The sequence below is a fragment of the Pelmatolapia mariae genome, linkage group LG3_W (genome assembly GCF_036321145.2).
Source record: "Pelmatolapia mariae isolate MD_Pm_ZW linkage group LG3_W, Pm_UMD_F_2, whole genome shotgun sequence".
Classification (NCBI taxonomy): domain Eukaryota; kingdom Metazoa; phylum Chordata; class Actinopteri; order Cichliformes; family Cichlidae; genus Pelmatolapia; species Pelmatolapia mariae.
Window position 1 is genome coordinate 15,020,254 of NC_086229.1, and position 60,948 is coordinate 15,081,201.

General features: G+C 41.9%; 2 protein-coding genes and 1 long non-coding RNA gene across 5 annotated transcripts; all 3 read left to right on the forward strand.

Annotated features, from left to right (window-relative positions):
- Positions 1-7,744: 7,744 nt before the first annotated feature.
- On the forward strand, positions 7,745-9,025 carry LOC134620807 (zinc finger protein 665-like; the record flags this gene model as incomplete). The annotated part of the gene is made up of 2 exons (XM_063467111.2): positions 7,745-8,746; positions 8,915-9,025. Coding segments are annotated over 2 exons (1,113 nt in total), but the record flags the coding sequence as incomplete, so codon positions are not given.
- A 29,599-nt stretch (positions 9,026-38,624) lies between these two features.
- Positions 38,625-50,386, forward strand: LOC135932453 (uncharacterized). 3 transcript variants are annotated; one of them, XR_010573531.1, is made up of 5 exons: positions 38,625-39,339; positions 39,414-39,985; positions 40,432-40,578; positions 46,649-46,735; positions 50,205-50,386. It is a non-coding gene; the product is annotated as an uncharacterized LOC135932453 (long non-coding RNA). The 3 variants fall into 3 exon arrangements; XR_010573530.1 differs by lacking the exon at positions 50,205-50,386 and having other exon boundaries at positions 46,649-47,063; XR_010573532.1 differs by lacking the exon at positions 50,205-50,386 and having other exon boundaries at positions 39,899-39,985; positions 46,649-47,063.
- A 2,596-nt stretch (positions 50,387-52,982) lies between these two features.
- LOC135932626 (uncharacterized) lies at positions 52,983-54,867 on the forward strand. Its single transcript, XM_065470122.1, has 2 exons — positions 52,983-53,056; positions 54,243-54,867. The coding sequence occupies exons 1-2, from the start codon at positions 52,983-52,985 to the stop codon at positions 54,865-54,867; spliced, it is 699 nt and encodes a 232-aa protein (XP_065326194.1).
- The last annotated feature ends 6,081 nt before the right edge of the window (positions 54,868-60,948 follow it).

Sequence of the window (60,948 nt, forward strand, 5' to 3'; positions counted from 1 at the left end):
ACATTTGAAAGGTATAAGGTGGCACCAAAATGGGGGTGGGAAACTGGAGCACCAAAATAAAGCTGTGGGAGAATTGGGGAGTAATGGGAGTGTCATCTGTATTTTGTTCTTGTAATCATAGTTTTTCTTGCATCTGAACTGCTAATCACAGAGGTCATCCTACATATGGTCGACCCGTTAAAGGGGGACAGAGGGCCTCAGGACCAAGAAGAACGTGGACCTTGCGACCCTGGAGTGTATGTTGTAAGTGATCTCTTTGAGAAAAGACATCAAAGGGGCAATTGTGAGATTATTAGTAAAACATATGTTATTTTATGCCTGTAGTCAAGGTAGTTGAATTATGTTAACAGCTGTAGGACATATATTATGCTTTAGTTTAGATTGTGTGCTGTGTACGTAGTCTAGTTCCCATTATACTTCTGGGTTAAAAGAACATCATCATTTTGTAGTTCATTAGATAAGTGTGCATCACTCTGTACCCTTGATCTGCAGTGAATGTGTTACACTGTTTCTTGACATGTTTTACTGCTGAATCATAAAAAGAAATGTTGTGTGCAGGAGACCTTGTGTCTAGGACAGGAGAGACTGACCACATTCCATACCCCCACCTTTCCAGAGAGCAGAAAGACAGGGAGCCGAGGTCATAAGTTAGGCGCCGTAAGAGAGAAAGAATGTGAATGTTTAGGCTTTTTATGACTGGGTGGGGGCCACTAGAGGCTATAAGAAGCTGAGTAACCCGTCACCATTTTGAGACTTGCTGTGACCCTCTGCAGGCAGGTCTCCCCATCATGATGGTTCTTATGCTCTTAAGTTTTGAATTGTATGAAAATAAAGTATTGTTGATTGAGCATTTATACACAGAGTATTGTCCTTCCTTCAGCCCAAAGATTAAAAGAATTGGGAGATTTTAACAAGTGCCATTTCTGGGAGTATTTTAAGTTGCTATACATCAATACAACCATTATATCCCAAATTTGAATCATATGTATGCATTAAGTCATCAGTAACTACATAAATTGCAATAGTGGTATTTTTACACAACTTTCTAGTTAAAGTAATTTCAGAGGTTCATCCCTGAAAATTGTAAATGTAAAAAAGTTGCATAAAACAGTTTCCAAATTAATTTTGATTGTCTAGTTTTATTTTTGAGATACACCAATTTGTATATACTGCAGCCACCAACTTTGAAATTCTCATTTACATTACTTATTTAAACATTCTCCTCTTGAATGCAAAATTCTTAAAAACATCTTTTATCCTTTAAGAGTAAATAAATCTGAAAGCTGTTCCATCCTAAAAGAGTACAACAATGTGTAGTTTATGATGTTCTAAAGGTTTCAGCATCTTTTTGAATTTGTCACATGTGTGGAAAGGTATGAGTGAGCCTTTGTATCATACTGTGAGTGATGCTCGTCAGCACACAAACCCAGAGTTTCTCTACAGGAACACAGAGAGAGTTATTCCCTGTACTGTAAGGACACATTCAGCATTGTGCAGTAAATCCAGATCATCCCAGTTAAATGATTACATGGATGTGAGTGTGGTCGTCAGAGCAGCACTGATCAGTGTCAGGTTATAATGACCAAGGTGTACACAAACACTAAGTTTGAGTGTGTGCAGTGAGACTTCAGTCAAAGCATTTAACTGAGGTGTGAAAAATAAGCTGAACTCTACAGCTTGTTGTGGTCCCCTGTGGCTTGACAGCCTTCCAGCTGTTCTCCAGCATTTTCATTTACAGTCATAAAATATCTGCACATGTTGCTCCTCTTTCTCTCTCTCTGCAGTCCAAATGCGTCTTCTGAGTGCATCTGAGTCACGTGACGGCACAGTAACAAATCCCAGCAGGGCAGGAAGAAGGGGGCGGAGCAAAGTGCGTCTGCCGCATAAGAAGAGGTGTTCACACAGACAGAGCTGCTTTTTCATCCACAGCGAGTAAATAGTGAACCTCCAGGAGAGAAACAAACTAAAGTATCGATCATATACCACTACCAACGTTTGGATCGATATCTGCATCGATCTGCACACCCTTGTCTCCTGGATCGTAGCTGAGATCAGCGTGAATCACGTGGGTCTCTGCTCCCTGACCTGTTTCCTGTTTGGAAAGAGTTCCAGCTTCATCACGGAGTTTCTCTCGGTTTGTGGGCTCATCTAAAGGTAAGCACCGAGCTAACTTCAACACTAGATTTACTAGCCCAAAATAAATTTAAGTAGCCCGAGTAAAAAAGGGAGCATTTTTTTATGTTTTGTTTCCGTTACAATATTATACTTTAATGTATGATATTGTAACGGAAACAAAACATTAATCAAAAAATTGTTGAACCACAAATTACAATATTGTATAAAAATGACAATCATCAACTCAAACACTTGGTTGTAATTGAACAGAAATTTCTATGAACTGTAAGAACTGTACAACAGGAATCAGTCTGTGTCAGATCCTGAATTTGAAATTTCCACTGAAATCACAGGTTAGAGGCAAGTGGAACCAAGATCTAGGCCATTTGCTTTTTGAAGTTTTCAAAGACTGCTAAATTTTGCCAGTGGTAGTTCACTCTTTGCAACATGGTAGGCTGTTCTAAACAGATTTTTCAGGTTGATTTTTAGTATATTATTTGCAGACTGAGCAATAATCAATTTCTTGTATTTCTCATGGGTTCTAATGGGGGCCTTTCTTAAAATTACTTGTCCCAGTAACAAAGGCACTTGTCGACTGAGAAATCGAGGGAAACCAACAACACACCCGGCAGAACATTATGTTATTTACACGGGTGCACATAAGTGGTCCGCATGTGCGCATTCACTGTCAAAATAAAAGACGCGCACCAGATAAGAAGTTGCAACGCGCGTTTGCGTCCATATAAAAGGCACTGTTTTTGTCCGCTAGAGTGGGATTTTCATGGCACATTCTGCACCACATCTCTGTGCGTTCATCATTTGTTTAAAGCCAGCTCACCTCCTGCAACCACTTTTCCTAGAATACGCGCTTCTTTTGTGGTTCGGACTCCATCTGACATTTCTTTGGAGGTGGAGGAACACCAAAGTAATTGCTTAAAGGAGCTTCTTCGACATCTTTAAGAGTTCTAAACAAATGTCTGTCCTCCTCCAGAAAATCTTATGGAGGCAAACACGCGTTGCAACTTCTTATCTTGTGCGTGTATTTTTTTTTTGACACCGATTGCGCACCTGCGGACCACTTATGTGCAGCCCTGGTTATTTAGCTTGTCATATTCCAGCCACAGAAATTCTTTTGTCCATTAAACCATAAAGCTGCACTTTCTTTTTGCCTTATAGTCTGATTTGTCATAACTTTTCCGTTTTGTGGTAAGCTTTTCTTTGGCTGTCACTTCTTCACCCTGACCGGTCTTATTTGGCTCAGCAGAACTAAAATATATATCCTGCTGCCTTTACACACGCACTCACATAACGCTCAGCGATTCTCTGCGCGATCAACCTCTCACATGTTTAAGCTTCCTGCGGGAGATTTCACTTGTCATGTTTTTATAGTAAACTAACGATTGATAAGACGATGTCAGAGGAAATTATCGTCACTCACCAATCAGTTCTGTCGCTCTCTATACACAGTTCGCGCGATTGCAAAGTGAAAGCAAAAAACAAGCGCAAATTCAAATGCGATTTCAATATGTCACACATAGGGCTGCTCGATTATGGCAAAAATGATAATCACGATTATTTTCACTGAAATTGAGATCTCAATTATTTGATGATATCTATTTAACAATAAAAATGTACTGAATAATGGCTTTAAAGATTGTCAAAAACAGTATAAAATAGTGTGCAAATACCGATAACCAATGTTCCCTCTAAGCTGCGCGCGTGCCCAATTGCGCACTGCTGGCACGGTCTCTGCGCACAGAAAATCTGTGTTGCGCACAAAAAAAATCTAACCTGAATTGAAATTAAAATTAATACTTTAACAATTCTGTTTTGCAGTGTTAGTCAGTAAGTGACTGGCTGCTCCCATATGGGATTAGAACGATGCCACCTTATCCCATAGTCCAGCCAATGATGCGATTCACATTCGTATATACGCAGCCAATCAACGTCGTTGACAGGCTATGACAGCGTCCTGATACATCTCCTGTTGTCAGGCCTGCAGGTATCAGGCTGTTGTTCTCCTTTATCTCATAGTGGACACAAATTATTTTGTGCAGTGGCACAAATAATTTGTGTGGCATCAGATTTGATGCAGAACAGCTGATTGTTCTGTAAATAGTTTGAACTGTTTATTTAAAAAATGCATTTGCTGCATTTAAAAAAAATAGCTGCAAAAAACTTTGTTTGCCAAACTGAGTTACTTTTTTGAAGAAGTAACTATGTAATTAATTGCCTAGCATTGGTCATTATATACTGTATTTTGCAGACAGAAAGTTGTGTTTTCGAAATTGGAGTTCAAGTTATTTTTACTTCCAATAGTGTTAACATACTACACAGGTCAATGACTAGATTTCTTTTTACATTTTCATTGTAAGTGGGCTAAAGCAGTTAATTAAAAGTAGTCTAAGAAATGTAAATGCTGTAATTTGATTATTTTAATAAACCATGTAACTTGGATGGATTCGATGTTGGCGTGACCACAGTGCACACGTCTGATGTCGCTCAGAGTGGTCCAAGGGATCGCTCAGAGAGTTTGTGTGTTCGCTCAGACACATGAAAAATTAGAGGGAACATTGCCGATAACGGTGCAAATGTTTGCAATATAAAAAATAAAATGTAAACATCTATGTTTAGTGAACTTTGCCATGTCGCTCTGTGGTGCAGCTACGACACCAAAGTTTACACACTATGTCTACTTGATCCACGTCTGACTCCGCGAACCCATAATGTTTCCACACCACTGAAGGGTTTTTTACCTCTCTTTTCAACCAACGGCAGTCACTCTCCTCTCCGAATAACTTCTGTTAAAACTGCACATCAACTTCGTAACAGTTGAAACTGAACATAAAAACTAGGGCTGTGCGATATGACCAAAATCTCATATCCCGATATTAAGACATCTATCATCGATATAACGATATAAATTACAAAAATGTAACATTTCCTGTAAATTCTGTGAATCTCGGGCATCTTGACTTGCGTGAAGTGTTTCCAGCTGGGCGTCGCGTACCTATACATTTCTAGACATAAGTTGTAACGGCCGCCGTTTTCTTTGTGAGTATTTATTACACAACGTGCTGTGGGGAAAAGCCTGTTCTTACCTTTGTTTTAAGTCTAAGGTTTATTTTTTAGCACGTGACGGTTCTTATTTTATTCTCATCCGTTAATACTCTGCATCTTTCATGTGACTCATTTTATTTTGAAAAGCCTCAACAGGATCTTGACCTTTATTGTGAAAGGTTTATGTGGAAAATAAACAAGCGGACACGCCGTGGTTTTACCGTCGTTGTTGCTAACAAAAATGCATAAAAAACAAGCGCTTGTTCGTCCGTAGTGTGGTTATATTAAATATAAGAGAAAGAGAGAACTTTAAGAAATTAATATAACCACTACAGTGACCATCAAAATGATGAAAACAATATTGCCATAAACAGTTTATTTTGCGACACCACAAAACAAACGATAGCGTAAAATGAAACGATAGACGTTTTTATATCGTCATCCGATATATATCGTTATATCGAATAGTCCTAATAAAAACAATAAATAAACATAAAAACAATAAATGCCTCACATTTTGTGGTTGCCGCAAAATGTTGTACTGCTTGAAATTCTCCACCTATGCTCGACACTCCGTGTATAGAGCAGGTAGTGCAACAATAGAAAAATAGTTGCGGGACGGCACTGCGTTTGTCTAGGGTGTTGATCATTTTCCTAAATCCCTCGTTTTGCACAGTGTTGATATATCTTTAGTCAGGTGATGAGTAATAGCCTCCGTAATTTCTTTGTGCCTGCGGGAGTTCGACGTGTATCCGGTTGTTCAGTGATGACGTGACGAATCCTACTTCCGGGCCTAAATTAGTCTGCGTTTAATATGGCTTTTGTGTTGTTAACATGTTTAATGTTTTGTATTTTCTACTATTTAATCTCAAAAAGCTCATAAAACAGTCAGTGATCACTGTTGACCTCCCTCGGCTTTTATTACCGCTAATCATTTATTTAAGCTCAGTTTTTAAAACCTTACAATGTAACTACAGCACAGCCCATGCAGCAGTATATGAATGACTAACCTCGTATTGTGGATGGATTATCTCACTTGTTCTCCTGGCTTAAGTTTAGTCCTTTTACAGCATCCTGCCATGCGATTACATTTGTTCCTGACCACCGAGAACACTCACGTTAACTTTTATCAAGCGGAAAAAAAGTTAGCTTGTTTATATTATGCTAACATAGCTGTGTTGCTAGCGGTCACATAGCACATCATTATATACCAGCTAGCCAAACTTCAGTAACCCTACAAACGTCACTGCTGTTTAGTTTTCTGTCTTCATTTATGTTGAAAGTGATAGCAGAGCTGTACGTTTGAATTTGTTTCGAAAACCCCGCAGTCAGGACATGCTATATTGTATTTAGATAGAAGCTAGCGAACCAACTTCCTGCTAACTTCTAACGCCGTTAAATGTCATAAATTCCATTTTCATGGATGCCTGGATGTTAAACTCAATTGTTACACTTGGTAGAGCAGAACACTGATCATTTTATTAAAGATGAAAGACTTTAGACAGTTTTTCAACTCTCAGTAATGCCACAGTGATCGTTTGATATATGGACCTGCAGCGGAGTTTAGGCCCAGACACGGCCAGTGACGTCAGACTGAACAACCGGATAGGGAAGCGCTGTATAAAATTCCCGTTATTGATGTTTGGGTGGTTATAAATCGTGTCTTAAAACCCACTTTTATTCCTTGGCTTTTAACCTCAGTGAGACTTAGTTTCTCTTTTAATTGAAGTAGTTATTTAATAAATGATTTTACTCTTCTTTTATTTGGTTTTTACTTATATCTAATGTAATTTTATTTTACAGTTCTAATTTACAGCACTTTGTGTCAGCTGTGGTTGTGGTTAAATAAAGTTGATGATGATGATGATGATGGTTGACCAGGACGGATTTTCTCCTGTCACTTTCTCATCATCCCTGACGTGTTCTCCGTTGTTTTTTCCGTGCCAATTTGAGCATCACGGCACAGCTTCTGTATCACGTGGTATAAGGCTCCGCCCTTGCATTTTTTGAGCAGGAAGAGTGAGCGCTTGTTTTAATGCAGATTACGTCTCCGATCAAAATGCGGTACAATAGTCATCGTCTTTTTTTTTTTTTCGTCTTTAAAACTAGTGTTAATGGAGGGAGTTTGTTTTTTTCACAACTGCATTTCACACTGTACCGATCCTTTTATTTGCTGTTTTTTCTCCTCGTACACGTCTCTGAAACATCCAGAGTACATTCTGTGCTAATCTCACTGAGCAGGCGTACAGGCACAGCCAAATGTCTCTAATCTTTGCCCTAGAAACAAGTCTAATATTTATCTGTGTCTGTAAGCGAGTTTGCATTGACCCTCAAAAGACTGAATGCCAACTCTCATGAGCACATTTGCAATGTGTGTATGAAAATAAGTATAAATACTTATTTAATAAAAGCTCACAAAATACCACTAATAAAAGGCCGGTTAGAATAATGTATTTCCCACAAATCACTGCCTCTATTTGTGTCTCTGTCACTGCAGGACCAACGTGGATCGAGAAGTCAGCACTCTCAGGAGGCCGACAATTTTATTGAAGAAAGAAGTGGAAGACAAAAATACAACCGTGACGAGTTTGGGAAAGATTTTACTGTGAAAGCTTCCCTAAAAATGCATCAGGTCATCCACACCGGAGAGAGACCATTCAGCTGTGGAGACTGTGGAAAGTCTTTTACCAGGTCTGGACACTTAAAAACACACCAACTAATCCATACTGGAGAGAGACCATTCAGCTGTGACGAGTGTGGAAAGTCTTTTACCCAGTCTGGAAGCTTAAAAAGACACCAACTCACCCACACTGGAGAGAGACCGTTCAGCTGTGGAGACTGTGGGAAGTCTTTTACCACGTCTGGAAGCTTAAAAGCACACCAACTAATCCACACTGGAGAGAGACCCTTCAGCTGTGATGAGTGTGGAATGTCTTTTACCCACTCTGGAAACTTAAAAACACACCAACTGATCCACAGTGGAGAGAGACCCTTCAGCTGTGACGAGTGTGGAAAGTCTTTTACGCAAATTTCACACTTAAAAACACACAAACTCATCCACAGTGGAGAGAGACCATTCAGCTGTGATGAGTGTGGAAAGTGTTTTACCCACTCTGGAAGATTAAAAAGACACCAACTCATCCACACTGGAGAGAGACTGTTCAGCTGTGATGAGTGTGGAAAGTCTTTTACCGTCTCTGGAAGATTAAAAACACACCAACTCATCCACACTGGAGAGAGACCGTTGAGCTGTGGAGACTGTGGAAAGTCTTTTACCGTCTCTGGAAGCTTAAAAAGACACCAACTCATCCACACTGGAGAGAGACCGTTCAGCTGTGACAAGTGTGGAAAGTCTTTTACCCAATCTGGAAACTTAAAAACACACCAACTCATTCACACTGGAGAGAGACCGTTCAGCTGTGGAAACTGTGGAAAGTCTTTTACCGAGTCTGGAAGCTTAAAAAGACACCAACTAATCCACACCGGAGAGAGACTATTCAGCTGCGGAGACTGCGGAAAGTCTTTTACCCACATTTCACACTTAAAATCACATCAACTCATCCACAGTGGAGTTAAAGCGTACGCCTGTGATCAGTGTGGCAGAGCTTTTACTCACAGTAAGAGCTTACAGAGTCATCTAGTTACCCACTCTGGAATTAAGGCGTACAGCTGTGATCAGTGTGGTAAACAGTTTACCACAAACACACAGTTACGACGTCACATGTTTACCCACACTCAGGAACGACCTTATAAATGTGACCTGTGTGATAAGATTTTTAAACTTCCACGTTACCTGAAAGCACACCGACAGATCCACACCAGAAAGACTCTACAAGTGCAGTTACTGTGAGGTATGTATTTATATTTTTATCTTGTCAGCCCGACTGTTTGAAACAACTCTGCTCATCGAATTGTGTTAGCATGTTAGCAATTCTACTCCATGGAAAGGCAGCTCTGAATGATTATTCAGACTCTAATCACAGGTTTTTAGGGATAGTGTTTGAGAATTGTGTTATTGTTATTGTAGCATTAAACTAGTATTACTTTAATGTTTTTACTCTTATCGTTTTTATAGCACATTAAATTGAGCTGAGTGTGATAATCTAAACAGTAAAATGTAATTGGACTTTGGCAGAGATGCTCTTTATTTCAGGTGACGTTCAGGATAAAAATGTTGAAGGACTGACTTACACTGTCTTTGTGTTTTTGTTTAGAAGCAGAGCGACACAGATGGATCAAGTTCTCAACCCTGTCATCGCTGTGGGAAAGACTTTTGTTGTGACCTTTGTGGAAAGACTTTAAGTCATTGAAGGACTCTGAAAATACATCAACGTAGACACACTGGAGACAAAATGAACTACTGTAAAGAATGCGGGAGAGGCTTCACCACTTCAAAGCACTTCAAACAATATGAACTCCTTCACAGTGGCGTCAAAAAGCATGTCTGCGATCAGTGTGGGTCATCCTTCATCAGTGCACGTCAGCTTGAAAAGCATAAACGAGTCCACACATGAGAGAAACCATACAAGTGCAGACACTGTGACAAAACCTTTTCACAATCATGTGATCATACTAAGCATGAACGCAGACACATGAAAGAGAACTTCATCTGTGAAAGAGTTTGAGTAATCTCAGTTCATACTCCACTCAGAAACGATACCATGTTACAAATAAACTGTTACGTCTTGATTCCCGCTTTTACGTTAATCTTGTAAACAGTACATTTGCATAACGACTGAAACCGGCCCAATGAATGAACAATGGGCTGTGAGGTCAATTTCTTCATCATTAATATGCAAATTCTTATGAGCATTGATCAACAACCACTGGTCAATGGCCATGAGTACCATTCACAGAGTAAAAATTTGCATAATGATAAAATGATAAAAGCCCCAAAATGAAAAGTGTGCACTGAGCCTTTTACTGCACTCATTCCTTTGAATAAACACTCATACAAAAAAATAGCAGATATCCTGATGAAACATAACCAGTGCTACAATGCTAAAGTGTTTTAGGACATGGCATAGAGCCTTTTCACCATAAAATACTAAAGTTTAAGGTGTGTGTCAGGTTTAGTTCTTGAGACACTTTTTATTGTATGCAGATTGCCATACTGCCAGGGCACAGTGTTCAATGAAAAGCAGGTCAGCCTGTGAAGAACGATTTGCCAATATTAAATACATAATACTGCAGGGGAGTTTGAGACACACCGAAGGTCCATAAGCTCATCACGCCTCCCCTTTTTAAAAGAGTGTACCGGGACCTGAGGTGCTGTTGTTGTTGTGTGTGGCTGTAGCTGGAAAGTTGCAGCCAAGGTTTAGACGAAACAACAACCGGTATAAAAAGTGTCAAATTTAAAAACTATGTTGGGTTGGGTCCGTCATTACCATTAGAGAGAGACTCACCTGACCTAGTATACTGTCAAAAAAGAAATAATAGAACTGCAGTAATAAGAAGAACCAGGAGAGCCAGAAGAACCAAGAGACCTGTGGCCCAAGATGGAAATGGTTCTGTGAAGAAACATCAAAAAAGGAACAACATCTGTCACTTGTATATGTATAAGTATTGACCCCTGGCTTTTATCTGCATCTCTGACCTTTGAGCTGCAGCACTACTTTCTGTCTCAGGATGTCTTTGTCCCTGTAGATGGTGCAGATGTATCCTCCACTGTCTCTCTCTGTGGGCTGTTTCAGGGTCAGACTGAGGTCTCCAGTTCTCAGCAGGTCTTCGTTCATCTTTGTGCGACCACAGTAAAGATTGTCTTGTTTTCTAAGTTGGTCGCTTCTGTTAGAATACTCATGGACCAACATGAGTCCGAGGTCAGAGCGAGTCCACTCCACTCTGGTGTCCTCAGGCAGGTAAGGTTTTGTTTCGCAGGGCAGGATGACAGACTCTGACCTTTTCTCTACCTTCACCTCCACCTGCTGGTCTGAGAGGACAAGAAACCACAATATCCACTAGTTGTAGAAGTCATACTGATGCTAATTTGATGGATTTACATTTCTTACCTCTGACACTGTCCTACTATTAGTGAGTTTAGTTATAAGTTATTAGTTAAGTAATACTTTGTATTTGTGTGTTTTTAACGGTGTCTTCTCTCTACAGGGTGGGCCATTTATATGTATACACTGTAATAACATGGGAATGGTTGGTGGTGGGAGAAGAGGGTTGCACTATTGAAAAAACAAAAGTTGTATCCATGATGGCCGACTTCTAAATGGCCACCATGGTCACCACCCATCTTGAGGAGTTTGCCCCCTCACATATACTAATGTGCCACAAACAGAACTTTAATATCACCAACCATTCCCATTTTATTATGGTGTATCCATATAAATGGCCCACCCTGTACAATACAGACTTAAAAGCCCCAAAATGAAAAGTGTGCACTGAGCCTTTTACTGCACTCATTCCTTTGAATAAACACTCATACAAAAAAATAGCAGATATCCTGATGAAACATAACCAGTTCTACAATGCTAAAATGTTTTAGGACATGGCATAGAGCCTTTTCACCATAAAATACTAAAGTTTAAGGTGTGTGTCAGGTTTAGTTCTTGAGACACTTTTTATTGTATGCAGATTGCCATACTGCCAGGGCACAGTGTTCAATGAAAGGCAGGTCAGCCTGTGAAGATGGATTTGCCAATATTAAATACATAATACTGTAATTTTTTACTGTTAAAAGACATAATGTATCACAGAAGATGTTCAAAATGTTCATGATGAAAGCATAGACAAAAGACTGCAGACAAGAGCCAGATGACTTTGTTTTTTTATTACTGATTACAGTCTTCATTATTTTATCATTTTTATCTTTTTATTTATTAAGGGTTTTTTTCTCACAAGGTTCCATAGTTAATAGTGTATAAATTCCTTTTTGGGAAAATGTAAAATTTGCAGTGTCTGTAAATCCAAATTTGAAAATGGAGTTGCTTGGCTTTAAACCAGATAACCAAATTTACCCAGTATAGGTGAAATTCTGTATTAATAATTATTACTTCATTGTATTTTTTTTAATAAATGTGTTAATAAATATCACAAGAAACAGTTTTTATCTAATCAAGTTCCATTGCTTTCTGACCTTTGACCTTTAGCTGTGTTTTTCTCTGTCCCAGTTCTTTTCTCCCATCACTGATAGAGCAGGTGTAGGTGCCACTGTCGCTCAGTTCTGGTTTTCTTAGAGTGAGGCTGAAGTCTCCTGTTTCCAGAGCATCAGACATCATTGATGTGCGCCTGCTGTAACGCTGGTTCTGCTCTTTAAGATCATCTCCTTCTTTTAGTCGCAGGTGGACAGATTTGGGATCAAGATTGTTATGAGTCCACATCACTGTGGGATTCTTCTCAGGAATAACACCCGAGTACTGGCAGGGCAGCAAAACAGATGTTGCCTCCTTATAGACTTCCACCACCTCAGCCAGGGCATGCTGGGAAACTGTGAGGACACACAAACAGGTCACAAGTATTTAATTCAATTGTGGACCAATAAATCATGGGTGTCAGTGAGATTTTCATAGATTGTTAACATCACCAAACTCTACACCACTACAAGGTTTTATCATAATTCATTCAAATATTGTTGAAGCTATTACATGTAAAGAGATTGACACACACACCCTGCCAAAAACATCCTCCATGCAGGAGGTATAAGAAACTGTAGATATCTTGTTGAACCACAGATCTATTTCAATTATTATGCTGTATCTAGCCAATAGAAGCCCTTGATCCTCCGTTAGTTTCCAACCTGACAAACAACTCACTACAAACCTTTGATTTTGCCACCTCTCTCTTTGCTAAATGCCTAGACTTCAAGTTATCCTGTCTACTTTCTTCAGTCTTTGATGTATTCGTGAGAACATTTTTATTAAATCCAAAGAGGATGGCAACAACAAACTTACACAACAACACACACACACACACCAAGTTTCCTTTGGTCACATATGAAATGTGAGTCAGAGCACAAGCTCATCTGAAAGCCACCAAGAAGAATCCAGTGATTTGAAAGTTGCTGCTTTGGATTGTTAGTTTGATCTGAATCAGAATCCAGTGTTTGATGGAAATCTTCTCCTGCTGCACTTCAACACATTAAAGAGAGAGAGATGATGATGAGAGCAGAGAGAGGAAGGTGTACTTACCGTGCAGGAGGATCACAAACACCACAAACATCTTCATGTTCCTGTCAAACTCAGAGACTCTTTAAAAGCCCTTCAGGACATCAGCTCACAGCAGCTTCACTTTCCTCTGCTGATCATCTACTGACACTCTCACACTGCTCACACTGTCACTGTGAACCACACAAAGTTTCACACTTCAGTGAGGGAGGAGGTCTGTTGCTCCAAGTCCACATCATTCCAACAGAAACTTCAACCTCGATCAGATCAGGGCAGACTGTGAGGACAGTGAGGAAAAGCAGGAGAAACAGGCTCATGAAATAAGATACATCAGACAAAGGTCATTTACACTGAAGTCAGATCCAACTTTATGAAGAAACCAGCAATAAAATCTGAATTGTGTGGAGGAAAAACTTAACTTGACACTTTATGAATTTTGGTGTTTGAGCTAAAATATTTTCCCTTCACTGAGTTTACAGTTAGAGTCCATTCAATACATACATGCAATAAATACTATCACTCATAATAACACAAAAGAAATACATTCAATTATTATTTTTTTACTGCATACTAGCGTTTTACAGTGTGATTTCAGCTGCTGCAACCAACTTCTATGACATGTCACATTCTCCTGTAAAACACACTCTTATCTCTTTATCAATAAAATGAACCGAACTTTGACCTTTCGGATGTTTATCATTTGCAGTACTAAACCTAAGGTCTGCAGCCAGACTGGATGAATAATAACAGAAGCAGAGGATGAATACAGGACTCAACTGTCCATGTAACCTGAAACTTTGTGTGCAGTCCACATCAGACACTGAGAGCGGCTCTGAGGCCCATTCATAAAGATCCATCTATTTTACACAAACTGAAGCTGGTTCAGACTACATCTGAAAATAAGTTATGAAGATTATTAATCACAATAACAGACTGAAATAATACATTTTCAACACTTTCAAATCTGTTTTGTTCAAACTCTGTGGATGCAAAAATGTAGAAATGATGTACAAAGAGTCTGTGATTAGATTCTTTGTTTGTAAAATTCTGTTTTTATTATACGATGGAAAATAAAAATACAGTCATACAGAAGAAACACATCAGTAAAGTTCAAATAAAGACATAAGAAATGGAGTAAAGGAGTTGTGAATGCTGTTATCTCTGAGTTCAGAGCAAAGAATCCAGCAGAGGAAAAACAGGAAGTGATGATCTCCAAATTAAAGCCAAATGGTCTGAAGTATTTATGTACGTTTTAGTCTTGCTTTAAATAACAGTAATAAAGAGCTGAATGTGTGATGGCAATGTTGAGATTAGCTCTATTTTAAAAAAACCTGTAACTGTAAAATGAAAGAGACGGTTTCTTTGTAAAGAAAAAAACAAGCTGCGATTTGAGGTGTGTGTGTTTATGTTTCGAGGTGACCAGCAGCTGACTCCACCCAAAGGAAGTGACCTCACACCTGTTTTATTCAGTGAAACAGGATGATGAGAAGCATCTTTTTTGATACTGTTCTTCTACACAGAGATTCTGAAAGGAATTTTGCTGGTTTGTTATTGTCCATATTTTAAGGGAGTTTTCTGTAAGATGGGAAAATGTTTTATTTTGTTTCTTTAAGTTCCCCAAGAAGAATGATGTTTTTTATAATAAATTTGTTAATACTTTTAGCTAAATTTTTATCCAGAAGTTTACTAATAAAACACTTCTAAAACATTTCTGTCATTTTCTTAAGGATTTGGATTTGTACATAAAATCAACATTAGACTCCACCAACAAAAAAGCTCTCAAAACAATACATGTGTGTGAGTTATTGTGTGTATTTATGTAATCATTTTTTTACCCCTAATTTTGTGTGTTCATGTTCTGTTCTCTTGTATACTTTATATGTTTGTATGTTGTATACTCACTGTTTCTTCAATAAAGTTCCTAAAAAAAAGGATGATGAAAAGCTGTGAGTGTTTAGAGATGTAAACACTAAAGAAGAACAAAACTGGATCAGATTAAAAGTTAGACAGCTGTTTTTATTTTCACGTATTTAACAGGGCGGCTCATATCAATAAAAATCAATATGATTGCAGACTGCTGCATCCTGGATGCATGAAGGAGCGTTTCCGCAGGTCCTTCCTCCCTGCAGCTGTCAGACTGTACAATCAGAACTGCTCCCAACAAACACAGATGTTTACATCTGCGCTGTAACAACAACTTCTACTGTTATAACTGCACATTGCTTTTCTCAGCTTATATATACACTAACTTATTGGAAGTTACATGTTTACTTTTTAATGCATAGGTACAATAAACAATCTGCACTTTTCTAATTATTCTAAATACTCTTAACTATTTAAACATCTTTCAGTATCCTGCTATGTTTGCACACTATGTGTACGCTAATTTAAACAACTGTACTGTACTCTGCTCTGGTAACTATTGTCCATGATGTAAATATGTAAAAATTGTGCTTCTGTTCTGTGTCCTGTTCTGTTTGTATATGTGTGTTTTTGCTGCTGATACAACCAAATTTCCCCTTGTGGGACAATTAAAGTATTATTCTATTCAATATAAAACGGTAGAAGATGGAAACCAACCAGATTTGAGCTAAACTGCTCATTTCCATGTGTAGTCCCTGGGCAGGTCACATGACTCTATCCAACATACAAAGACACACAGACACACAAGAAAAGCCAGAGAAACAAAGACAAATCCAAACAATCCATCATACTGAGTTAAAGTGATCACAGGTCTGCTTTGTTGGAGATGAGCCTTCAAAGTGGAACATGTGGACTGTTCCTTTATTACTACCACTGAAGGCCACGCCCCTCTGGTCATGTGATCATGTGGTTTGTAGGAACGCTCCTCTTCCTCAGAGGATCCACCTGTGCTTCCTTTCCTCTCTCCTCCACCTGTTACAGTGAGGGAACGTCCTCCATGATGGAGGAGCTGCTGGAAAGTGCTGAGAGTTTCCTCCAGAGTGAGACCTCTGTCACAGTTCAGAGGATCTACGGCAGCAGAGACCTTCATGGACACTAAAAGTCTCTAACTTTTATTCACATCAGAATTACATGTGAGAAGAACCTCATTGTTCCAGACTGTCAGAATCAAAGAGCATCACTGACTCACACTGGAATGTGGCTGAATGTAAGTGAAGCTCTCAAATAACCGGTCAGTTTATGTCCCTACACTCACCTGTGGTCGTGAGCTTTGGTAGTGACTGAAAGAACAAGACTGCAGATACGAGTGGTGGAAATGAGCTTTAACCTGGGTGAGGTGTTTTGAGCATATATCCACCGGAAGGAGGCCCCGGGGAACGTCTTGGTGCTCCCCAGTCAAGCTGGAAGAGGTGGCTGGGGAGGGAGAGGGAGGACTGGGCTTCTTTGCTTAGGCTGCTGCCCCGGTTAAGAGGAAGAAATGGATAGAAGGTACTTAAAGATTAAGCTGTTGCTAATGTAAATTGTGGTACCTGGAGCTCCAGTTATTAGTGTCTGTGTATGATGATGAGTTTAGAAGTGAGAGTAGTCGCAAATTAAATTTATGGAAATGTCGCGTTAAAGTATCACCAATAAAACAGTATCAAGGCTACTAAGTCAGTTTCATAAATCTCATTTTCCCACTTGTTGATGCCCAGACTGGTTGAAACTAGATTTAGTTTGCTTGCTGTTGAAACATAATCCAACATAATCATTCTAACAAGTCAAACTCAAATCACAAGACACTCAGAGAGAAACAAACAAATAAACAAACCTTTGACTTTAAGCAGCACCGTTTTGTATCTGTAGATATTCCTGCTGTCAACTACACAGTTGTATCTCCCACTGTCACTCACTGTGGGCTGTTTCAGGGTCAGACTGAGGTCTCCAGTTCTCAGCAGGTCTTCATCCATCTTCGTTCGGTCTCTGTAAACCTGGTGCCGTTCTTCAGGCCTCCAGCCGTTCTGATACACGTGAAGCTTCCTGTTGTATCTGTCCCTCCACTTCACTCTAACATCTTCAGGCAGGTTTTCTGTGGTTTTGAAGGGCAGCTGGACAGACTCCGCCCCCTCCTCCACCTGACAGACTGAGAGGACACAAACACACCGTGAGCTAAACAGATGGCAGCAGCAGAGTTATAGAGAAAGCTGAAGGAGAGAAGCAGACCACAGCAGGAGGTAACAGGACAGAGATCTAAAAAGTCAAAGCAGTTTTTAAAGATGTTGGAGACGATCAGAGTCTGATGGTGCTGCTTCACAGTCATGTCTCCTGTCAGTGTGGATCTACTTACTGCTGAAAGTGTTTGTGGACCTAAAATGAAACATTAGAGAGAAGAGTTCAAGGAGTTCTGATCACAGATCCTGTCTTCTGTCAGGATCGGTTTCTTTGTAGGACAATATGACTCAACAAAGCAGCGGATTTAAAACACATCTTCAACCTGGAGCCTCAGAAACTGTCACACATCAAGGTTTCATTATTTCTACACATCACTAAGTCCTCAGGATCAACACAGCTCATCTCTACAGTTCTGTTTGAGCTGCTCTGTTGGACCAAAGAGTTAAATCAGCTCCACTGAAACCTGCTGATAATCACATGACCTCAGATGAGCTGCTTCCTCCAAACAAACTGAATGACTGTGTGGATCTGTTCATCAGTCATGTTGAACATGAACAGCTTTGCAGGATGAAGAAAACAGCACAAGTATAGTAATACTTCAAATAATTGTAAGCATTTTTTTCTTCAACAATATTCTAAAAGTGCATCTGAAGCCTCGTGATATAGTTGAATCTCTGATTTCTGTCTTTATTGATAATGTTGATTTCTACTTTGTGATCTGTGTTTTAGTTCTTGATTTCCAAGTTCTGTTTACTGTGAGTTTTCAATGTTTCATTATTTTGAATTGTTGGTCTTTCTTTAGCTCCAGTTTCACCAGTGTGTTGTCTGTGTGTTTAGTTCTGATCTTCATGTTTGCTTCTTTCAGCAAGAAGCTGACCGACAACATGACAGCAGCATCTTACAGGCCTGAGGACAGCCTGGAGGAGAGGGTAGAAGGGCAGAGGACAGGGGGAAAGACTAGAATACATAAATACATACATATATACATAAATAAACACATAAATCAGGAGGAAGGTACTGATTTTGATTCAGACCAGTTCTTGTATTAGATTTTTAGCTGTAACCTGACAGGACCTGACCAGAGATGATGTAATAGAAGTGAACCGATTTTGGTGATTTGCAGGTTCATAATTTACATTTTAAGATTTCAAAATACTGAATCGTTAAATTTAAACTACGGTTTTCTTCAGTTTTTAATGTTAGTAAGAAAAACCCAAACCTTCAGAGGTCCAGGTTACCAAGGAGACAGTACTCCGTCTTTAACATCATCCAAAGAAACACCTCAGACTTCAGATCAGATCCATAAAAATTCAGAATAAGATTAATTGTTATTAAAATATCTCAAACATTCAAAGACATGATTTTCTTTTTTCCTGTCTGTGAGCTAGAATTATCATGGATAAAAGCAGCAGTGTAAGTGTGTATGAGGCATGTTGTATGTTTTGAAGAAAGTCTTTCAGACTTGGTGAGGTCTGCTGACTGTAAAATAAATAGCATGTCAGGGGTAATACAGAAACCCCTCATCACTGATCACACGCAAATTTCAACATGTTGACCTCTAACCCCTGTTTAGTCTATAACTCTTAATCAATTTTTTTTGTTATTGTTAAATATTGAGTGACAAAAAAAGTCTTAAATCTAACTTTGCTGAAGTTGTAGGAACCCTGCTTCCATCCTCAAACACCGGGAGAATCCCAAGACGAGAACTGCTGGTGACCAAAAGGAGCACGAAGGCTCATCTCACATTTGCCAAAATGATCTCAATGATCCCCAAGTCTTCTGGGAAAATAATCTGTGCACTGGCGAGACAAAAGGCTCATCTTTCTGGAAAGTCTTAGTCCCCTTACATCTGCACTGAAAATAACAGCATTTCATAAAAAGAACATCATACCAACAGTCAAACATGGCGGTTGTAGTGTGATGGTCTGGGCTGCTTTGCTGCTTCTGGACAATTTGTCTCACTTGATGAACATGAATTCTGCTCCCTATCTGATAATCCTGAAGGAGAATATGAAGCTATCAGTTCATGCCCTTTAGCTCACTCAGATTATGCAACAGGGTAATGATGCAGAAAGCCCACCTCTGAAAAACACAATGAACATTTTGCAATGGTGTCGTCTTAGCACAGACTTTAGTCTGAGCCCGACCTTAAACTGCTGGATTAAAACATTCAAACATATTGTTGAAATATAAATAAATATAAAAAACATGTTTAAAATGTTCATGCTTGTACTTTCATCATGTTATTCAGAAATGTTAACCTATCATAAAGAGGAAATTAATATAATAAAACCAAAGTTCAATATCTAGACAATGGCACCTGAGAAACTGTTACTTTTAACATCACTGTTTTCGATCTGATTATGTCTCCCTTTCTCCAGACGTAACATGTGTATCTCCCAATGTTTCCCTGTGTGGGGTTTTTCAGAGTCAGACTGATATCAGCACGATCCTATTGGAAAACTATCAGTCACACCAAAAGTGCCCGTGTCGCAAAGTCGACTTAAGGAGCGGCTCACGGAAGCAGATTCAGCCAAATGGAGAAGGAGAGCCCTGGGCGGATGGTGGCATGTCAACAACGTAGCTGAAGATTTGGAGAACATGTCCTCAAAGCCTCAGCAGCTTCATCCCAAGAGGCCTGAACCTAAGAAAGAAAGGAAGAAACAGTCTAAACAGAGCAAATCTCCCAGACTCGCTCTTCCCAAAAATGGCAACACGGCAGTTTCATTAAAACCTCTAGGAGGAGCTCCAGTGCCTCCTTTGACAGCAAAGTCACTGATCACTCCTCAGACTGTCAAACGCTCTCTGGCGGCGTTTAAAGACATTTTTGCTTCAGTCATAGAGTCTTCGACTGTGGACAGACGTCAGACTAACAGATGTAATGTCAGATCACGTCCGTCTGAGGAAATCTGTGTAGCAGACAGTAACACTCATGCAGCTGACAACAGCCCAGACAACCAGGAGACCACACAAGACAGCAGGTATCAGCTACATAACATGCAAGGAAAAGCCGGAATTACTCTTAACCTCTGCCTTTGTTAGAGTTTCAGTATATTTCTGACTGTCGTTCATCTTTTATCAGCAGGTCACAAGCCCCCTGAGTTTGATGGGTGAGTCTGACAGATAAAATTCATTCATGATGAGAGCCAGGACTGCCAAAATGAAATAAATATGTCATTAAATAATTAATTAAATGTGTCAATAATTAATTCCAATTTTTATTAATTATTGCCACATTTAATTAATTACTTAATGGTGTATTTAATTCATTATGGCAGTCCTGGCGTTCCATACAAGAGACTCACCTGACATGAAATAGTGTTGAAAACTATATATGAAACCCCCAAAAAACACAAGAACAAGAAGAACTACGACAGCTGTGGCCCAAAGTGGAAGTTTTTCTGTGGAGAAACAAAAACTAAATGCATAAATAAATTATGACCTTTGAATTGTGAAGTTAATCTGAGCCACTGTCCACCAGCTCTGACCTCTGACATAGTGCAGCACTACTTTCTGTCTCAGGATGTCTTTGTCCCTGTAGATGGTGCAGATGTATCCTCCTGTGTCTCTCTGTGGGCTGTTTCAGGGTCAGACTGAAGTTTTCAGCAGGTCTTCATTCATCTCTGTTCGGTCTCTGTAAAACTTGTCCTGTTTCATAAGTTTGCCACCTTTGTTTGAATACTCCTGAACTATCAGGAGTTCATGGTCAGAGCGAGTCCACTCCACTCTGGTGTTCTCAGGCAGGTCAGGTGTTGTTTTGCGGTGCAGGGTGACAGACTCTGAGCCTTCCTCCACCTTCACCTCCACGTGATGATCTGAAAGGACAAGAAACCACAATATCAAATATTGGACCAATAGCAGTCACACTCATGGCAAATGACAAGTTTCTGCATTTCTGACCTCTGACTTCACTAATGTGACTCACTACTCTTTGCTTTGAGTGGTAACTAAACTGGAATTTATGAACTGCTGCTACAGCTACAGACAATTGAGGGATCATAATGAATGTTTCAGTGTTTTAAAAGAAATCTTGAGTTTTCATCATGGACAATATGTAAAAAGTCTACTGACATTTGTCTCCCTGAGCAGAGAAGACAACTCTGCACACCTAAAAGAATGCAATGCCATATACCACAGAGGCTGTATCAGTAAGATCTTAGTTTACTTTCCTGCTCATGTTTGTGGTTTCATTTTAAGGTTCGGTCCATTGGAAATCTTTCTGTTAGGTTAATCAAGACTGTTGCTGCTCCTCCAACCAAAGGCTGCGGCAGGCTGAACATGAGGACACTGATGACGCGCAACAATAAACGCATAAAATACACTTCTGTAACATTTGCTCCTTTTATTCCACATGCAACTGTCCAATATACAAATCAGCACATGGGATCAACTATTAAACAAACGCACAGACTGCACAAACAAATAACTGCAACTCACAATGGCTGCACTAATTACTATGCCAAATTACAACTTGGCCTATGGCATCAATTAGTGCACAAATATACAAAAAACTAGTGATGGGTCCAGCAACACTGACGCACCGACGCTTGTATCAAGCTCACAGAGCGAAACCTGTCTCGGTGCGTGCGTCGCTTTAAGAAAAAGTCACGTAATCGATGCCGCTGCTGTATCGCTCATTGCCAACGCGCCAAACTGTGTTTAAAAGGTACCGCATCCGAATCTGTTAACGGAATGAGTCGCCACCAAAAAACACACAAAAGTACTCTCGCAAAGATAAAAAAAAAAAAAAATACATGTCTTTCTACAACAAATACAAACACACATCTCTCCGTTACAAAATGGAGCCCGAAAGAAAAATAAATGTTTCTGCTGTGTGGGATCATTTTGATCTTTTAACTGCAAATAAGGTAATAGTTTGTCTGTCTTTGTTTCAGTGTAATCTATCAGAATAGGAAAAACAGCAATGTGACTTGCAGTGTAAATTATTTATTTCATTTTATGCAGGTTAAGTGTCGCATCTGTTCTGTTGAGCTTTCTTACACAAACAAAAGCACCTGTCATCATTTTTGGAGCAGCCTTCAGGATCTCCAAGTATTAACATGCTGTTGTTAGACTTGGTGGATAGCATTAACAACCTGCTAGCTGCAAATGATCATGTGCAGTTCAACATGATTATTAACAGACAAAAAGAAAACATATTACCTAATGTCCACCATACTGTTACTCATCTTATATTATGATTTAGGCTTAGAGTCCTGCCGTGTCAAAAGATGCCGGCTGAGCTGGTTCATGCATCTTACAAGGATGCCTCCAAACGCAGCTTTTTCTAGGCATGTCCTAATGGAGGAGGACCAGGGCAGAACTGGGACTCGCAGCTTCAGTTAACATTGACACACTTTGACAACAATAGCAGATATAGGTGGCCACTTCATTGCATGTTCCTGTCACCTGTCTGAGAATGATGTTGTTGTGATATAAAGGATTATCAGCCCAGTGGCGTGTCTAGAAAATTTTTGTTGGGGGGGCCAGGTAGGGGCACAGATTTGGAGAAGGGTGGCAGATGTAATTGGCACATAATGTTAAAAAAAAAAATCTACCAACAGTTAACCATCATTCAATAACCCTGTAAACCTAATTACTGAATTTGCTTTTGACTCTTATTAGAATGAGGTTTTAACCACTACGGTGCAGCAATATTTGCATAGTATTTTTACTGACATATAGTGCACGTATGTTTTGGGCAAAAACATTTTTAAATATTAAAATACGAACATTTTTAATATACAATTGGCAAATTAGCCAATGCATAACTTTATCTGCCTATTAAAAAAAGAAGATAATCTTCTCACAAACTGGTGTTGGATTTTGAAACAGGAAAAAAGTGGGGAAACAAATGAAAAGACTAACATTTGAATGAAACCTGAAAGCAAGTAAATACTTTCTATGCTGCCTTATGATAAACTTTGGTAATATTGATGTATAAAGAACAACACTGGCTGATGATGAAATACAGTCAGCTGGCATGGGGACACTGCCAGTATTAACATGCAGGGCTGGACTGGGACAAAAAATTGGGCATTTTGACCAGAGACCGGCCCACCAGGTATTAAAGCCATAAAGCCTTTGAATGAAAACAAATGCTGTTGTGACAGTGATGTACACTGTCTTCTTGGTATATGTATGATTTCTATCAATTTTACATCAGATAAAAACTTTGTTCGCAAGATTCAGATTATTATGTAATAAAAGCTAGATATTTTAAATGAGAATAAGAAAGAGAAGTATTTCTTTGTCCCCCCCTTTCCCTGTTAATGCTCTACCTGGCCCCCTGGCATAACTTTGCTAGATCCGCCCCTGCACATTTACTGGCTGTCAGCTACATAGAAAAGGATCCTGGTGTTATTTGTCTCTCAGAAACAGTTCATAACTTCAACTCATTCATGTCACCTAAAAGGTAAACCTGTTTCTCCATCACCTGTTCAGCTCTGATGATTCAGTAAGGACATCTCCTGGTTTTATCTGCATGTTTCCCTCTCACCAGATAACCAAATCGATATCATGACCAGCAGCTTTACAGCTGTGGCTCCAGCAAACATCAGCTGATACTAGAAATTAATATTAAATAAATTCTAACAACAGCTGATCAAGCTTAAACGTGCTGCTGTTGTTTAGCGTGACATCTGCTGGTTTCCTCTTTCTGGCGCAAAGTGGGAGATCAACAACCAAGAGAGAAAAGCCGATCAGCTGATCATTGATCAGTTTCATGATTGAAGTAGCAATGGGAGAGGGAGGGGAGACAATGAGAGAAGAAGAGGCAGCTGTGCAGCATAAAGACACAGAATAACTCCAGCTTTGTGTCTTTTTTTTTATTATAGCTAAAGTACGGGACAAACTGCGTCTCTTCTCAGCTCAATACAAAACCTGTAATATTTTCTCTGAATGAGGGACCATTCCGTTTTTTAAGGAGCCGTTGGCAACTCTACTAACTAAACTTATGAATAAAATAAAGTTCACTATCAGTAACATCAAAGCACCCACCCAGCTGTATAGAAACTCCGTCATGCTAGCTAGCACCAGTAGGAGTTATTGTAATGGACTGTAAAAAGTCAGCACAACGAAAATAAACTCCACCTAAACTTAGTTTATATCTGACCCAGATAGACTGCAGGTCATAACTTCTTACCTGAAGTTCAGTTCACCTGACACTCGGACTGGCGGCCGCCTCGGGTCTCTCCTCCTCCTGCCTCCCCTTCTCTCATCCACCTTCTAGCCGCTGTGGAAGCTCCGCCTCGATGGCCAGTCCAGCTATGTTAAACTGTTAATCTTTCGCCGAAAAACTGTTTTCTGCAGTGCCTCTTTCTTGCTTGGCTCTCCTACCTTTGCTAACATGATGCTCAAAGCGCAGAAGCCGATGCTGCATTCACTTACACTCGGATATCTGAGCTTCACTGTGAAAACATAATCGTACATTTGATATTTCATTGGATTTTATTGTTTTGGCTTCGGGGTGGCACCTGGGGTGGCCAGTCTGGTTGGGGGGGTGGCCTGTGCCCCCCCAGGCCACCCCGCTGGACACGCCCCAGTATCAGCCCTGTCAATAAAGCCTTTTATCTGCAGCCATGACCTGTCACCGAGCTAGCTTAGCACGGCTAGTTAGCCTCTCAAAGCTCAAACTTTCAACACAAAGTCGCTCCAGACTTTCTCACACCACCCCTCGCTCTCCTACAATAAAGCCATCATTACATCGGTAATTTCACACACTGCGTGTATCTACCTGTGCGATAATGATCAAACTTCGGTCTGAGTGCAAGATAAACGTTGTTTACATATAGTATATAACATAGTAAGAGTTTCTTACCACTCGTGAGGAGCAGGAGCAACAGCAGCATCTTCAATCTCCTGCAAGAAACAGCAACCCGTTAAATCCGAATACTTCTCATTGTTGTCTTAATATTTGGGGATTTATATCTCATATTTGGAGCCGTGGATAAAACACAGTGGAGGGAGAAACACCAGCTATACTGTTTACTTTCGGTTTCACAGGAACAGCAGTGTCCTGTCTTCCAGGTTAACTGGTTTTTACTTTCACTGACATATGTATTGTCTGAGGGAGCTGCACTGCTCAAACAGCTCTTATCTCCAAACTAAACTCTCAGCGCCCTGAACTTGTTTATTGATTAAACTGACGATGATAAAACATTAAAAATACACTTACTCAGCAGTGGCGTGTTGTAATGCAGTTCATCGCCGCATGGTGGCGTCTGTTGTGTCATGACTGCAGGTCACCCTCTTTTTTATTCTTCTTCGTTGTGTACGCGGACTAGTGTGCTCTCGTGTGAGGTAGAGCTGGCACTTTTATTTTTGATATTTAAATTCTGGACACAAGACGTCGCACACCTTCATCATGCAGCTTTTCAGAAACTCTCCCTCGGTAAATGTCCGGGCTGATTTGGCTTTCTCCTCTGCTACAATAAAACTTTCACAACAGCTTCACTTTGTGATTTTGCTCTGGTGACAAAAGTCTGCTGAAATGTCAGATTCTTCTTTAGCTCTTCTACTTTCTGTAGTTTCTGCTCTGCATTCAGGTTTTTCAGCTTATCCTGACGTTTTGTCTCATAGTTTTGTCTTAAATTAAATTCTTTAATTACCGCCACATTAGCTGCACTAATAAGACACACGGGTTTACCAGCAATGTTTGTAAACAATCAGTCTCCCACCGGTGCTGACAGGCTCTGTTTTCAGAAATCAACTTTTCTCTTGGGCATTGTGATGTGCTAGCTAACACACGTTGGACTTGATTGACGCGGGAATGTTCCAGTTAGCCTAACGTTCAGCAAGGAGGCTGCAGCGCTGCATTATGGGATCTGTAGTTTGTGTGTTATTAACGCCTCATATTGCCGGGCCATGCATAACAATAATAATAAATCTATATAAAATGATCTCGCGGGCCAGATATAAATGTCTGCCGGGCCAGATGTGTGAGTTTGACACATGTGCTCTGAAGTGTCAAACTTCTTTTCTCGTTTCTGTGACCTCAGCACACTGACAAGCTTGAAGTTGCTAAAGATTTTAAAAAGTGATAATTATATGGAAGAAATGCCTTTTTCATCCGTTTAATCAAACATTTGATCCCCCCACCTCCCCACTCCCACCAGCACAGAGCCATCACCACCATCAAAGACTTCACCCACAGGAGCCCCCTCCTCACTCCACAGCTATGAGGATTTCACACCACCTTCTCCCACTACAACCCTTCATATTCATGATGTGAGGACGCAGTTTGACCCTTTAGACCTACTAAAGAACCCAGTCCGCCTGAGCTTATCTTTATATTTTTACATGTTGTAGTGCCATTTCTGGGAGTATTTTAAGTTGCTATACATCAATACAACCATTATATCCCAAATTTTAATCATATGTATGCATTAAGTCATCAGTAACTACATAAATTGCAATAGTGGTATTTTTACACAAATTTCTAGTTAAAGTAATTTCAGAGGTTCATCCCTGAAAATTGTAAATGTAAAAAAGTTGCATAAAACAGTTTCCAAATTAATTTTGAGTGTCTTCATAGTTTTATTTTTGAGATACACCAATTTGTATATACTGCAGCCACCAACTTTGAAATTCTCATTTACATGACTTATTTAAACATTCTCCTCTTGAATGCAAAATTCTTAAAAACATCTTTTATCCTTTAAGAGGAAATAAATCTGAAAGCTGTTCCATCCTAAAAGAGTACAACAATGTGTAGTTTATGATGTTGTAAAGGTTTCAGCATCTTTTTGAATTTGTCACATGTGTGGAAAGGTATGAGTGAGCCTTTGTATCATACTGTGAGTGATGCTCGTCAGCACACAAACCCAGAGTTTCTCTACAGGAACACAGAGAGAGTTATTCCCTGTACTGTAAGGACACATTCAGCATTGTGCAGTAAATCCAGATCATCCCAGTTAAATGATTACATGGATGTGAGTGTGGTCGTCAGAGCAGCACTGATCAGTGTCAGGTTATAATGACCAAGGTGTTCACAAACACTAAGTTTGAGTGTGTGCAGTGAGACTTCAGTCAAAGCATTTAACTGAGGTGTGAAAAATAAGCTGAACTCTACAGCTTGTTGTGGTCCCCTGTGGCTTGACAGCCTTCCAGCTGTTCTCCAGCATTTTCATTTACAGTCATAAAATATCTCCACATGTTGCTCCTCTTTCTCTCTCTCTGCAGTCCAAATGCGTCTTCTGAGCGCATCTGAGTCACGTGACAGCACAGGAACAAATCCCAGCAGGGCAGGAAGAAGGGGGCGGAGCAAAGTGCGTCTGCCGCATAAGAAGAGGTGTTCACACAGACAGAGCTGCTGTTTCATCCACAGCGAGTAAATAGTGAACCTCCAGGAGAGAAACAAACTAAAGTATCGATCATATACCACTACCAACGTTTGGATCGATATCTGCATCGATCTGCACACCCTTGTCTCCTGGATCGTAGCTGAGATCAGCGTGAACCACGTGGGTCTCTGCTCCCTGACCTGTTTCCTGTTTGGAAAGAGTTCCAGCTTCATCACGGAGTTTCTCTCGGTTTGTGGGCTCATCTAAAGGTAAGCACCGAGCTAACTTCAACACTAGATTTACTAACCCTGCGCAAATTTGCAGAAATCCCTTGAACCCAACATCTACTAGAATTACTGACTTTTTTATTTTCTGGTGCAAGTCCGGAGGTGTTAATCACCCCCAGTAGCGGTTTTAGATACGGGCGACACGGGCGGTTGCCCGGGGCGGCATCGTGGTGGGGGGCGGCATCACGGGCATCGGCAAAAAAAAAAACAAAAAAAAAATTGCTTGTACTCATGCTGCCCCGACATCAGCCAGCGCATATTGGGAATGGCATAGGCACCGATCGGTTTTCTATCGCCCATTTGCTGGGAGTAAGGGCGCCCTCCGTTTGCGAGGTGCACCTGCTGCTTGCGGCACAGCGAGGAGAGGGCGGGGCGGCGGGGGATTCTCTGGCTGGCTGGAGCAGCATCTAATAATCAACTCGCAAAATAAAACAAAATAAAAACAAACCAACAAACAGGAAAACACCAGACATCATGATACAGACTTATAATTTGCACCGGTGTTTTTTCGAAATTCAATACGCGAAAAGTGAGCGCGAGAGCCCTCGGTGCGCCTGCTCGCTGCTGAAGTCAAAGTAAACTTTATTGTCATCTCCGCTACATACAGTCCAGTATATAGAGAGACGAGACGACGGGGCTCCAGTTACAGCAGTGCAAGTAAACAAATAATAACTATAAGAAGAGTAAGAAAATAAATATACACTTTAGGACTCGGGGTAAAGGGATCAATGACAATTTAAAATTTATAATTTACAGTTTGATGATTTAAAGTCTCACACACAACGCGTGGAAAGGGGAGAGGGGGCCGGCTGCTTCCAAATAGAGCACATTTCATTCATAATAATGTAAATCCAAGCCCATTATGTATTCATGATTTGAATCCTGGGTTGTGTGAAATCCCAGAAATACACCTTAGACAAAGTGAATCTGTGAACTAAGGTGTAGGTCTGTTAGGTTATGTTGTGGTGATCCTCGGGTTGGAGGATGGAGTGCAAAATGGAAGATGGACAAGAAAAGTTCAAAGCCATCAGGTGCTTAGTTTAGAAAAAAGAGAAAAGAATAGGAGGAGAAACGAGCAAAAGATACACATAAGCAGATGTGTGATTGGATAATGGCAGGTCATCCTGAAACAATCAGAATCATACTTTATTAATCCCTAAGGAAATAATGTGGATTACAGTTGCTCCAATAAGAAATGGTAAAAATAGTAACAGTAACAGACTAAATTCCAAACAAGACATTATGTTACAGACTTTAATAGTAATTAATCATTGTCAATTGTTGATTTGTCCTGTTCTCATTGTATGATGAATTATGATGGCTGTTTGGTAGCCGTTTGCATACAATCCATACTCTCTCTCTCTTCATATGTGTGTGTGTGTGTGTGTGTGTGTGTGTTTCTCTGGCGAAATTCAGTATGGTTCCGACAACAGTTTTATGTTAATGTATAATCCTTAATATGTTTTATATGTGTGTGTGTGTGTGTGGGGGGGGGGGGGGGGGGGGGGGAGGCCAGAGGGAGTGTTCGCCCGGGGCGCCAAACAGGCTAGGACCACCACTGATCACCCCTGCTGAGATTTGTACAGGTCATATGCTCGATTCACATCCTGCTTTTGTTGTGCAAACCACCCATTGTCTTTGAGGCCTGGCACATTTGCTTTTGCACACACATACAAACGCTGCAAATCTGTGTTTATTTGACAGTGTAAGACAAAAGCAGCAAAAATAAAAACTGTACCAAGAGTACAGTCTTCAAGGCTCGCAAAATTTCAAAATCTCTGGTAGCCCTTCGGGCAGGCACTCTTCAGTTTTTGGTAGCCCAAAATAAATTTAAGTAGCCCGAATAAAAAAGAGAGCAATTTTTTGACCTGTGACGGAAACAAAAATTAATCAGAAAGTTGTTAAAATACAAATCACAACAACTGTATAAAAATCACAGTCATCAACTCAAATACTTGGTTCTAATTGAACAGAAATTTCTATGAACTTGCAAGAACTGTGTAGGACATGAATCAGTCTGTGTCAGATCCTGAATCTGAAATTTCCACTGAAGTCACGGGTAAGGGGTGAGTGGAACCAAGATCTAGGCCATTTGCTTTTTGAAGTTTGCAAAGACTGCTAAATTTTGACAATGGTAGTTAACTCTTTGCAACATAGTATGCTTTTGAAAGATTTTTCAGGACTTCTTCTTGTGCTTGGTTTATTTTTAGTATGTTTTTTGCAATTGCTGTTTGTTCTGGGAAAGATATTGCAGACTGGGCAATAATGCATTTCTTGCATTTCTCATGGGTTCTGATGGGGTCTTTCTTAAAATTACTGGTCCCAGTTACAAAGGCGCTTGTCGACTCAAATGAAATGAAACTCACAACACACCTGGCAGAACATCATGTTATTTAGCTCGTCATATTCCAGCCACATAAATTCTTTTGTCCATGAAACCAAAAAAGCTGAGCTTTCTTCTTGCCTCATAGTCTGATTTGTCATAACTTTTCCGTTTTGTGGTAGGCTTTTATTTGGCTGTCACTTCTTCACCCTGACCTGTCTTATTTGGCTCAGCAGAACTAAAATATATATCCTACTGCTTTTACACACGCACTCACATAACGGTCATCGATTCTCTGCGCAATCAACCTCTCACATGTTTAAGCTTGCTGTGGGAGATTTCACTTGTCACGTTTGAATAGTAAGCTAATGAGTGATAAGACGATGTCAGAGGAATTGGTGCGCAATTAATCGTCACTCACCAATCAGTGCTGCCGCTCTCTATACACCGTTCGCACGATCGCAAAGTGAAAGTGAAAGCAAAAAACAAGCACAAATTCAAACGCGATTTCAATATGTCACATATTGACAGTGGCTCATCGATGCCAATGACATAATTACTCAGCTACTTTTTCGAAAGAATGCAAAAGCATTGACATATATTTTCCCTTCCTATGATAGCCCGACGGGCAGGGCTGAGATAGATTTTGGTAGCTCGACTGGAAAAATCGCTAGCCCCGGGACGTCGGGCTAGCGATTTTGCGAGCCCTGGTCTTAATGGCTCACTATACAAACAATCTGGAGACATAAATATTGACACGTGTAGGGCTGGGCTATATCATACCGTTCACGGTAATACCGGTGTAATTTTGGGCAATGATAGGAAAATGAAATATTGGATAGAATATGGGTAAAACGCGCATGCGCAGTGCATATGTTTACATACGCACATGGCAGAGACGCAGAACGAGAAGAGCGAAAGTGGGTCGTTAAATGAAACGGCTGAACCAGAATTGGTTTGTAAAAATGCTGCAACTTCAGTGGTGTGGAACTGGTTTGACTTTCGTCTGTCAGATACACAACAAAGCCTATTTTTGGTAGAGCATGCTAGCGGGCATAAAATACTGCACACCTAAAATCAATCCTTTGTTCGACAGTGCCCCTTATGTACCTTATGTAACTCTGGTTGTGTTTACTGACCTCGAAACAATTTTATGTACACGGTGCTCGAAAATCTGTCAAATGTTTCAGTACGACTTTGCTCAGCTACGAAGTTGCACCGCTTGATGGTAGTGGTGTGCGATACTGCATATTTTGGTATCGATCCGATACCAAGTAAATTCGGGCCAGTATCGCCGATACCAATACCGATACGATACTTTTAAATAAATAAGGTGGATGCCTCAGTGAATTACTAAATCGCAATTAATTTTCATGACCTTAAGTGTTTTTTGTGATGTTTCCTTTGGTATTATTAATTAGCTAAAACCCAGGACATAATTAGGAGAAAGAATTTATTTATAATTAAATAAAAAAGGTCTTATTATTGTGGCGGCTCGTGGTGCTGCTGCAGGTGAGATGGACTCACCTTCACTGCATCTACAATGATGCCTCACCGGCTTAAAACCTGTGTGCTGCTTGTGCTGTTGTTGTTTGTGGTGTTGATGTGTACAGCTGGCAGCAGGAGGGCTGCAGCTGTTGATTGTAGGCTACTGTTTCAGCAACCGTGTGATCACTGTCAGGGTGGACAGCACGCGGCTCGGGGTGAGCCAGAGGAGTGGAGCCTGCGGCTTAATTTGACTCAACACGGGAAACCTCACCCGGCCCGGACACGGAAAGGATTGACAGATTGATAGGTTGTCAAAGGAGTTTGCAAAGAAAAGCGTCTGGACTTCTTTAAGTTGCTTGAAGACGTTTCACCTCTCATCCGAGAAGCTTCTTCAGTTCTAAGGTCAAATGGCAGAGAGTCCCAGATTTAAACCCAGTGGGAGTATCCCCCCCAAAGAGGGACAAAGGACCCCCTGGTGATCCTCTAATCACATGCGCCAAGGTGTGAAAGCGGGTATGGGACCTAATCAGCCCGGGTTTCGGGTGAGCTCATTGTGAAACCTGGCCCCACCGTATCATGTGAATTCCTGAGGTCAGATGGCCCAGGATGTGAGTGGGAGTTAAGGCGTCTGGGGAGGGATCTCAAAACTGGATTATAGATGGCAGACAGTTGGTGTCGTAAACCACCGCCTCTGTTCAAAGATGGTCGCTCACAGTGGACATAGATGGCCTCTTTCACTCCTCTTTCAAACCATCTGTCCTCTCTGTCCAAAATGTGAACATTGGCATCCTTGAAAGAGTGACCTTTATCCTTAAGATGCAGATGGACTGCTGAGTCTTGTCCTGTGGAGGTGGCTCTTCTATGTTGTGCCATACGCTTGTGAAGTGGCTGTTTGGTCTCTCCAGTGTAGAGGTCTGGGCATTCCTCGCTGCACTGTACAGCATACACCACATTGTTAAGTCTGTGTTTTGGAGTTTTGTCTTTCGGGTGAACCAGTTTCTGTCTGAGTGTGTTGCTGGGTCTGAAGTACACTGGGATGTCGTGCTTGGAGAAAACTCTCCTGAGTTTCTCTGATACACCGGCTACATAGGGGATGACAACGTTGTTGCGTCTGTCTTTCTTATCCTCCCTCGCTGGTGGCAGACAGTCTGTCTGCCTTTCCTGGACTGCGCCGTGCACATTGAAGAGAACGGCAACCTCAACATTGAAGTTTACCGGAAGCCCACACACACGGACCAGTACCTCCTCTTTGACTCCCATCACCCTCTGGAACACAAACTTGGAGTAATTAGGACCCTACACCACCGGGCAGAACATGTTCCCTCTAAGCCTGAGGGAAAAAAGAAGGAACACACACACGTAAAGGAAGCACTCAGAACATGTGGTTATCCTAACTGGGCGTTCATAAAGTCAGCAAAGAGTCACAGAAAAGAAGATCAGACACCAGCGAGGGAGGATAAGAAAGACAGACGCAACAACGTTGTCATCCCCTATGTAGCCGGTGTTCGCTCTGTGTTGTAGCGTCCTGATGACACCCAGTTTGTGCTCCTGGTTTGAGCGCGGAGTCAAGGAGGCTATTTACGTGAAAAGGGAAAGACCATCTCTGAATCGAGGAGGGGGCCTAAGGGTACATCTTTCGCCATCTTACAATGCTGTGATTGCAGCCATTCCCCAACTCTCTGTGAATGGTACTCATGGCCATTGATCAGTGTTCTTTGATCAGTGGGTTTTGGTCAGTGATTGTTGATCAATGGTCATGGGAATTTGCATAATTATGACTAAGGAACTGTTCCTTCAGTGGGCTGGTTTCAGTCATTATGCAAATGTACTGTTTATAAGGTTTGGGGAAACCTGCAGTCAGCTGAGACTGAAGAAGTCACTTGGATGAGTGACGAAACGTTTCTCCCACAAAACGCTACGTCCAGATGAACAGATTCAACTTTTGGAGCTTTACTTTCCTGGATGATTGAGAATGCATCAAGATGTAGTTAGGAGGGGTCGTCTCGATGAGAACAGCTCCACTGTTACTTTGGTCCAACCAAGTTTCAGTTAAAAACATAAAATCAAAGTTGTGCTCAGTGATTAAATCATTAATTAAATATGTTTTCCCAGCTAAAGCTCTAATGTTTAATAAAGCCAACTTAAGTGTTTTAGGGGTATTATTTGCCCCCTTGTGTTTGGGAGCAGTCTGTGGCACACAAGGCATGTTTACTATATTTAAAGATCTTTTAGAGTTCAGCTCTCTGTGTTTTGACCAGGCCACATGTCTCCTTCTGTCACCTAAAAGTACTGAAATTTTAAAACCTTCTAATAAACAGGGTCCCAGCTTCTCCTGGGAAAAGTCACCACTGCCATAATCCTCACAGCCTGGACCCTCCACACATCACACATCAGACTGCGGAGACAGAGCATGAAGGTGGTAAGGAGGAACTAAGGGGGGAGAGGCTGCGCAATGTAACTTCGATTGCTCTGTTGAGGGCGGGGCTCGATGGCGAACCTTTGGCTTCTCTGGTGGGGGGTTTATGGGGGACAAAAAGGGATTGGGCCGGGGGGTAGATCTGAGCCCAACATTGATCCGCTCCATCATCTCCTCAGTGAATTTCAGGTGTGGGGATGAGGGAGAAAGGGAGGGGGAGGAGGGTGATGGCCTGTCAGGGGTTCCGGGGACTGGGGAAGGTCGTGGTCCCTGGTCCTGGTCGTTAGTGTTGTTGAGAGAGCTGGAGGCAAATAGGGACCCCTCTTCTTGCCTCAGACATCTCTCCTTTCTGAGGCTCTTCCCGGGTGGGGGCAGATGGAGCTCCTCCTCAAGGTTTCTGCTGGGCTTTGTCAGTTCTTGGAGTACTGTTTGTTCCTCTTTATGAGATAACTCCTCGTTTATCTCAGCCTTGGCACCAAGCACAGATGGATGACGTATGGAATAAAACAAGTTGGAGATGAACAGTTTCACCCCTGACTTGTTAAAATTAAATCCATTTGCTTTAAACAGATGCCTGCGTTCCCAAAAAATATTAAAGTTGTTGATAAAATGCACTGAGTGGTCAGTATATGCTGATATGAGCCATTTATTCAGTGCAAACAACCTGCTGAATCTCTCGTCTCCTCCTCTGACGGGCGGTACAGGCCCACTGATGAATACAGCTGCATTCAGAGAGTTTACAGTATTTAATAATCCAGTAAAGTCCCGTTTCAGAGCCTCCGACTGTTGTTTGAACACATCGTTCGACCCTGTATGCAGAACAATGTTTGTCACAGTTGGATATTCATCTGCAATCTGAAGAATTCTCTCCTTCAGGTTGTTGACCATATCCTTAGGAAAGCAGAGGACTTTAGTGTTCTTACCGCACATCCTTTGTACATCCTTTACGGCAGAGTCCCCCACAATCAGAGTTTCAGGCCTAGCCTTTAGCTTTCCCTGTGGCCTTTTACTTTTCAACAGATTTTCAGACTTTACTTCGCTACTTTTAGGTGGATGGTTGTCCGATATAGATTGTTAAGGTTCATTTTGAGGACGAGAGAGATGTGGGAGATCGGAATAACACACTGACCCAGTCAGTTGGAGTCAACGAATGATTTTTAATGAAGCACACGCAGCGTGGGAGATGGACACTGTATACAAACAGCATCAAAATCTCTTCGCCCAGACTTCAAAATACAGTTTTATATGCATCAGAGTATATTTAGTGACGCCCCCTCATTGCGTCATCACATACATCAGTTTCAAAACCACAAATGTTCTATTTGACAACTTGTGACAAAAGTAAAAGGACACCGGCTTCCATCTTCTCCCCGGTGGTTTCCCGTAAGCCAGCTCAGCTCCTCTGTTTCTTCATCAGTCACAGGAAGCATGCTCAACTTTCACCTACACCCTATAACCGTATGTGTGTGTGTATGTGTGTGTATGTCTGCCTGTGCGTGCACAGAGTGTGCATATGCTCTCTGCACCTTAGTTGACCTCGGCCTAGGCAACCAGGCTGAGGCCATCCTGTGTTGTGATGATCTTAACTTCTATGTAAAATGTATAAAACAAATGTTTCAATCTAATACCACTACTTAAAACTTAATCAAAGCTTAATCAGAGATATAAATGCATAACAAAAAGACAAAACAACTTGCACTCAGACTCTGCTTTCAGTTTTACTTCTGCAAGCCTTGCAGAAGTGTTTCCTGTCTCCTTTTGGCACAGAGTATATTTCCTGTCCCTGCAGCTCAGCAATTTAAAGTGATTCTTACTAGACCTGTACTAAAGGCTAATATATTTAAACCTATGAATGCAGTATCAATACTTCAATAAATGTGTCAATGCAAAGGCTTGCTATATGATTATGATGCAACAGTAATGACAAAATAATAAAAATAGAATTAATAAAAATAAAATAATAGATGGAAATAATAAAAATAACAAAAAATAATACTTCCTTCCCAACAAGATCCAGGGTCCTTTGATAGTGGAGCAAATCTTTTGGAGGTTTGTTGTTAACCTTCCTATTCACGGTTGTCCAGTCCTGTTTCCTCTCGTATACAGGGGTAGAAGAGCTTCTCTGTCTCGTAGGAAGTGAAGGCCAGTCGGTTTCACAGATTTCAGCTCGCTGTGCTCTGCATGTGATACGTCCTCCCCCTTCCAGGAGACATGATTTATGTCTTGGTTTTGCACCAAGACAGTCCAAGGGGGGATTATTGCTTGAGGATTTATTATAATGCACAGAGTCTACTTTCTTGGTCATGTTATCTGTGCTCCTTAGCTGTGTACTAGCTTGCTCATCGCCATTGCTTTGAATCAAAGGCGAGGTTCTTTCATTTCCACACAGTCCATTTACCTCCACGTTTACTTCTAAGCGATGAATTTTTGTCTCCAGTACTGCAATTTTCTGCAGGAGGCTGTGGTAGTCATCTGTGGAGAGGGAAGGCATCTTGTTGCTAGTTAGCCTAGCGGTTAGCACCTTTCCAGGCTATTGAGGCTGTTCGGTGTCCAAACGCTGTAATCAGGCTTCAGCTGTGTCTAGGCCACAGACACACGGAGCGCTGAGGATAAGGTAACTAAAAATGTTGCTGTTCTGTTAAGAACACTTTAGTCCTAATGATCTATAAGTGTCCAGAAGCTCTCGCAGGTAAGCTCATTTAGAAAATAGGGAAAAAATCAGCATAAAAATCAATAAAAGAAGCAAAGCATTTGAAAAGCAAAGAGAGGAAGCGTCCACACTCACGAAAGGGGCGGAGAAAATAAGTATAAATACTTATTTAATAAAAGCTCACAAAATACCACTAATAAAAGCCCGGTTAGAATAATGTATTTCCCACAAATCACTACCTCTGTTTTTGTCTCTGTCACTGCAGGACCAACGTGGATCGAGAAGTCAGCGCTCTCAGGAGGCCGACAATTTTGTTGAAGAAAGAAGTGGAAGAAGAAAATACAACCGTGACGAGTTTGGGAAAGATTTTACTGTGAAAGCTTCCCTAAAAATGCATCAGGTCATCCACACCGCAGAGAGACCGTTCAGCTGTGGAGACTGTGGAAAGTCTTTTACCACGTCTGGAAGCTTAAAAACACACCAACTAATCCACACCGGAGAGAGACTGTTCAGCTGTGGAGACTGTGGAGAGTCTTTTACCCACTCTGGAAGCTTAAAAACACACCAACTCATCCACACTGGAGAGAGACCGTTCAGCTGTGACGAGTGTGGAAAGTCTTTTACGCAGTCTGGAAATTTAAAAACACACAAACTCATCCACAGTGGAGAGAGACCGTTCAGCTGTGATGAGTGTGGAAAGTCTTTTACCCACTCTGGAAGCTTAAAAACACACCAACTCATCCACACCGGAGAGAGACCATTCAGCTGTGGAGACTGTGGAAAGTCTTTTACCACGTCTGGAAGCTTAAAAACACACAAACTCATCCACACTGGAGAGAGACCGTTCAGCTGTGATGAGTGTGGAAAGTCTTTTACCCACTCTGGAAGCTTAAAAACACACCAACTCATCCACACCGGAGAGAGATCATTCAGCTGTGGAGACTGTGGAAAGTCTTTTATCCACTCTGGAAGCTTAAAAACACACAAACTCATCCACACTGGAGAGAGACCGTTCAGCTGTGACGAGTGTGGAAAGTTTTTTACCACGTCTGGAAGCTTAAAATCACATCAACTCATCCACAGTGGAGTTAAAGCGTACACCTGTGATCAGTGTGGCAGAGCTTTTACTCACAGTAACAGCTTACAGAATCATCTAGTTACCCACTCTGGAATTAAGGCGTACAGCTGTGACATTTGTCGAAAAACTTTCAGCCGGATAGGGAGCCGAAACATTCACCTACGCATTCACACCAGACATGATGTGTACAGCTGTGATCAGTGTGGTAAACAGTTTACCACAAACACAGAGTTACGACGTCACATGTTTACCCACACTGAGGAACGACCTTATAAATGTGACCTGTGTGAGAAGACTTTTAAATCTCCACATTACCTGAAAGCACACCAACAGATCCACACCAGAAAGACTCTACAAGTGCAGTTACTGTGAGGTATGTATTTATATTTTTATCTTGTCAGCCCGACTGTTTGAAACAACTCTGCTCATCAAAGTGTGTTAGCATGTTAGCAATTCTACTGCATGGAAAGGCAGCTCTGAATGATTATTCAGACTCTAATCACAGGTTTTTAGGGATAGTGTTGGAGAATTGTGTTATTGTTTTTGTAGCATTAAACTAGTATTACTTTAATGTTTTTACTCTTATCGTTTTTATAGCACATTAAATTGAGCTGAGTGCGATAATGTAAACAGTAAAATGTAATTGGACTTTGGCAGAGATGCTCTTTATTTCAGGTGACGTTCAGGATAAAAATGTCAAGGACTGACTTACACTGTCTTTGTGTTTTTGTTTAGAAGCAGAGCGACACAGATGGATCAAGTTCTCAACCCTGTCATCGCTGTGGGAAAGACTTTTGTTGTGACCTTTGTGGAAAGACTTTAAGTCATTGAAGGACTCTGAAAATACATCAACGTAGACACACTGGAGACAATATGAACTACTGTAAAGAATGCGGGAGAGGCTTCACCACTTCAAAGGACTTCAAACAATATGAACTCCTTCACAGTGGCGTTAAAAAGCATGTCTGCGATCAGTGTGGGTCATCCTTCATCAGTGCACGTCAGCTTGAAAAGCATAAACGAGTCCACACATGAGAGAAACCATACAAGTGCAGACACTGTGAGAAAACCTTTTCACAATCATGTGATCATACTAAGCATGAACGCAGACACATGAAAGAGAACTTCATCACGGCGCCCCCCGTATGCGGCAGCCTGTTACAGCAGCTCTGCTCGTTCTGAGTTTCTTTCTTTCTGATTGTGGCAGGATGAAGGTTATCCCTCGGTCCAACCCACTTTCAGCCTGGCGCATTAGGGGGCGCTAGTATAAATAGTGGCCATTTGAGTGTCCCTGGATCGCTTACCTGTGACCCCCTTTTTGGTCACCTGACTTCCTGTTGGTGTTGCTGAGCTTAGTTGCGGGTTACTTTTCTGAAGCCTCCATCGCAGCTGGTCGTAGCTGTAGAAGCCTCCTCTGAGCCATTCTGCTTACGTTTTATGACACGGCTTACTTGGTATGTAATCAACTTCTGTAACGCTCTCTGCCTTCTGTTGTTCTTTTATAGTAATTATTTATTATGCTTTGCAGGAAGTGTGGGCCTGAGTTTTGCGCCAAGCTACGTGAACTGAAGTGCTGCTGCTTTGCTTGCTTTGCTGTGATCCTTTGCTTTGTTTTACTTTACTTTTACTGTCTGTTCCGGCTGCGAAGTTTCTTTACTGCTGCTGCTGCCAGCCTTTAAAGGGGACGTCGGCGTGGACAACGGCTATATGCATGCCACGCGGATCGGCCGGCGCGCATACGGATTGAATGACTGGATAATTGACTTATAGCCGTGCAGACGGCAAGTCGGAGCACTACGGCGATTCCGTTTGCTCCATATTTTAGAGTTTTACCCAGATTGTATGTTTTACTGTTGTTTGATTTGCAGTTTGGATTTTTGTTACGCCACTGGTGGGAGGCCCTTTTTCTAGCTGTAGATCACCAGTGTGGTCCTGCAGTTGGGTTGTCCCCCCCAGCGCTGTATATTAGTTTTGTTGCAATGTATTAAAATTTTCTTTGTTTCTTTTATTCAGGTGCGGAGTGCTGACGTGGAGGAGACTAGGGTGCCTTGGTGGTGGGATCTTCTGAGTATACACACCTGCCTTGTTTAATTTATTAGTGTGAGTGTGCTGCACTTGTGTCTTGGTGTATTTTCTTTTTTTTGAGTTTGTGTGTGGCATCCCTGCCCTCCACTGGTAAGCCTCAGCTCTGAATACCTTTTTTTGCATACTTTTACATTGATATTTATCACTGTGCTTTTAAATGTTGTTTTAATTAATAAATTGTCAATTTATTTTATCATTGAACCTCGTCTCTGTATTGAGTATAACAAACCTAACTGCCTTCGTAGTGATTAGTGTTACCTCCAGTATTCTCTGGGTGAAATTCCCAGGGTGGCGTTGTCTTTTTAAAACTGTGAAGAGTAATTACTTTATTTCCACCTCGTGCTGCCACAAACTTGGCGTTTGTCGACAGGATATACTCTTTTAAAAACAGAGACGTGTGTTCCTTTTTTATTTTTTTATTATCTGGTGTAACGTAAACTGTTTAAATTTATTTTGTACAGGATAAAAGCAAAGCAGCAGCTACTTTGGTGTGGGATTCCACAGCTGTGTTACAGAGATGGAGGAAGAGTTACAGGAACTCAGGGACTTGATCGCGCAGCTGAAAGCAGACAATGAGAGGCTGCGTCAGGAGAGGGCTGTTGAGTCAGGTACTGGTGCTACACCTTCTACTTCAACCGCATCATCTGTTAACCCCCCAACTGCTAGTGTCTCTGTAGCAGAGAGACTAGTTTTTGTGCCCCGTGACAGAAAATGCCCTATGTTTAGAGGAAAATCAGGTATAGGGTTGAATGAATGGTTGGAAGAAATAGAAGCTTGTGCTAGGGCACGTCATTTGTCTGTGGCTGATAAAGCATTTTTCCTGTTTGACCACCTGGAAGGGGAAGCACGTGAGGAGATCAAATATCGCTCTAGTGCAGAGAGGACTGATCCCGCTAAGATAATCACTATATTGCAAGAACTTTATGGCTGTTCAGACTCCTATGTAGCATTGCAGGAAGCTTTCTTCTCTAGAAAACAGCAGGAAGGTGAGACACTGCAAGAGTTTTCTCTCGCTCTTTTGGGTCTTATGGAAAAAGTTAAATCAAGTGCCCCCAATGGCATGCCCAATGCTGATGTTTTATTAAGAGATCAATTTGTTGAACAGGTCTTAGACAGTACCTTGCGGCGGGAGTTAAAGCAGCTAGTAAGGAGGCAGCCAACACTGACATTGCTGGAGATTAGAGGGGAAGCTATTAGGTGGGAACGTGAAGGGTTGCCTAGTGGCGTTAGACATAGAAGCAGTTCTGTTCCTTCTGTCTATGGGATTCAGTATGGGGTCCATAGCGGTCCTTCAGGAATAGCCCAGCCCACCCATTTGTCTGAGATGAGTGAGATGAAGGAATTGTTAAAGCGCCAGCAGGAGCAACTTAATCAGCTCACTCAGAGCATTGCTCAATTGCAGGGCCCCCATCGAATGTCTCGCTCAGGACGGAGCGATTCCATTATATGCCGACGTTGTCAGCAACCTGGACATTTTGCTCGGGAGTGTGATGGGGAACGTGTTCCTCGTTCCCGGCCTCCTTCGCAGGCCCCTCTGCATAATCGCAGGCACTCTCCTTTAAATACGGCTTCGGAAAACTAGCACCCTCCGTATTGCCGAGCCACAGTTCGGGTGGGGTGTCTATTGGCTCAAGGGTTGTTTCTAATGGTCCAGAGGCAGTCTCCAAATTAATTTCATCCTGTCCGCATATAGATGTGGACATGGGCGGTATAAAGGTACCTTGTTTGGTTGATACGGGGTCCATGGTCTCTACCATTACTGAAAGCTTTTTCCGCCAGCATTTTGAGTCCTGGGGTCAAGAGCGTCTCCAAGCTTGTCATTGGTTGCAGCTTAAAGCGGCTAATGGTTTGTCCATTCCCTACCTTGGCTATATCGAGCTAAGTGTAGAGCTCTGTGATAAGTTTCTTCCACAGTGTGGCGTGTTGATCGTTAAAGATCCTCCAGGTGCAGGACCTTCCACGGTTCCGGGTGTATTGGGGATGAATGTCATTCGGAAGTGTTACCACGAGCTTTTTGGGCAACATGGTGAAGCATTGTTTAGTTTGGGCTCTGTCACAGAGGCCCCTAAACCCCTTGTGCAGGCGCTGCAAAAGTGCCATGATGTTAGTATAAGAGCCCCACTGGATTTGTCTGGCCATGTGAGAGTGAGAGGTAAGCGAGCATGTTGCATTCCGGGCGGTGTAATGAAAATAGTGGCCGCCACCTGTTCTGAGCAATATTCAGGTGCCACCGTGTTATTTGAACCTAATGATGTTAACTTGCCTGCTGGACTTTTAGCGTCCCCTGCATTGGTTCGAGTGGTTAGAGGTACTGCATACATACCAGTTGTTAATGTAGGGACCACGGCAGTCTTGCTTCATCCCAGGACCGTTATAGGGACCCTGGAAGATGTTCATGTGGTCAGTTTGCCTGCTGGTGTGACAGAAATACCCCCTAACATAGCCACAATGGCATCTCACACTGCCACTCCTACTGTGCAGGATCAGATGGAAGGAATTGATTTGTCTAAACTGTCAGCAGAGGAACAGGGACAGGTGAGGTCTCTCCTTAACAAATACAGCTCGGTCTTTTCTGCTCATGACACTGATTTGGGTTGCACTAACTTGATCTCCCATGACATTCCGCTCTTAGATGATATCCCCGTGCGGCAGCGTTATAGGCGCATCCCCCCTTCAGAGTATGAGGTTGTGAAAGAGCATATTAATCAGTTACTAGGGGCCAAGGTGATTAGAGAGAGTAGCAGCCCCTATGCTTCTCCCATCGTGCTCGTTAAGAAAAAGGATGGCAGCCCACGCATGTGTGTTGATTATCGGCAATTGAACAACAAGACAAGGAAAGATGCATTCCCCCTGCCGCGCATTGAAGAATCCCTAGATGCGCTGACTGGTGCCCGTTGGTTTTCCACCATGGATTTAGCAAGTGGCTACAATCAGGTCCCAGTTACGGAAGAGGATAAGCCCAAGACTGCCTTCTGTACTCCTTTCGGCCTATTTGAGTGGAACCGAATGCCATTTGGGCTCTGTAATGCCCCTAGCACCTTCCAGAGACTAATGCAACGCCTTTTCGGTGATCAACAGTGCCAGTCTCTGCTTCTCTATCTTGATGACATTGTAATCTTCTCATCAACAGTACAGCAACATCTTGAGCGGCTGGATGTGGTGCTAGGTCGGCTTCAGCAGGAGGGCTTGAAAGCAAAGCTTGCCAAATGTGCCTTTTTCCAGCGGGAGGTTCGCTACTTGGGCCACGTCATCTCCGATCAGGGCGTCTCCACGGACCCTAGCAAGGTGGAAGTGGTGGCTAACTGGCAGCCTCCTAAGACTGTTTCGGAACTACGCTCCTTTCTTGGGTTTGCCAGCTATTATCGCCGTTTCGTAGAGGGTTTTGCTAAGTTGGCGGCACCTCTGCATAGGCTGGTGGCAGAGGGGGGAGGCAGAAAATCAAAGAAGAGGTCAGAGCATGGTGTAGCGGAGAACTGGACTGCAGAGTGTGCTCAAAGTTTTGAGGCATTAAAGACCAAACTGACAACAGCACCAGTGCTTGCTTATGCAGATTTCTCTTTGCCTTTTATTTTAGAAGTGGATGCCAGCCATGGCGGCCTAGGGGCAGTGCTTTCCCAGGAGCAGGGAGGTAAGGTGAGGCCAATAGCCTATGCCAGTCGGGGTTTGAGGCCTACTGAGCGCAATATGCTAAATTATAGCTCAATGAAGCTGGAGTTTTTGGCACTTAAGTGGGCCATGACTGAGAAGTTTAGAGAGTACTTGTTGGGCCACAAGTGTATTGTTTACACCGACAACAATCCTCTTAGTCACTTGTCTTCTGCTAAACTTGGGGCTACTGAACAGCGCTGGGCAGCTCAGCTCGCTTCGTTTGACTTCGACTTAAAGTACAGGTCAGGAAGGAGTAATACGAATGCAGACGCTTTATCTCGCCAGCATCCACCCGATCTTCAGGAAATTAAAGCCATGGTTCCTGGTACGGCCTTGCCTGAACCTCTTCAACAAGCCTTGCGGCTGGGACCAGCTGAGGTATCCCAAGCTGCCATTACAGTTTTGCCCCATCTCACTACTCCTGATCTTCATACCCTCCAACAGGTCGACCCAGTGATAAAGGAGATCCTGGTGTTCTGGAGACGGAAGCAGCGACCCAGCTTTGAGGAGCGACAGCAGCTTTCCCCACCTGCTCTGGTGCTGCTACGACAATGGGATCGTCTGATTGAAAGGGATGGAGTTCTGTATCGTCAGGTTCATCGCCCTGATGGTGCCGAGGTGGTGCTTCAGCTTTTGCTGCCTAGTGCGCTAATTGAGCAGGTGCTGACTCATGTTCATCAGGAGCACGGCCATCAAGGTGTGGAAAGGACTCTAGCGCTTCTCCGCTCGCGGTGCTACTGGCCAGGTATGTCTGCTGAGGTAGCTCGCTGGTGTCAGAGATGTGAACGTTGCCAAGTTGCAAAAGACACCCAACCAGCAGCTCAAAGTTTCATGGGACATTTGTTGGCCTCTCGACCAAATGAAATCTTGGCCATTGATTACACTCTGCTCGAACCCTCCCGGAATGGGCTGGAGAACGTCTTGGTAATGACTGATGTTTTCAGCAAGTATACATTGGCTGTCCCCACTCGTGACCAATGTGCTGCTACAGTGGCCCAGGTTCTTGTAACTGAGTGGTTTTCGAAGTTTGGTGTACCTGCCCGTATTCATTCCGATCAGGGTCGTAACTTTGAAAGCTCCCTGATCCAGCAGCTCTGCAAGTTTTATGGTATTGAGAAGTCCCATACTACTCCTTATCATCCGGCTGGAAATGGTCAGTGCGAACGTTTTAATAGGACTTTGCACAATTTGTTGCGGACCCTGCCAGTATCCAGAAAAAGAGACTGGAATGTATGTTTGCCCCAGTTACTCTACTGTTATAATACCACTCCCCATCAGGCTACTGGGGAAACTCCATTCTTATTGATGTTTGGGCAAGAACCCAGGTTGCCAGTGGACTTTCTGTTGGGCAGAGTACCGGACCCCATCAGTGGAGATGTGCACGAGTGGATTCAGGAGCATCAAGCCCGGCTACAGGTTGTACATGAAGGAGCCAAGGAACGACTGCAATTGGCTGCCGACCGCAGAAAGAGGCACCATGATAAAAATGTGAAAGAGGCGCCATTGAACGACGGGCAGTTGGTGTTCCTGCGCGATTTGAGTGGAAGAGGGAGATGTAAAATCCAAGATCGATGGAAACCAGCGGTATATAGAATCCTGAAGGCACCTAAAGGAGGTGGGGCAGTATATACCATTGCACCTGCAGATGATCCTAGCAGTGTGAAGCATGTTCATCGTACCTTGCTGAAGGCTGTGGTAATGGCACCTACACCATCAGAAGGGCCTGCTCCGTGCTGTAGCCCACATGGACCAGAAATATCATCCGCAGAGCCAGAACATGACTCATCAAGTGACAGTGACCTGTTATTCCTGAGCATAGGAGCTCCTCAAGTAAATGTTTCACCATCTTACAGCCCAGTAGTGATTCCAAGTAGCTCTGAGTTGTTGCTCTCGCCCGAAGACCGGCTTTCTGCCGTTCCAGCCACTTGTACAGCTACTCCGAGTGCAGCACCAGTTCCATCTAGCTCTCTTCCTGTTCCCACTACGAGCTCTGATACAAGAACTCTGGTTGTGCGAAAAACAACCCGGTCCACGGCTGGCCAGCATTCAAACATCCATCATCTCCCAAGACCAACAGGGGAGGTGGCACAAGGGGCTGCAAATTCTATTTCTGAGCTTAGAATACATACTGTCTCTGCATTGTTTAGGCCTTGGGATTAACCTGGGTGTCTTTGTAATCCATCGTCGGGGCGACGATGCAAAAAGGAGGGGTAGATTGTGGCAGGATGAAGGTTATCCCTCGGTCCAACCCACTTTCAGCCTGGCGCATTAGGGGGCGCTAGTATAAATAGTGGCCATTTGAGTGTCCCTGGATCGCTTACCTGTGACCCCCTTTTTGGTCACCTGACTTCCTGTTGGTGTTGCTGAGCTTAGTTGCGGGTTACTTTTCTGAAGCCTCCATCGCAGCTGGTCGTAGCTGTAGAAGCCTCCTCTGAGCCATTCTGCTTACGTTTTATGACACGGCTTACTTGGTATGTAATCAACTTCTGTAACGCTCTCTGCCTTCTGTTGTTCTTTTATAGTAATTATTTATTATGCTTTGCAGGAAGTGTGGGCCTGAGTTTTGCGCCAAGCTACGTGAACTGAAGTGCTGCTGCTTTGCTTGCTTTGCTGTGATCCTTTGCTTTGTTTTACTTTACTTTTACTGTCTGTTCCGGCTGCGAAGTTTCTTTACTGCTGCTGCTGCCAGCCTTTAAAGGGGACGTCGGCGTGGACAACGGCTATATGCATGCCACGCGGATCGGCCGGCGCGCATACGGATTGAATGACTGGATAATTGACTTATAGCCGTGCAGACGGCAAGTCGGAGCACTACGGCGATTCCGTTTGCTCCATATTTTAGAGTTTTACCCAGATTGTATGTTTTACTGTTGTTTGATTTGCAGTTTGGATTTTTGTTACGCCACTGGTGGGAGGCCCTTTTTCTAGCTGTAGATCACCAGTGTGGTCCTGCAGTTGGGTTGTCCCCCCCAGCGCTGTATATTAGTTTTGTTGCAATGTATTAAAATTTTCTTTGTTTCTTTTATTCAGGTGCGGAGTGCTGACGTGGAGGAGACTAGGGTGCCTTGGTGGTGGGATCTTCTGAGTATACACACCTGCCTTGTTTAATTTATTAGTGTGAGTGTGCTGCACTTGTGTCTTGGTGTATTTTCTTTTTTTTGAGTTTGTGTGTGGCATCCCTGCCCTCCACTGGTAAGCCTCAGCTCTGAATACCTTTTTTTGCATACTTTTACATTGATATTTATCACTGTGCTTTTAAATGTTGTTTTAATTAATAAATTGTCAATTTATTTTATCATTGAACCTCGTCTCTGTATTGAGTATAACAAACCTAACTGCCTTCGTAGTGATTAGTGTTACCTCCAGTATTCTCTGGGTGAAATTCCCAGGGTGGCGTTGTCTTTTTAAAACTGTGAAGAGTAATTACTTTATTTCCACCTCGTGCTGCCACATTATTTTTTTCTTCTTGTAATTTTTTATAACTAACGTATTAGTAATTAGATAACAAATTTCCCAAGTGTGGGACTAATAAAGGTTATCTTATCTTATCTTATCTGTGAAAGAGTTTGAGTAATCTCAGTTCATACTCCAATCAGAAACGATTCCATGTTACAAAAAAACTGTTACGTCTTGATTCATGCTTTTACATTAATCTTGTAAACAGTACATTTCCATAATGACTGAAACCGGCCCAATGAATGAACAATGGGCTGTGAGGTCAATTTCTTCATCATTAATATGCAAATTCTTATGAGCATTGATCAACAACCACTGGTCAATGGCCACGAGTACCATTCACAGAGTAAAAATTTGCATAATGATTATGAAGTTTACTGTTACCAATGTTCAAAAACATTTACTAAATTATCTGCTCTGTGCAAACATCAGCATGATGCAGGACTGAAATCATTGCCATCTCTGGATCACAGTGAATCTGCAGAGACAGAAAGATCCTCTTCTGGTTTCAGGGTCAGACTTAAACCCCTGAGATCAGGCTCCACAGAGTTCAGGTGGAGTCTTCTGTAAAGATCTGATGAGGCAGCTATGAATGAAAATGTGCATCTTGTTGCATTTTAAGCTTTCTAAACTGTTCTACTGTAGTGTTTGTGTTGAGTACCTGAACACTACTCCAACAGAGGTCGATTATCTTGTTAATAATTTTACCTCCTCACTACGTACGACTCTGGATACTGTAGCTCCTGTGAAAACTAAGGTCTCAAATCAGAAGTACCTGACTCTGTGGTATAATTCTCAAACACGTAGCCTAAAGCAGATAACTCGTAAGCTGGAGAGGAAATGGCGTGTCACAAATTTAGAGGATCATCATTTAGCCTGGAGAAATAGTTTGCTGCTTTATAAGAAAGCCCTCCGCAAAGCCAGAACATCTTACTATTCGTCACTGATTGAAGAAAATAAGAACAACCCCAGGTTTCTCTTCAGCACTGTAGCCAGGCTGACAAACAGTCAGAGCTCTACTGAGCCAACAATCCCTTTAACGTTAACTAGTAATGACTTCATGAACTTCTTCACAAATAAAATTTTTATCATTAGAGAAAAAATTACCAATAATCATCCCACAGATGTAATATCATCTACAGCTACTTTTAGTACCATCGATGTTAAGTTAGACTCTTTTTCTCCAATTGATCTTTCTGAGTTAACTTCAATAATTAATTCCTCCAAACCATCAACGTGTCTTTTAGACCCCATTCCTACAAAACTGCTCAAAGAAGACCTGCCATTAATTAATTCTTCGATCTTAAATATGATCAACCTATCTCTAATAATCGGCTATGTACCACAGGCCTTCAAGGTGGCTGTAGTTAAACCTTTACTCAAAAAGCATCTCTAGACCCAGCTGTCTTAGCTAATTATAGGCCAATCTCCAACCTTCCTTTCATATCAAACATCCTTGAAAGAGTAGTTGTCAAACAGCTAACAGATCATCTGCAGAGGAATGGCTTCTTTGAAGAGTTTCAGTCAGGTTTCAGAGCTCATCACAGCACAGAAACAGCTTTAGTGAAGGTTACAAATGATCTTCTTATGGCCTCTGACAGTGGACTCATCTCTGTGCTTGTCCTGCTAGACCTCAGTGTTGCGTTTGATACTGTTGATCATAATATCCTATTAGCGCGATTAGAACATGCTGTAGGTATTACAGGTACTGTACTGCAGTGGTTTGTATCATATCTATCTAATAGACTCCAATTTGTACATTTGTAAATGGAGAGTCCTCTTCATACACTATGGTCAATTATGGTGTTCCACAGGGTTCAGTGCTAGGACCAATTCTATTTACATTATACATGCTTCCCTTAGGCAGCATCATTAGAAGACATAGCATAAATTTTCACTGCTATGCAGATGACACCCAGCTCTATCTATCCATGAAGCCAGGTAACACACACCAATTAGTTAAACTGCAGGAATGTCTTAAAGACATAAAGACCTGGATGGCCGCTAACTTTCTGCTTCTTAATTCAGATAAAACTGAGGTTATTGTACTCGGCCCTGAAAATCTTAGAAATATGGTATCTAAGCAGATTCTTACTCTGGATGGCATTACCTTGGCCTCCAGTAATGCTGTGAGGAACCTTGGAGTCATTTTTGACCAGGACATGTCCTTCAACTGCTTTCTTCCATTTGCGCAACATCTCTAAAATTAGAAATATCCTGTCTCAGAGTGATGCTGAAAAACTAGTTCATGCATTTATTACTTCCAGGCTGGACTACTGTAATTCATTATTATCAGGATGTCCTAAAAACTCGCTGAAAAGCCTTCAGCTGATCCAAAATGCTGCAGCAAGGGTACTGACAGGGACTAGGAAGAGAGAGCATATTTCTCTTGTTTTGGCTTCCCTTCATTGGCTTCCTGTTAAATCCAGAATTGAATTCAAAATCCTGCTCCTCACATACAAGGTCTTAAATAATCAGGCCCCATCTTATCTTAATGACCTTGTAGTACCATATCACCCTATTAGAGCACTTCACTCTCGCTCTGCAGGCTTACTTGTTGTTCCTAGAGCAGGGGTGCTCAATCCCAGTCCTCGAGAGCTACTGCCCTGCAGCTTTTAGATACGTCCTTGTTCCAACACACCTGAATCAAATGAATGCCTCGTTATCAGGCCTTTGCCAGACTTGATGGCATGCAGAAGAGGTAATCCAACTATTTGATTCAGCTGTGTTGGAGTAGGGATGCATCTAAAAACTGCAGGACAGTAGCTCTCGAGGACTGGGATTGGGCACCCCTGTCCTAGAGTATTTAAAAGTAGAATGGGAGGGAGAGCCTTCAGTTTTCAGGCCCCTTTTCTGTGGAACCAGCTTCCAGTTTGGATTCGGGAGACAGACACTATCTCTACTTTCAAGATGAGGCTTAAAACTTTCCTTTTTGCTAAAGCATATAGTTAGGGCTGGACCAGGTGACCCTGAATCCTCCCTTAGTTATGCTGCAATAGACGTAGGCTGCCGGGGATTCCCATGATGCATTGAGTTTTTCCTTTCCAGTCACCTTTCTCACTCACTATGTGTTAATAGACCTCTCTGCATCGAATCATATCTGTTATTAATCTCTGTCTCTCTTCCACAGCATGTCTTTCATCCTGTTTTCCTTCTCTCACCCCAACCGGTCGCAGCAGATGGCTGCCCCTCCCTGAGCCTGGTTCTGCCGGAGGTTTCTTCCTGTTAAAAGGGAGTTTTTCCTTCCCACTGTTGCCAAAGTGCTTGCTCATAGGGGGTTATATGATTGTTGGGTTTTTCTCTGTATTTATTATTGTGCGATCTACTGTACAATATAAAGCGCCTTGAGGCGACTTTTGTTGTGATTTGGCGCTATATAAATAAAATTGAATTGAATTGAATTGAATTGAATTGAGTGGTTCGCTTTGTTCCAGCAGTTTGATTAAGAAATCTGTTTCCTGTTATATTTTTATTGAATGCATTGATCCATGTGTTCTGCAGATTTTTTTTCAGCTTGTTTGTGTAATGAAATCCTGCAACAATTAAACCAAAATTTTATATGTAAAATAAAGAAATGGTTTACTGACAAAGAGTTTGAGCCGTGATGTCATTTCCTGTATATCAGAGCAACACCTGAAGTGACCAGTGTTTAAAGTCAGAGTCAAATTTTGTGTCAGCATGACCTTGTGAAAACTGCTTGGCGATGCTTCACTACGTTATCTGCTAACTGTTAGGGTGTAGAAGGACGAAACTCCCAGGGTGACCAGTGGCAGGAGCTTCCTGATGCAGAGAGTTGAGTGTGGGGGATATAAAAGAGAAGCTGAGGCATCCCAAGGTTAACTGAACTTTAATGTTTGATGTGTGTTTTGGCTCTCCTGCGCGCAGTAATTAATAGCTTGAACACAGCAGAGCTTGATATAAAGACCTGGGTGCCAACTAACTTTATGCTGCTGATTATACTTGGCCCTAAAATACCTAGAAATATGGTATCTAACCAGATACTTGCTCTGGATGGCATTACCTTGGCCTCCAGTAACACCTTGGAGTAATATTTGACCAGGACATTAAACAAATATTTAGGGCTGTGTGATGAACCAAGTTGAAAAAGCAGAAGGAGTCACAAGAAGTATTAGAAAAACAGAGTTTTCATTCATTTAACCCAAATATTATATTTACAAAAGTAATTAATGTTAAGCTCATAAAAAATGTCAAAGAAACAAAACTGAACTCAGGCAAAAAACTGCAAACTTAACAAACCAAATGACTGCACAAAGAAATATAACTGACATAAACATGAAATGGCACAGAAGGGTAAATATATTGTCTGATCAGACCACTATGACACACGAGGAGTTTTTCCTTTCCAGTCACCTTTCTCACTCACTATGTGTTAATAGACCTCTCTGCATTGAATCATATCTGTTATTAATCTCTGTCTCTCTTCCACAGCATGTCTTTATCCTGTTTTCCTTCTCCCACCCCAACCAGTCGCAGCAGATGGCCCCGCCCCTCCCTGAGCCTGGTTCTGCTGGAGGTTTCTTCCTGTTAAAAGGGAGTTTTTCCTTCTCACTGTTGCCAAAGTGCTTGCTCATAGGGGGTCATATGATTGTTGGGTTTTTCTCTGTATCTATTATTGTACGATCTACTGTACAATATAAAGCGCCTTGAGGTGACTGCTGTTGTGATTTGATATATAAATAAAATTAAATTGAATTGAAATGAAATTTAAAATGGGTGGACAGGCTGCACTCTCCCATAGACCTGTCACAGCACTGACAGCCTAGAACAGCATCATTGAAGTCTTTGTTTCTCTCCCGGAGTTATGAATCAATCCTCAAAAACTAGTCCCTTATTTCCCGAGTGGGGCAAAACTAGCATAAGCCAGAGAATAAGCAGCAGTGAAAATATCTGCAGTGACAACGTGCCAATAAACTACAGTCATACCACATGTAGGAGGACCTGCAGTCACTGTGTTTAAAGTGGGCATGAAACAGTACCTGTATTAGGTTTTATTTGAGATGTTCACATGATGTGATCATCACTCTTTTATGCAATATTAAGGTGTGATTTAACCACAAGTCTCTCCTTTTCCCAGCCCAACAGTTTACAACATAACAGGCCCGTGTGCAATCAACCCACCTTTGTCTACAACATGTCTCAAAGCCTCTGTTTGCTGCCCTGTAATCTTTGTGCCCCACAGCTTTTAACTGAACTCTGCTTGGATTTTGCCTTTTTGCTTTTTTTCCACCTCCTGACTTCTGTATTCCTTCCCTGATCTGAAAGACAAAATCAGATTCATCTAAAACTCAACACTTCAACACCGACCTGCTGGATGATTCACTAACAGCCACTCTCTTCTCTGGCCCTTCGTTACACCTTTCCAAGGTCCCCAGATCTTATGGGGAATATAAAACATCACCACTGCTGATTAAGTGTATTTCTAATTAGTTAGTTTCTAATTAGTTGAGTTAGTTTCTTAGCACGTCACTACAGCCCCCTCAGACTGTGTTTTCTGCCGTCTAAAGATAATATTGATAGTGTGTGGATTTACAGAGCTGGAGACTTTCTTTTTGCCGAGGTCATTAATCATGTCAAACCGCAGACACGCTGACAGACTGAGAAGACCGCTCGTGAAAACGACCAATCTGCGGATCCACACACGATGAACACACAGAGTGGAGTCTGTAAACAAATCTAACAGTTAACCTGCAACACAGGGTCACGTGCCTCCCTCAGTTGGGAACTCTCCTAAAATAAAGTACTGGAACGCACCGCGCGCTTTATGGCAACTTGGCTCCGCCCCCACACGTTAGTAATGTCACGTAGTGTCGGTCGTGGGTTTTGTCACACCAGCCCTCATACTTTCACAAACACAGTCGCTCTGTGTGAATCAAACCGCGGGTTCACAATGTGCATTCAAACAGCGCTCAGAGTCAGTGTGTTCATGAGGAGCAGGAACAGCAGAAACAGCTTCATCCTCCTGTAAACACGCAGAAAACCGGCCGAACGTCCCGTTAAATTAAATGTGCCAAACTTTGAAATGTTAAATGAGTCATTCCACCGAATGGTTGCCATTTTCATCCCCTGGAAATTATATTTATAAATTCTGATGAAGATTAACTGTAAAACACATTTTCTTATTAAACAAAATGTCACACATATTGATCTGATTGAAAATTTAAGATATATGTTGTGAAGGAATAATATAAGAACTGCCTTGAATACTGAAAAAAACAGTATTTATCACCTGTCCTCATTACATCTTAAAATGAAACATATTGAATACAATCCTAAAGAAATGTTGGGTTTTGTGCATTTTGTGGTGACTGCATTTCCGCTCTACGCTTTGCATAAATCTTTGAGTCTTGAATCTTGAATATTTCCATAGAAACCTATAATAATTTTGTTAAATATACACTTTAGTCATGTCCCTGGGTTTTCACCCAGTCCTGTTACACAACAGGAAGTTGCATAAGGTGAATCTTTTAAAAGCCATGCAAAGACCAAAAGTAGGTTTTCTCATTTATTTGATATTTTAACTATGGCTGAATATCAACATACAGCCCCATTACCTTAATTATATCTGAGTTGTTATTTGATTATTTTAAAAATAAAATGTTGGGGAAAATCATTAGATTGTGCTCACTGTCCTCATACTAGCAAAGATGCCATGTGGCTATATTGCAAACTGTATGCTAAAAACTCACTGCTATTACTTTCAGTCCTGTTACTCATATAAAGAGTAGACTGAGTACCAGTTACAGGAGTGAGTAGAGTCAATGGATTAAATGATTTATTAATGTGAATATTTGTTGATTTTACTCTATTTACCTGATTTTTAAGTTGTACAGTTGAAATTACTCGAGTTGTTGAGATTTATGTTCAGTTTCGTGATATAAATAAATACTGATATGAAGTCAATGCAAAGGTGGAGAAAGACACAGCATAATATCAAGGAAAAAAAAGAAACTGAACTGCACCTTGTTACCCCTCGAGACTTATTGGGACACATATATGTGCAAAATGCATGAGAATCTGGGTTGTTGTGCAGAAGCTTCACCACTTGAAAGTGATCACTGTCGATCTGGATGATCTTGTGAAAGCCATCACCCAGAAAACAAACTGCATGTACGGAGAATGTTCTGAGTGCAAGCATCTCTCTTCCCAGTCTCCATCCAGTACAATGCTTGATAATACTTGATAATACTCTTTCATTCCAGTCTCACATTAATTACATAACCCGGTCTGCTTACTTCCATTTACGTAATATTAACCGACTCCGTCCCTTCCTTACCCCTCATGCTGCTGCCATCCTTGTCCATAGTCTTATTACATCCCGTATTGATTACTGTAATTCCCTCCTATTTGGTCTCCCTAAAAGGTCCCTTCATAAACTCCAACTTCTTCAAAATTCTGCAGCTCGGATCATAACCCGTACTCCGTTAAGTGCTCATATTACCCCAGTTCTTCAGCAGCTTCACTGGTTGCCCATAGAAGCCAGGATAAATTTTAAAATCTTACTTCTTACTTACAAGTGTATCCATAAATCTGCTCCTTCATATTTGTGTGACCTGCTCCATATCACCACTGTTTCCCGCCTTCTCAGATCATCATCTGCTATTCATCTTACTGTTCCGTCCTCACACCTTATTACTATGGGGAACAGAGCTTTCAGTCGCTCTGCTCCCCGGCTCTGGAACTCTCTTCCCCCTGCACTAAGAAATATTGACTCCCTCTCCGTATTCAAGACACAGCTCAAAACACATCTGTTTAAACTGGCTTATTCGCTTTAATGCTGATTTTATCTGTTGTCACGCTCTGTTTTGTAATTTTAACTTATTTTATGTATTGTATGACTACTGTTCCTTTTATTGTGTTTTTTGTAAGGTGACCTTGGGTTTCTGAAAGGCGCCCTCAAATAAAATGTATTATTATTATTATTATTAATGCAGAGAGTCAAGTGACTTATCTCCAGCAGGCAGTAGTGGATTAGGAGCACAAGAATGACCCCAGTGGCAAAACATCCAAAGTAACAATCAAAAAAGAGACGAGGCTTGAAAGCACATGAAGACTTGATTCATGTTGACCTCTGAAAATGAGCTCTGAAAATACAGTCAGGTCCATAAATATTGGGACATCGACACAATTCTAACATTTTTGGTCCATACACCACCACAATGGATTCCAAATAAAATGAACAAGATGTGCTTTAACTGCAGACTGTCAGCTTTTATTTGAGGGTATATATGTCCAAATCAGGTGAACGGTGTTGGAATTACAACAGTTTGCAAATGTGCCTCCCACTTGTTGAGGGACCAAAAGTAATGGGACAGAATAAGAACCATAAATCAAACTTTTACTTTTTAATACTTGGTTGCAAATCTTTTACAGTCAATCACAGCGTGATGTCTGGAACACATAGACATCACCAGACGCTGGGTTTCATCCCTGGTGATGCTCTGCCAGGCCTCTACTGCAACAGTCTTCAGTTCCTGCTTGTTCTTGGGGCATTTTCCCTTCAGTTTTGTCTTCAGTAAGTGAAATGCATGCTCAATCGGATTCAGGTCAGGTGATTGACTTGGCCATTGCAAAACAGTCCACTTCTTTCCCTTCAAAACCTCTTTGGTTGCTTTTGCAGTATGCTTTGGGTCATTGTCCACCTGCACTGTGAAGCGCCGTCCAATGAGTTTTGAAGCATTTGTCTGAATATAAACAGATAATATTGCCCGAAACACTTCAGAATTCATCGTGCTGCTTTTGTCAGCAGTCACATCATCAATAAATACAAGAGAACCAGCCACACGTGCCCACGCCATGACGCTTCCACCATCATGCTTCACTGATGAGGTGGTATGCTTAGGATCATGAGCAGTTCCTTTCCTTCTCCATGCTCTTCTCTTCCCATCACTCTGGTACAAGTTGATCTTGGTCTCGTCTGTCCATAGGATGTTGTTCCAGAACTGCGACGGCTTTTTTAGATGTTATTTGGCAAACTCTAATCTGGCCTTCCTGTTTTTGGGGCTCACCAAAGGTTTACATCTTGTGGTGAACCCTCTGTATTCACACTGGTGGAGTCTTCTCTTGATTGTTGACTTTGACAGACATACACCTACCTCCTGGAGAGTGTTCTTGATCTGGCCAACTGTTGTGAATGGTGTTTTCTTCACCAGGGAAAGGATTCTTCGGTCATCCACCACAGTTGTTTTCCGTGGTCTTCCGGGTCTTTTGGTGTTGCTGAGCTCACCAGTGCGTTCCTTCTTTGTGAGAATGTTCCAAACAGTTGTTTTGGCCTCGCCTGATGTTTTTGCTCTCTGTCTGATGGGTTTGTTTTGTTTTTTCAGCCTATTGATGGCTTGCTTCACTGATAGTGACAGCTCTTTGGATCTCATCCTGGCAGTTGACAGCAACAGGTTCAAAAAGCAAACAGCACACTTGAAATGAACTGTGGACCTTTTATTTGTTCATTGTAATTGGGGTAATGAGGGAATAACACACACCTGGCCATGGAACAGCTGAGAAGCCAATTGTCCCATTACTTTTGGTCCCTTGAGAAGTGGGAGGCACATATACAAACTGTCATAATTCCTATACTGTTCACCTGATTTGGATGTAAACACCCTCAAATAAAAGCTGACAGTCTGCAGTTAAAGCACATCTTGTTCGTTTCGTTTGGGATCCATTGTGGTGGTGTATGGAGCCAAAAATGTTAGAATTGTGTCGATGTCCCAATATTTATGGACCTGACTGTATAGCACAGAGATACAAGCAGTCCACTTCAGAACATCACACCAGCACACAGATGTGCTTTATATACATACATCCTCCCATCCAACGTCCTTCTGCACAGTGTCCCCATCAAGACTTAAGGGCCCACCAGCAATCTGGCAGCACTTGTCACCAGTGCTCAATTACATGCAGAGGGCACATTCACAATCCACTTTTGCAGTGATGCTTTCAATAGAGACAGAGAGGGAATTGTTTTATGTTTTCTACTGAACTGTTCAAACTAGTATTCACTGCTGGGACATGAAACGGCGAGCCACAGAAGGGTCCACTGGATGGTGTGGGATGAACCCTCAAGAGGACAGCACAGAAATAGCACCAACTGTCTTGTCAGCAACGGGAAATTTCAGATGCTGCAGAACTGTTTACTGTGTGGCACAATTTTATATGAGTGCTTGTGTTTGTTGTATATTAGCTGCTATGACAAGTCAGATTCCCTCTGGGATTAATAAAGTCTCTTTGACTCTGAAAAGGCAGAAATGGCAATCAAGTTGTTTGAAGCAGTTGAGAAAGCAGTTCAGGAGATGGCTAAAGATGGGCCATCAGTTCCATCCACTGAGGCCACATCAGGCAGTTCTCATTTCCCAAGGAGAACTGACATACAGGGACGTCAGCTGCCAGTGCACAGCAAAACTAATTGTGACCTGTGAGTGCTTTAATGCAAAGCATTTCACATTCAATCAACAGACAGCACCTATAGCCAAAAAAGCACCAACAACCAAAACTCAGGAAACTAGGAATTACGTGGCGCTCTGCAGAAACACACAGCAACACAGGATAATGACGTGACAATGGACAGAGGAAAACACAGGGCTTTAACACACCAGAGAGTGATGAGGCAATGGGACACAGGCGGGAAACACAGCTGGGACCAATCTGACGAAATGAGACAGGGCGGAAGCAAAACTGAAGACTCTGAACCAGGACACAAGACTGTCAAAGTAAAACAGGAAACATAAGACAGGCACAGAGATGCAGACTTGACAAGGAGGCAGTGACGACAGGGGAGACCGAGAGAACATGGAGCACAGAGACAAGAGTAACTCACTGCAACATGGAGACGCACTGACTGGGCATGCACAGCAGATAGATGAACATAGGGATCGGGGACACTAGACATGACACGTGGAACATAGGGAGGCACAGAGACAAAATCTAAATCCTTGAAACTGCAAGAAAGACGAGTATAAAATAAATAACACAAAATCAGAAAGAATTCAAAAACAGAAAATACAAACCCTGGTCCTCAGACCCAGTACCTTGACCGTACATATAGGGATTTTTTTGGTCACAAATATCACTTATTTTAGCAAATAATCAACCAGTCCATCAAAAAAGACCTTTTTTGTGTGGAAAACAATGAAATTAGTTGATGCTTGCTTGCTTACATGCTTTTTTAGATGTCACATGAATTCCTGGCTTAAAAAAACTCATAAAAATGTAATAACATCTCCTGTGATTGACTAAAGCCCATTTAGAATAGTTAGATATGTATGTTACTACATTCAGTTTTAAAAACTATATAAAAAATATTATTTCATGTTGGAGATGGCACCCATTCGGTGCAATGACCCCTATAAAAAAAATAAAAGTTGAAAGCTGAAGTTAGTCTTTGTCCTTGCCAGGTCATTTGTCTCTGTCCTCTGTCATTTCCTTGTCTTTTATTATCCCTGTGCACTGTTGGATTCCTGATTTGTTCATTTGCTTAGATTCAGTGACTGTGGAAACTTTATATCCCTCATTTATAATTATCAGACTTTACATGTTATAAATAACATATTTATTGCAGATTAACTGTTAAGAATAGGGAACATATAACTGGATGAAATTCACAGTAAGTGCAGTTGTTTGCATTCTTTTTTCATTCTTTTCTTCAAACCAGCGTGGCACAGTACAGACATCTTCATGTTTACTATGAAAACACACACAGACCTGGGGACAGCCAATGGAGAGGAAGCAGGCAAGGGGGTAGGAAGGATGTTAGGAAATAAATTAGGACAAATAAAACAGAATAAATAAATACAAATACACTCACACACAGGAACAGCCAGTTGTCTGTACCAAAGATCAAACTCTATTGCCCTGATCTCTGACATGATTAAGTTTGAAACCTTTAACTGTGTTTTTATCTTTTGTTTTTTGTTTGTTTCTAAATCAGGAGTCTAAAATGTACAGTGTCTAAAATGCAAAGCCTGATCCTCACATTGTTTTATACTAATAATATTTCATCTATATCATAGATATATATATCTCAGTGCATCTGCACAGATAGCAGCAACACCGAGCCCAAAAGTATGATAGGGTCTGTAATGGAACAGCAAACAGGGTCTTTATTGGATTCCACTTGCACAGCAGGATGAATCCAGAAGACACAAGGATGACAGATTCAGGCCAGACCAGGCCTGCAACTGATCCAGATATCTAACTCTTACTATTAACAGTAAAACATATTTGCTGTCAGAGAGCCATTGGTGAAGGCTGATGTTACTTAAATCTACCAATTGTTGTACTGGGGAAGGACCAAAGCTCCATACAAACTAAAGAAGAACTTTATACAATACAAAATGAAGCTCAACATTGCAAAAATGACATTATAAAAATAAAAGAAAAACAGTTAAACAACTCCATGGTGGCAGAGCCCCTGGTGTTGATGAGGTCCGCCCCGAGTTGCTGAAGGCTCTGGACGTTGTAGGGCTGTCCTGGTTGACACGCCTCTACAATGTTGCGTGGAGATCAGGGGCAGTACCCCTGGACTGGCAGACCAGGGTGGTGGTCCCCATCTTTAAGAAGGGAGACCGGAGGGTGTGTTCCAACTACAGGGGGATCACACTCCTCAGCCTCCCTGGGAAAGTCTATGCCAGGGTGCTGGAAAGGAGAGTTCGTCCGTTAGTCGAACCTCAGATACAGGAGGAACAATGCGGTTTTCGTCCTGGTCGCGGAACACTGGACCAGCTCTTTATCCTCTCAAGGATACTTGAGGGTGCATGGGAGTTTGCCCAACCAGTCTACATGTGTTTTGTGGACTTGGAGAAGGCATTCGACCGTGTCCCTCGGGGTGTCCTGTGGGAGGTGTTGCGGGAGTATGGGGTGTGTGGCCCATTGCTACGGGCCATTCGATCCCTATACAACCGTTGCAAGAGTTTGGTTCGCATTGCCGGCAATAAGTCGCACTCATTCCCGGTGGGTGATGGGCTCCGCCAGGGCTGCCCTTTGTCACCGGTTCTGTTCATAATTTTTATGGACAGGATTTCTAGGCGCAGCCAAGTGGCGGAGGGCTTTCACTTCGGTGGCCTCAGAATCTCATCTCTGCTTTTTGCGGATGATGTGGTTCTGTTGGCTTCATCAGGTGAGGGCCTCCAGCTCGCACTGGAGCGGTTCACAGCCGAGTGTGAAGCAGCGGGAATGAGGATCAGCACCTCCAAATCTGAGGCCATGGTTCTCAGCCGGAAAAGGGTGGAGTGCCCACTCCGGGTCGGGGATGAGTTCCTGCCCCAAGTGGAGGAGTTTAAGTATCTCGGGGTCTTGTTCACGAGTGATGGGAGAAAGGAGCCGGAGATCGACAGACGGATTGGTGCTGCGGTTTGGAGTTGATCCGAAAGTAATGGTTTTGTACTACCAGGCTGCACTGGGCAGCATAGTAAGGTACGGCATATCATTGTGGTATGGCAGACAAAATCTAATCTGCTGCATGTGGTGTGGTCTACCATGAAGGTGATGGGGAGGACTGGAGACCTCTCAGGGACAGAGGGCTGTGTTAGACTGTCATAGACAGAAGAAGAAGTGTCTCAAAACACTTTAAAATTACATTTGTTACAATACAACTTTATTTATAGAGCACAGTTAAAAAACAACAGTATACCAAAGTGCTTAACAAAAAAAAGCAGAAAATAGAACATAAATATTGCAAGACCAAAACAAAGTACAAAATATGCTAACAGGTCGATGTCACTAATACACAGAAATAGCAATGAAATGCACATCAAATAAAAACATGGTAAAAGCACAAAAGCATAAAAGAAATGTATAAAAGAGAAACAGAATAAGTCTACAAATCAGGTGCAGCCAAGGCAAACGCACGGTCACCTCTAGAT

Excerpts from the sequence above, each read along its gene's own strand:
- LOC135932626 (XM_065470122.1), top strand. The coding sequence starts at position 52,983 with ATGTGCATTCAAACAGCGCTCAGAGTCAGTGTGTTCATGAGGAGCAGG. Across the intron at positions 53,057-54,242 it reads AGAAACAGCTTCATCCTCCT|TCTCCATCCAGTACAATGCT; the intron begins GTAAACACGCAG and ends CTCTCTTCCCAG.